This window comes from Artemia sp. Qi Xiang Cuo, chromosome 6 (assembly GCF_049724085.1).
Source record: "Artemia sp. Qi Xiang Cuo chromosome 6, ASM4972408v1, whole genome shotgun sequence".
Taxonomy (NCBI): domain Eukaryota; kingdom Metazoa; phylum Arthropoda; class Branchiopoda; order Anostraca; family Artemiidae; genus Artemia; species Artemia sp. Qi Xiang Cuo.
Window position 1 is genome coordinate 41417021 of NC_142799.1, and position 72089 is coordinate 41489109.

Here is a 72089-nt window from a genome sequence, read left to right on the forward strand (position 1 = left end):
AGTGAAAAGCTTTTTAAAGCGTATTTAAAAATTATGAAACTAATTGATCGTTTATTATAGCACACAAATATATTGGCTAAACCTTGAATCAATTTCTGTTAAACTGTATGCAGGTAAACTTATCTTAGTGGGATATAAAAAATTGACTGGTCCAAGAAACGACATGTTTTCTTGAATATCTCAAGATCTGTACGGTTTTCCCATGGCTTCCAATATATTTTGTATAACTCCTTTTCCCCTCTTTTTTGCATTTTTCACCTCCAGCCTTGAAGTGTTAGCTCTCCTCAAACAAATTACTGTGGAAATGCAGCAGCATTTTGCACTCTTACTACTACAGCAGTAGAAGAAGTTGTAAGAGAAGTTGTAAACTTAAAGAGGCATTATGTGTTGAAGAGGCTTAAGTTCTGACAAATTGCCTCAATGCTAATTTTCTACAGCAAAGAAAGAGCTTTGAAGAATTTTTGTACAAAAAATCAATAAAAAGCGCTTCAGAGGTTAATGTCATTAGAAAGAGAATATTACACCTAAGACAAGTGCTAAATAAACAAGCACCAAGCCGCCTGAGGCAAACACAGCTACGCAAACTCATCCTCCATTCCAATCTATTCAAAGCTTCCCTCTTTACACCCTCCTAGGAAATCCCATTTCCATTAAATCTTTCTTTATGACATCCTCCTCACCAGATGAGGACGATTTGCTTTCCCTTTTGCCCTAGACGGTTGGTCGAAAAGGACAATCTTTGGCAATATGTCATCCTTCATTCGCAGAACGTGCCTTAGCCATCTAAACCTTCTTTCATTATTAATTAAAAAAGCTTTTTCCGCAAAATAAGTTTTTCAAAGAAAATTAAAGGACTCCATTAAGCGAAAAATGAGCCACAATAAAATCAAATAATGTACCAAGCGTGAAACAACCACAAATCAGCATCCACAAAACGAACAGAAATTACATTAAATAACCGAGTCAAACTCAAAACGAGCCGAAATTAACATAAGTTGGGCTCAAAACCCCTATGCCTTCCCAAGGCCAGAACATAATTTGCAGTTTACTGAAAAAATACAAATGTTCTTACTTTTATAACTTTAATAAATCAAATAATATTAACATTTTGATTAATAAATATCAGTATATGTATATGAAACTGACAATGCACATTCAGTTGTATTTTTTTCATTAAAGTGCAAATTATGTTCTGGCCTTGGGAAGGCAAAGGGGTTTTGAGCCCAATTTATGTTAATTTCTGCTCCTCTTCAGTTTGACTCGGTTATTTATTGTAATTTTTGTTTGTTTTGGGTTTCATTTATTTATCGATGCTGATTTCTGGTAGTTTCACGCTTGGTAGATTATTTTATTTTATTTTTGCTCATTTTTTGTTTAATGGACTTCTTTGCTTTTCTTTGAAAAAATTATTTTGTGGAAAAAGTTTTTTTTAAATTAATTTCAGTTCGTTTTATATTGTCATAGTCTTTTCAGGGAAAAAGAAAATAATACTTTAAATCTATTTGTTTTTTAAGACTTTATAGTTTGGCTTGCTATTTGTTTGGCCTGAAAAATTTTCAGCAATTTTTAACAACATACACCCTTTTAAAAATCTGGACACAAATAGTAGTGTTTAATTTCGTTTCATACCTCCTCTAATTGACCTGAAATTGAAAACTTGATTCCATTCGCCAAAAAATCTGCTTACTTTCTTTGATAGCTTGGATACACTTGCGCTATTTTGACTTGGTTAAATTTTAAGAGCAGAAGTAGCCCGCAAATAGATCTCTTTACTTTCTTTGATAGCTTGGATACACTTACGCTATTTTTATTTGGTTAAATTTTAACCCTTTCATGCCTGTGGTAACCCTACGGATACCCCGCGCCCCCTATTTTTTTTCTCTCGACTCGACAAAGTTACAACCGTGATTTCTTTTCCACTAGATAACGCTTGCTTGGCTCTATCGCGTTTGAATTTATTATCCCTCAAGGCTTCACCCGAGCCGTCGAGCGAGCGTCCAAGTTTAGACAAAACATAAAATGTCGAAAAAGAGGAAAGGTGCAGATTTTGACCTCGATGACCTGGACGTTTCTGGTACGTTCAGAGCCTGATTATGATATTATTTTGTAGCTAAGAATGCGATCTTTCGAATGAGATATCACTAGTCTAATTATGAGCTGTAGTTTAGCCCCAAACAAGGTTGTTAACGATCGGTTACCAAATGGTCACGTCAGACATTCATTGCCAAACCACACCTAGGCAGATTTGTACAGCAAACGAGGCAGCAAGTCCTTTTTATGATCGGGAATAGGCACATTTTCTTTCTGTTCCTCCTTTTTACTGGTAACAAGGGTAAAAGAGCTATTTTGTGTGATGCCTCAAGCAAGTGTAGAGGCCAATGACCTATTTTATTGCATTATATTATTATTATTAAGTGATGCACTTACCTTGAATTTCATTTCAGCTGGCCCAAGCACGAGCTCTGACTCCATGAAAGGTCATGGTCCTAAGCCCTTGGAAGAGAGACTGATCAAGGAAAGAAGTAGAAGAGCTACCAAGAAAATGCCTGCAGAAGAAGCAGCAAGGCTTTTATTCATACCTGATTGTGATTCAGATCTCGATATCTCGTCCGACGACGACGACCCAAACTGGGCACCAGACAATCCAGATCAAGAATTTCAACCTCTACGTTCTCTCAACTGTTATGGCAATGAAGCCAGAAGTGATGAAGAGGATATTGACCACACAGACGACATCCCCTTATCAATGCTTGGCAGGCTCGAGTTAGACAATGGCGATGACACGGGTCAATTCGATTTGCCCGGGCTTGAATGACACAGCAGCGTCAAACAGTTCTTCAAGTACATCATCAGCACCAGTGGCAATTTCTTCTGCAATGCAGTCAGCAACAGTTATTGCACCTGCTGAACACTTTGTTCTTACAATAGCTAAGAAAAATGCTCCTTCCCAAGCAGTGGCTCGTCTAGTAACTCCAACTGATGCTCCTCAGGTCACGGAAAAACCAGTAGCAAAACATAAGGTGGTAAGGAAGGCAAAAAAATACAATTGAATAAAAATTAATGCCAAATCTGGAGATAGGACCTGGACGTGTTTGATGCCACAGTGTGACGAAGTCCAAACACCTCTTGATCTCTTCCAAATGTTTATCAGCGAAGACATTCTTTCAAACACTGTGGACCAAACAAACCTGAATGCCATGAGAAAGAAAAATCTTGTTCTGAAACTTTCTCTTGAAGAGCTGCACATATTTCTTGGAGTTCAAACGCTTATGAGCATTCTCAAACTTCCGGCTATGAGAATGTACTGGAAGAATGGAATACGATATTCCCCGGTGGCTGATACCATGAGCAGAGATAGGTTCATCAGCTTGAGATCTTTCTTCCACATTTGCGATGACACCTTAATGATACCGAAAGGGGAGGCTGTTTACGATAAACTGTTCATGATCAGAACACTATATGACGCATTCAGGGAGAATCTGAAAAAAATAGACCCTGAAGAGATCCAAAGTATTGACGAACAGATGATCCCGTTCAAAGGAAGATTTGGATTTCGACACTACTTGAAGGACAAGCCCCACTCGTGGGGTGTAAAGGCTTTCACGAGAGCCGGCATCAGCGGAATAGTGTGTGACATAGAGATATATACAGGAAAAGTATCTGTTGAAATTTCTGAATTTGGCCAAGGTACTGACGTTGTCCTTCGGCTTGTAGAAAATCTGCCAAGGTTCATGAACTTCAAGCTGTTCTTTGATAGCTTCTATACTGGCATCGATCTCATTCACAAGCTTCGGGTTGAATACGGCATCCAGTCATGTAGTACGATACGCAGCAACAGAATGAGGGGTGCTGTTCTAGATACCGACGCCAACATGAAGAAGAATGGACGAGGGTCAGTGGACTTCCGTTTTGAAAGACATTCAGAAGTATCGGTAGTAAAATGGTATGACAAAAAACCAGTCCATTTGGCTTCGTCATACTGTGCAGTCACCTCAATTGATAAGTGTCAGAGGTAGGATGGCACAACACGGAAATACGTCAAAGTTGATCACCACCGAATCGTCCGTGACTAAAACAAATCAATGGGGGGTTTAGATCTTGCTGACATGTTCCTGGAGCTTTACAGGACAGACATTCGCTGGAAGAAATGATATATGAGGATTGTGTACTACTTCTTTGACATGGCTGTGAACAACGCCTGGCTGATACACCGCCGGCAGTGTAAGCAGACCAATGTTCAGCATATGTCTCTGCTGTACTTCAAAATGGACATTGCTCGTGGGTTGGTTCTTACTGGCGTATCTCAAAGTCCTCGAGTTGGAAGACCATCCTTATTAGTGACGAAGCGCAATACGTCTACCTCGCGAGACGGGATGCCTTCGGAATCAATGAGGTTTGACCAGACCTCGCGTTTTCCGGATACGACTGAAAAGGGAAGGTGTCGCAATGAGAAGCGCGTTAGGGGTGGAACCAGTCGAATCATGTGTTCGAAGTGCAAAGTTCGACTGTGTTTGAACTCAGATCGCAACTGTTTCACAAATTTTCACCTAAAATAGTATCTGTATATACCTGATGTGACCATATGGTAACCATTCACAGTTTGGATTTGGAATGAAATAAATTTTTTTAAAATAAATATGTTCTAGTTGAACCTCCGGGATCACTCTCTGCTATTTTCAGAATTTTTACGCAACTCCTTCTTGGTTCAGGTCTGAAAGGGTTAAGAGCAGAAGTAGCCCCGAAAGTTTGAACATAATATCCTCAGTCGTTCTTGGGATACTGCGGAGATGCCTTATTGGGAATTAGTATTAACACAGTGCCTTTTTGATTCAATCTTAAGGCAACATTTAGTTTTTAAACATAATGGGCAAATGGAAGGGTGGGCGTGGGAGGGGGATTATTTGCCCTCCAATCACTTTCGACTATGAAAAAGGGCATCAACCCTTTCTATTTTCAATCGATTGAGCCCATTTCGAGGTTCCCATGACAACTCCTTCGATACGAAGTGCCCTGGTCTAAACAACAACAGCAACAAAAAATAATACATCATACCCACATCGATCTGTACTATAGAAATGTCAAACCTTCCAATCACTTTCGGCTATTAAAAAGAGCACTAGGCCTCTTGATTTCCAATCAAATGAGCCCTTTTTGAAACGACAACACTTTTTATAAACACCTTATGTGTCCCCAGGGCATAAATTACAACCCTTACCCTAAGGGCTTTTAGGGCGGTTGTCATCCTCTAAGACCTAATTTCCAGAGCTTTCAACTACGTTAAACAAAATGGCTACCTCAAAATTTTGATTGGATGTGTTTGGGGAAATGGTGGGCGTGAGAGGAGCGCTAGTTGCTCAACAATCACTTTCAATTATAAAAAATGTCCTTAGCACTTTGAATTTCCTATCTAGTGAGCTCTTTTGAAGATTGTACAAAAACACTTTCAACAAGAACCCTATCTGCCCCTAGGGTAATGCTTGCAACTTTTGTTCGGAGGGCTGGGGGGGGGGATGTCATTCTCAAAGATCTAATTTCCAGACCTTTCTAATACGTTCAACAAAATGGCTATTTGAAAATTTTGATTAGAGGTGCTTGGAAAAATGGTGGGCGTAAGGGGGGGGTTAGTTACCCTCCAATCACTTTCGACTATTAAAAAGGGCACTAGCCCTCTCAATTCTGAATTGAATGAGCCCTTTTTGAAATTTTACGACAACTCTATCTATAAAAATCTTATATACTCCCAGGGCATAACTTACAACCTTAGCCCTTGGGGCTCTGGCGGGTTCGTCATCATTAAATACATAATTTCAAGAACTTTCAACTACGTTGAACAAAATGGATATCTCTAAACTTTGATTGAATGTTTTTGGAGAAATGGAGGGGGTGAGAGGGGGGATAATTACTTTCCACTCACTTTCGACTATTAAAAACGGCAATTTCAATTTCAAATGAGCCCTTTTTGAAATTTCTACAACAGCTTTCTATATAAGCCTTATATGCCTACAGGGCATAACTTACAATCCTTGCATTGAGTGCTCTGAGGGGGTTATCATCCTAAAAGACCTAATTTCCAGAAATTTCAGCTACATTGAACAAAACGGACATCTCAAAATTTTGATTGGATGTGTTTGGGAAAATGGTGGGCGTGAGAGGGGCGTTAGTCGCTCTCCAATCACTTTCAACTATTAAAAAAGGCACTAGGCCTTTCAATTTCCAATTGAATGAGCCCTTTTGAAGTTTCTACGACAACACTTTCCATAAAAATATGCCCCCAGGGCATATGCCCCCAGGGCATAACTGACAACCCTTGTCCTGAGGACTCTGGTGGGGAGGGGTTGTCATCCTTAAAGACCTAATTTCCAAAACTTTCAACTACGGTTGAATAAAATGGCTATATAAAAATTTTGATTGGATGTGTTTGGGGAAAAGGTGGGCGTGAGAGGGGGTTTAGTTGCCCTCACTCCAATCAATTTTGATTATTAAAAAGAGCACTAGCCCTTTGAATTTCCTATCAAATGAACCCTTTTTCAAGTTTCTACGACAAAGATTTCAATAAAAACCTTATATGCCCCCAGGCCATAACTTATAACCCTTGCCCCGAAGACTGTGGGGGGAGTGTCCTGCTCAAAAGTATAATTTCCTGAACTTTGAACTCCTTGGGACAAAATGTTTATCTCAAAATGTTTAGTGGATGTGTTTGGAGAAATGGTGGTCGTGGAAAGGGTGTTAGTTGCTTTCCAATCGCTTTTGACTATTTAAAAGGCAATAGCCATTTCAATTTCCAATCGAATGAGCCCTTTTTGAAGTTTCTATGACAACGCGTTCTATAAAAACCTTATATACCCCCAGGGCATAACTTAAAACCCGCTCCCGGAGGGGTTTGGGCGAGTTGTCATCCTCAAAGACCTAATTTCCAGAAGTTAAAACTACGTTGAACAAAAACGCTATCTCAAAATGTTGATTGGATGTACTTGGGGAAAAGGTGGGCGTGAGAGGGGGGTTAGTTGCCCTCCAAGCACTTTCGATTATTAAAAAGGGCACTAGCCCTTTGAATTTCCAATCGAATGAGCCCTTTTTGAAGTTTCTGCGACAATGCCTTCTATGAAAACTTTATATACCCCCAGGGCATAACTTACAACCCTTGCTTTGAGGGCCTTGGGGGAGTGTCCTCCTTAAAAACATGATTTCTGTCTGGAAATCAACTACGCTGAACAAAATGGCTATCCCAAAATTTCGATTGGATGTGTTTTGGGAAATGGTGGGCGTGGAAGGGGTGTTAGTTGCTTTCAAATCACTTTTGACTATTAAAAAGGGCACAAGCCCCTCCAATTTCTAATTGAATGAGCCTTTTTCAAAGTTTCCACAACAACTTCTTCGATACGAAGTGCCCTGCTCTAAAGCAAAAAAATAATAAATAATACATTGTGCCAACATCGTTCTTATATGCCCACAGGGCATAACTTAAAACCATTGCCCTGAGGGTTGTGGGGGAGTATCCTCCTCAAAAACATATTTTCTATCTGGAAATTAACTACGCTGAACAAAATGACTATCTCAAAATTTTGATTGGATGTGTTTGGGAGAATGATGGGCGTGGGGGGGCTAAATGCCCTCCAAGCACTTTTGACTATTAAAATGGGCACAAGCCGTTTCAATTTCCACTCGAATTAGACCTTTTCATATTTTCTAGGGCAACTCCTTCGATACGACGTGTCCTGGTATCAAAAAAAAATAAATTGCGCCAACATTGTAGTTTACTTAGGCCGCGCGATTTCATTGCCTATGATTGTCCTAGAAAGCGGGACTGGACCACATTTTTTGAACAGCCTACTATTTGAAATGTGGTCAGTCAGCCGGGTACCCAGAACACTTCGTCGGTAATTTCTCCAAAAAACATCTAGAAAATCTTCCTCCGCTTTTTGGAGCACCCATGTTTCAGAACCATATTTGACCACTATCATCACTGTAGCTTCCAATATTCTAATATTGGAAGCTGACTTATCTTTCTATTCTTCCAAACTTTTTTGAACTGCGAAAAAAAAATCTGAGCCTTGGTTATTCTACTTATAACATTTTCACTGCTCCCACCGTCGTTACTAATAATACTACCAAGATCAATGAAGCTGCAGACCTGACCAATCTTTTCGTTACCCAACGTCACCTTTTCATCTTCACTTATTCCTAGCCTTAGTGACTTAGTCTTCTTAACGTCAAATTTCAAACCTATTCTAGGTTACTCACTTTTATCACCTTTCTTTTACAGTGGTTTAATTAAGGTTTTCCTAAAATTGTTAGGTCCTTCTTCTTTTACAAAAATCATATTCATAATCTTCAGTAACTTATTTCCAACTTCAGAGTTGCCACATTTAAGAAACTCATTTACCACACTATCAGCACCTGGAAAATATTATTTTTTAATCATTTTAGTGCTGTCACTAATTCTTCCTCACAAAAAAATCTTACTTCACATCCAAGGTATCACAAACTTCTTCATTTACCTATATATGTATTCCTGCAACTGTATATTGGTTTAGCATATTCTCAGAATGTTCTGCCCATCTCTCTTTAACTCTTTCCTTATCACCAATTGTGGCCCTGTTCCTATCTTTAACTGGGACAAGTCCGAATTGACTACTCCCTCTCAATATATCACTCACTATCTATCACTCAAATAGTTCTTGTAAAGCCCCTTCTCCTATCTATTAAACATAAAGCTTTTTCAATAATATTCCAAACTTTCTTCCTGCACTTCCTACAATTTTCAAGCTGCAGTCTTAACTTTCTTCCCTAAGACACCATCAGCAACCTCACAAATTGTTTTTCTAAATTTATTCGAACCATTTTCCACATTGTCAAATTTTAAACTCTGAAGTTTAGTATTCAATTGTTCCTGGAAAGTTTCTCTCAAATTTTCCAGATTTTCCTAGAAACCTTCTATGTATCTAGGAAAATCTGAAAATAATTTGTACTTTACTGAAAAAAAAAATCAAATGAATTTACTGAAAAAAATGTGTATTGTCAGTTTAATATACATATTCTGATATTTATTCCTTAAAACCTGAACTAATTTTGATTTCTTAAAGTTATAAAAAAAACATTTAAAAGAATTATTTCCGCAAAGTACAAATTATATTCTGACTTTTAGAAAGCATAGGGGTTTACAACCCTACTCATATTAATTTCTGCTCGTTTTGGGTTTGACTCTATTATTTATTTTCATTTCTGTTTATTTTGGGTTTCATTTATTTATTGATACTGATTTTTGGTAGTTGTGTGCTTGGTAGATTATTTGATTCTATCTTTGTTCATTTTAGGTTTAACGGAGTTCTATACTTGTTTTTTGAAAAACTTATTTTGTGGAAAAAGTTTTTTTTTTAATTAATTTCTCTTCGTTTTATATTGACATAGTCTTTTTCAGGGAAAAAGACTGGGCCTCTTCTAAAGTTAAACAACCATCCCTTCCATAAAAACCTTAGATACCCCCCTGAGCATAACTTAAAACCCTTGCCCCTAATCTCTGGTTTTTTTTTCAACCCCAAAAGCCTTGTTATATGATATTTAGACTATTTTGAATAGAATGGCTATCCCAAAATTTCTATTAGATGCATTTCGAGATAATACGGCGTGTGTGTGTGGAGGGGGAGATAGCTGCCCTCCGATCACCTTGACTCTTAAAAAGAGCACTAGAGCGTCTGATTACAAATCCAATGAAACCCCTCCGAAGTATATATCACCATGCTTTCTATAAGAACCTTATGTGCCCCAAGGGCATAACTTACAACCCTTCCCCTGAGGGCTGGGGGGATTTGTTATCCTATCCTCAAAGATATAATTTCCAGACCTTTCAAATACGTTGAACAAAATGGCTGTCCCAAATTTTGATTGGATGTGTTTGGGGAAATGATGAGCGTATGGGGGGGGGGGGGGGGTCATTGGCCCTCTGACCACTTTTGGCTAACAAAAAAAAGGCACTAGTCCTTGCAATTTCCAATCGAATGAGCACGTTTTGAAGCTTCTACGACAAAACTTTCTATAAGAACTTTAGATGCCCCAAGGGCATAACTTACAACCCTTGTCCTGAGGGCTATGGAGGGGAGGGTTATCATCCTCAAAGACATAATTTCCAGACCTTGCAACTACGTTAAACAAAATGGCCATTCCAAAATATTGATCATAAATTTTTAGGTAAATGCTGGGCGTGGGGGGGGGTTCTCTCTCCGATTGCTTTCAACTATTAAAAAGGGCAATAGCCCTTTCAACCTCCAATCGAATGAGTCCTTTATGAAGTTTCTATGACAACAATTTCTATAAAAACCATATATGTCCCCTGGGCATAACTTACAACCTTTGCCCTGAGGGATCGGGGGGGGGGGCTGTAATCCTCAAAGACCCAATTTCCAGAACTTTCAACTACGTTGAAAAAATGGCAATCTCTAAATTTTGATTGGGTGTGTTTCAGGAAATGGTGGGCTTAAGAGGGGAGCTATTGCCATTCAATTTCCAACCATTCAACATTCAATTTCCAATCGAATGAGCCCTTTTTGAAGTTTCTACGACAACCCTTTCCATAATTGGATGTGGGGAAATGGTGGGGGTAAGAGAGAGGTTTTTTCCCTCCAATCACTTTCTACGATTAAAAAGGCCACTAGCCCTTTCAATTTCTAATCGAATGAGTCCTTTTTGGAGTTTCTACGACAACCCTTTCTATAAAAACCTTATATGTCCCTAGGGCATAACTTACAATTCTTGCCCTGAGGGCTCTGGGGGGAGTGTACTCCTCAAAGACACATTGTCCAGATCTTTCAACTACGTTAAACAAAATGGCTATCTCAAGATTTTGATTGGATGTGTTTTGGGAAATGGTGGGCGAGAGAGGGGCGTTAGTTTCTCTCCAATCACTTTTAACTATTAAAAAAGGCACTAGCCCTTTCAATTTCCAATGGAATGAGCTCTTTTGAAGTTTAAACGACAACGCTTTCAATAAAAACCTTATATACTCCAAGGGTAGAACTTACAACCCTTACCCGGGGGGCGGGGGGGGGCGGGGATTGTCATCCTCAAAGACCTAATTTCCAGAACTTTCAACTACGTTGAAAAAAATGGCAATCTCTAAATTTTGATTGGGTGTGTTTGGGGACATGGTGGGCTTAAGGGGGGAGCTATAAGGGTGGGCTTAAGATTAGGAGCCCTTCAATCACTTTCAACTATTTAAAAGGGTACTAGCCCTTTCAATTTCCTATCGAATGAGCCCTCTTTGAAGTTTCTACGACAACCCTTTCCATAAGTGGATGTGGGGAAATGGTGGGCCAAAAATTAAAAAGGCCACTAGCTCTTTCAATTTCCAATCAAATGAGTCATTTTTGAAGTTTCTACGACAAGCCTTTATATAAGACTCATTTATTAATTTTGAGCATTCAAAGAGTGTAGACGTAAAGTGATTTAATAAGACATTAACGTGACCCTAATTGGTGAGCAGGAGAGGGGCAGATCCTCCCGTCAATCAGAATCAATACTTTCCCATTTAATAATGCCTAAATATTATTGTCCTGAATGTAGAAACCCAGCAACCAGCGGGACAGTTCAGTGTACTAAATGCAGCCAATGGTGGCACCCCAAATGTGCAAAGATTACTCTTGGTTTAAAAGAGAAGTTAGAGAAATGGCTTTGCTTAAACTGTGATTTTCCACTTCCCCTTTGATTACAAGTGATGAAAAACTTTCTGGCAAAGTTACGCAAAAAGCAAGCCCTAGATCTGTTGCGAAAAACACGCCTATAGTTACTCCCAGGTCCTCCAATCCCCAAGCAAAGACAATAACTAGGCCCAGCATAAAACAGAAAACTCCCTGTGTCGATTGTGGAGAATATATACGAGAAATTTCAGCGTTAAGAAATAAATGCTCCAACCTTGAGAATGAACTTTCTGCCTTTGATTCTGTTATCTATATGCTTGACAATTAAGTCAAGTCTGTTTCTTAAATGATTGCTATTTGTATGCAAGAATGTCGTAAGCTAGAAATTTGAGTCGACGAGAAAAAAAACAACAATCGGTTCTCTGAAGATGCAGATAAATAAGTTTCAAAAACGGTGTCTGTTGGATCAAATCCCTAGCATCCATGAACTTTGCACCCGACTAGCCACCCAAAATAACCAACGCAAAATGAATGCTGTAAGTGTGACGTCAGTTACAGCAGATATTCCCCTCCTAAGTGTGGTGAATAATAATACTGACATAGCCGCAAGTGATGAGAATAATGTGATTCCGATTGACAAGTTACAGGAAGAGGACTTACATATCATTTTCGAGAAAATAATCAAGCCACCATGTAAATAGAGTGTTGGTTCTTTCAGATGGTTTTTGCAAGAGGGGAGCTAGTTGCAAATTTGCTCATGAAAATAAAGTGACTCCGATAAACAAAAATACAGTTCAAACTTGCCCTGAACAGCCCAAGTTAAAAGGGGTATGTAAATTTTTCAAAGAAAGAGCATGTAAATTTGGTATTCACTGCCGGTTCCTAAATGCATGTTCTAGTTTCCTTGCCAAGTCATGTAGTAGTATTGAATGTGTCCTTGATCATATAAAGATGTGCCCTCGTTTTAGATGCTTAGATGAAAATTGTAGACTAGCGCATTTTAACCGTACTGACCCAAGCTCATCAAAAAATGCCCACCTTCGACGACGCAAACAGCAGAAAATTCAAAACGAACCTTCCTGGGGTCTAGAAAAGAGGGGACACTCTTGGGTTCAAACGCAGGTCCACCTTCCTGGGGAATCCAGCACCCCTTTTCAGAACACCACTCCTCCTATGACACATCTCAGGAGCCTCTTAGACCCCCTCCCTCCTCCTTCCCCACCTATTCATTTTCATCAATAACCAGCCCCGTCCTTATTCTATTCCCCCGCCTCGTTACCCCTTTCCCTGCAGAAGGAAAAAATTGTTGGTGACTTCAGTTTAAATAATCCTGTTGCTGCCCCAGTCGCAATAGGGGACAAGAAATTCCAAAATAAACCTTTTTTCCGGGAGTTTCACGACAAACGTTACGTATTTCCTTCTTTCCTTTACAGCAACGCCGAAAGTTTAAATCTAGAGAAATTTACTGAACTTCAGACTACGGCTCCAATACTTGTCTCTTCCGTTATCTGTGTTTCCGAGGTCCACCGGCAAGATCTTAATTTATTGAGGGTTCCAAACTTTTCTTCTTTTATTAAACTTCGGCCTGATGACCATCCTCTTGGGAAAAAGAAGGAGTATTTATGACACGCATGCGCGAGGACTTTAAATCTCAGATTTTAAATTTACATTTCCTTTAATATATTGATTAATTTTTTGGTGACAGAGCCCAACCAACGCGACTCCCTAGTCGACTCTCTGCCATAGCAGTGTGCGTTTTCTATTATTCACCTGGTCAGCCAGCTGCAGCAAGAAAAGCTTTTTGGGAGAAGCTGCAGGAAACGACAGATTTCGTCCAGAGAACTCACCCATATTTTGGAGTATTAATTCTAGGAGATACTAACGAACTCGATAGCAAATCGCTGGCCAGGTCACTTAACCTTAAAACTCTAGTCGATTTACCAACAACAAAGGGGAATACTTCTCTGGATGTAATCCTGCCAAATCTTTCGGAATATTACCAGAATTCAAGTAAACTAGCACCACTTGGTGGAAATTATCATTATATGTTACAGTGGAACCCCTTGGAAAAAGTAAAAATTAAATATTCAGTAACCGAAGTTATTTCAAGGCCGATCACTGACCATGGTCTGCTGCAATTCGGTGACTGGATAACGGGAGAAAACTGGGTCGCGATCTCTTCAGCTATAGACTTGGATTCCCAAGTAGAAGAATTCCATAATGAGGTAAATTGAAAATTTCTCGAGTGATATCCCAAAAATAAGACTAAATTCTGTTCTAGTGATAAACCATATGTAAATTCAAAAATAAAGCGACTGATAAAGCATAAATATCACCTAATACGAAAAGGTCAAGAGAACCAAGCAAAACAGTTGGCAAATCAAATAAAATGGAAAATCAAAGAGGCACAAGCAAATTGCTATGAAAATGAAGTTGACCATCTTTTGGAGTCCAAACCGTTGCAGTTTTTCAGTAAAGTAAAAAGTCTGACTGGCAAAAGTTCTCAACCAGTTGACTTCATGAAGGAGGAGCCTCTAGAGAAAACCACGAATGATTTAAATGCCCATTTTTCTTCAATTGTGCAGTCTTACCCCCCTCTTCCACCCGAGGATCCTCCAGTAAGTTTAACTACTCCTTCAGATGATAATTTAATTGCTGATATTTCATCGGCAATAATAATCCGTAAACTCTCTTCATTAAAAAGAACTTCCGTTGCCCCTTTTGACATTCCAGTTGCTCTCATTAAAGCATTTGCAAAGAAATTATCATTTCCCATTAAGGTAATTCTCAATAATATGACAAATACAGGATATTTTTCAAATAAATGAAATAAAGGGTTTAGTATCCCTAATCCAAAGAAAAGAACAGCTAATGATTTCTCGGGTGTCCGGCCGATCACAGTTACGTCAGTTTTTAGCAGAATATACGAAAGCTTTGTTGCCGCATGGCTGAAAAAATGTCTTTTGAAAGTAACTGATCGAAAGCAATTTGGTAACATCTCTAAGTGTTCGACAGTTTATTACCTCGTTAATTTAATTGATTTTATTCAAAAATACCTGGATGAACCTGGAAAATGGATAAATTTAATTGCAATTGATTTCAGAAAAACATTTGACCTTGTTGATCACAAAATCCTTTTAGAAAAAATGGCGGAAAAAAATATACCCAGCTTTATTATTAAAATCATCAAGAGCTTCTTAACAAATAGAGAGCAAACTGTGAAGTATAAAAACCAATTTTCCACTTCTCTACCAGTTTTTTTTTGTGGAATTCCACAAGGAACTGTGATGGGCTTCCTCCTCGTGATAAATGAAATTGCTGCTGAGCTGGAGGACAGATGGAAATACGTTGACGACTTGTCCTTAACGGAAATCGTATCTAAGGATTCGAAGAGCAATGCTGCTGGTTTCATCGATCAAGTTACCTCAGAGGCGGCGGAACTAAACATAGTCGTGAATAAAGACAAATCCTCGGTCACGATATATTCTTTTCTTCTGAATACTCAACCGTCTTTCGAGCCTCCTATCACTTCCGAGCTAATAAGCCATAAAATATCTTTACTTGGTGTGGTGATTTCTTCTGACCTCTCATGGCGGGAGAATACAAAGACAATTGTAAAAAAAGCTAACGGCGCAATCCAAATTCTAAAAACACTGAAAAAATTTTGAGTTCCTAAGGACAAGCTGAAACTAATATTTTACACTTTCATCCGCCCCTTAGTTGAATATGCTTGTCTGGTTTGGCACTTTGCCCTTACCCAGGATGAAACTAATAAAATAGAACGAGTTCAGAAGAGATCAATGCAAATCATTTATGGCGGTTCCCCTCTACCTTACTCCTTTTACCTCAAGGAGTTTAAACTTGAATCCCTTTCTTCCAGCCGAGGAAAATTATGCCAAAGATTTGGCTCCTCCCTCCTTCATCATCCCATCTACCGATCATTCCTTCCCCCACCTTTTGTCCCTATAAGATCTCGTCCCCCCAGGGAAGTGGATGAGAAGGTTCCGAAACTAACCCCAGTCCACTGTAACACCATGCGCTACAGTAAAAGCTGTGTGCCAAGCTTTGTGAAATATTACAATGATCTCTAGTGTTTTTATTGTTCGGTTTATTTTTTCCCACCGGAAGTTTTATCAGATAATTTTATTCTCAATCTCAAGGGTTTTTATCCCTAAGTTTATTTATCCTGACGAAGTTTTATCAGACAACTTTATTTTGCTAATTATGACTAAGAGACATCATATTTGGGCTTTGCCCACGAGAGCTATGTCTTGTTTTTGAATTAAATGAATTTGAATTTGAATTTAAGAACCTTATATGCCCTCAGGGCATAACTTACAACCCTTTCCCTAAGGCGTGTGGGTGGTTTATCATTTTGAAAGACCAAATTTTAAGAACTTTCAACAATGTTTAACAAAATGGATATCTTAAACTTTTGATTGGATGTGTTTGGGGAAATGATGGGCATGAGAAGGGGGTTAGTTGCCCTCCAATCACTTTTGACTATTAAAAAGGGCACTAGTCCTTTCAATTTCAAGTCTAATTAATCCTTTTTAAAGTTTCTACGGCAAGCTTTCTATTAAAACCTTATAGGCCCCCAGGGCATAAATTACAACCCTTGCCCTGAGGACTGTTTGGGGGTTGTCATCCTCAAAGACCTAATTTCTAGAACTTTAAAGTACGTTGAACAACATGGCTATCTGAAAATTTTGATTGGATGTGTTTGGGGAAATGGAGTACGTGAGAGGGGGGGGGCAAGTTGCCCTCCAATCACTTTTGACTATTAAAAAGGGCACTAGCCCATTTGAATTTCCAATCGAATGAGCCATTTTGGAAGTTTCTTCGACAATGCTTTCTATTAAAACCTTATATGCCCCCAGGGCATAACTTACAACCCTTGCCCTGAGGGATGTGGGGGGAGTGTACCCCTAAAAGACATATTGTCCAGATCCTTCAACTAAGTTGAACAAAATGGCTATATCAAAGTTTTGATTGAATGTGTTTGGGGAAACGCTGGGCGTGGAAGGGGTGTTAGTTGCCTTCAAATCACTTTTGACTATAAAAAAGGGCACAAGCCCTTCCAATTTCCAATCGAATGCGCCCTATGACAACTGCTTCGATACGAAGTGCCCTGGTCTAACAGAAAGAAATAAATAAATAATACATTGCGCCAACATCGTTCTTTACTTAGGCAGCGCTGTTGCGCTGCCTGCGATTATTAGTTGTTTTGCCTGCTCATTTTTGTTCCTGATTTAAAACGGCAAATTTGGAATATTCGTTAGTTAAATATAACATCTATGTGTAGGATTAACTGCTCCATAGTATTAACTCCATTGACTTCTTAAATGTACTCTAGTAGCCTTTTTGTTATAATTTATAGGTTCGATAAATTTAATCTCGTTATAGCTTAGATTATTTCTGCTTCTATTCTGCTTCTCAACCATTTCATAAAATTTAAAGGTTTTATTAATAGACATCTTTTCATCATTTCAAGGCTATTAAGAAAAGGTCAAAATTATCTTATTAAGGAAAAGAACAAATTTATAGATTTTCTCAGTAGTGTTGTTCAATCATTGATTATTTTGTTTTTTATTTGCATCCTTTTTTTCATCAGCTGAATAGAAAGTTGTTTCATCCGGCTCTTAAGTTGATATCAACCACAATTGAAATCAGAAGTTAGGGTCATAAGTATCTTTCTTTACTCGAACAAAGATCTCTTATAAGAGAGTTAGAACCTATTTTTTCTTAGAAATCAATGTTTTTTTTTATTGAGAATTTGTTACTATATGTTTCTATTGTTAGAAGCATAATTATTAGATCAACAATGATGAAGCAAGACTCGAAGTAAGATCAAATCTTCACCAATTTAAAATGGCCCAATTTTGATACACCCTATTCTGAGGATAATATTTTCATTGTTTGTTTCTAATAAAGTAAATTTTGAGTAGCGTAAGTAAAACATGTGATTGAGGTTGTTTGACTATTGATAGATGATTTTCCATTTTTATCACAGACTGTAAATTCCAAAAATGTTTTCAAGGATCAAATTAACATGTAATGGAGCCTTTTGGATGCAACAGCCATTAATATAAACTCTTTTATGTTGCAGTTGTTTGTACGATGCTTGCCTCAATGCTTGTCACGCCAAACATATTTGTGCAGTTATTTTGTGAAATGAAGGAGAAAATGCTATAATAAATAGAACCCTTTGTTCAGATCACAGTTTATAGAATTAGTGTGGTTACACTCACAGTTTATAGAATCTATAAACTGTGGTTCAGATTTTGTAATTTACCTCCTTTTTAACATAAGGAAATTTAAGGAGATATAACTTGCGTTACACCCATTTTGTTTTTACTAGACTAATCCTAAATATTTCTGTGAAATCAATTCATATTCAGAGCAGAATATATGCCTTAACGAAACATTTTAGTAGATTTAATGCTAATGTGTTTCTAATAAGTAAAAATGCACAAGTCAGAACCGATCCTAGCCAAAACAGCAGTGACAGCCTAGTAAGGAGCGTTACCCGTTTGATAGTAGGGCAAGCAAATAGATGAGGTCGGGGTCGACCCAGACACGGGGTTGATCTGGAGAGTCAAGCTTGAGCCCCCAGTGGCTTAGCAAAAATACTTTAAAAAAAATAAACAAGATAAGTACACAATCTATTACCCTATATCTTGCTTGTTTGGATCTTGAAATGCGCAACCATTCATCCCTATTTTGGAAAAAGTATTTTTGAATGTAATTTTGTTTTTTCAAGGGGCTCTTTTTGGAACTTAGTAGAGTCTTCCGTACCGCTGGATTTGAAATAGGCCTAGGAGCATTTAAGGAAAAATGTAGCCCACAGGGGAATGTTATAGAGCAAATGATTGGGTGCCATCTATTGAAATTATTCTTCAAACTTCTTTGATGTAGCAAGAGGACTCATGGGGTTGGGTCGGACATGGTAATTGGGGGCTGGTGTCGTCATCTTTATGTTTGTTCGTGCCTAAAAGGTTGGTATTTAGGGTAGAAACACACATATGAATCCTTGACAATGAGTATTTTCTATTAACTAAAAAGAAAAAAACGTTGCATATCCTGACAGGATGACCTGACGCAATATGGAATGTTGATCAAACGGAGGTCCCAACCGTTCTGTCTCAATCTTGATTTTCATCTCTGATGATGTTAAAAGCTCCATGCACTACCTCCGCCTAATGTGGTCAAATCGTGATAATAGTCAGATTTTGCATTGTATCTAGTGCCACTTCGCCTCCAGCGCATATTTTCCAACTAGTTAACTACGAAGCTCGTATACTAAGCGGCGGGTTATCAAGGGTGTTAGGTCTAGCCAACCAAAGAAGATTGGTCAACGGTAACACCTTCCTTGAAAGTGTCAATGTTTTTGTGAAAGATACAAAACCAGACGAAACATACACTATTCTTCTACATCTGGATAACTGCAATTCCAAAGGCACATTTGAACCTCTTATGTGGCAGAGTTTATTTCACCAATTTTTCTGGATAAAATTTAGCACGCCTTTCGTTTAGCCTTTCGTGCAACATGAATTTCTTCGTTTTTCAGCGATATTTTCTCGGATCAAGGTATTTCCCCCGCTGTAGTTACAGACAGACCAGTAGTTATGGTGCCTGACGCTATGGTGAAGATCCTTTACACCGTCCGAAACCCCTTAGACCCAAAGAAGATCTATAGTCACTTACTGAAAATATTTGACATTTTCCTTCTGTGTCCACTATCAGCCTATTGTTTTGGGGTGACAAACCTGCAATTGGGGACGCACGAAATAATTACCAACCCTCCTGAAAGAGAATAAATAGATCAAGCGAGAAAACAAAAGCAAAGAAGACCACGAAAAAGAAGCGTGGTTGGCACCAAAACCGTGATAGTGTATATCTTGATCTCAACGAAGTTGAGATCGCGGAAAACATTAAGCCATTTGATTCCGATTGAATGGTGGCAAACAATTTAATTTCTATGAAGTTTGTACTTAGCAAGTGTTGAGCAGAGATTTCTTATGTTTCTGAAATATAAAATATCAATGAAGGTGATTTCAAGGTTTCTTTCATAAAAAGAGTGGACAGAAATTCGTGTTTTCAGAGATTCCAAACAAGGCTGACATCAGTGCTGACGACACGGCTTAGAAACTCCATAGAAATAGCCAACCTAGCATTATTCTTTGACTAACTTGGCTTGTACAGACTACAATGGATTGGGCGTTATTTCAATACTTCTATTGTCACTTCCTATACCTGAAGTCCAGTGTTTCCCTTTTTGTAACTTCATACATATTTGAAAAAATACCTCTAAATCATAACTCCAGCGATAACGAAGAAAAGTTACTATTTAGACGTTACTCGGTTAAGTTTTAAAAATGTTACAGAATACAATAACAAACAATGCACTCACATCAAACAAACATAAATTAAGTAGAGGACCAAGCTTTTACAAATGCTATCAGCAATGAGTTGCTACAGACGACAGTAGCCTACTGTTTACAAGCATTTGGGTTGGTGATGGTGACTTTAATAAGCTCAGCTTTTTTGCCAGCTTACCGTTAATATTAAAGTGCAAATCCCCCTTCCACTTCTTTCAACATCCGAACTAATCATAGGAGACTACATCTCGCAGTTGAACTATGCACTATTCCAACAGCCCCATGAATACCGTCATTCAGTTGCATTGAACAACGAGAAAAAATCACTTTGTTACAAGGGCAGCAGTGATATGTCCTCTTATTATTCTCAGTAGTTATTGACGCACTGCAACATCATAATGAGCAGTTTAAGGACTCACAAAAGCTGATTTTTCTATTTTATGATTTTTAGACTCGACAAAGCCATCATAAAATGCCACACGGTATACTAAAGGCGCAATTTCGGTGACATTTTTGAAGCGGATAGGCTGGACCGGACACATGGACATCATAAAGAGCTTATTATGGGCTCATTTATAAACTAATTTTTATATTTAAACATACAAACAGAATAACACAGACACTGGGACAAGCAAACACCGACCCAGGCGCACAGGCTTAGAGAGAGAGAGAGACAAAAATACACATACAAACACACAGACTCAAACATACAAACAGACAAAGACAGACATTGGAACAAGAAAACACACGCCAAGAGACAAAGGCACAAAAGAGTGAGAAAGACAAAAACACACAAATGCAGACATACAAAGAGACAAAGACAGACACTGGGGACATGCAAATACCCACCCAGACACACAGGCAAAGAGTGAGAGAGACAAAATAACCCATATAAATACACCGTTCTAACATACAAACAGACAAAGACAGGCACTGGGACAAGCCAACAGCCGCCCAGAACTACAGGCACAGAGAGTGAGAGAGACAAAAGCACACATACAAACACATACATTCAAACATACCAACAGAAAAAGACAGATACTGTGACAAGCAAACGACCGCCTGGACACATATGCATAGAAAGTGAGAGGGACAAAAACACCTGCAAACACATAGATTCAGATGTACAAACCGATAAAGAGAGACACTGGGACAAACCAACATCCAGCCCATAAAGAAGGGTACAGAGAGTGAGAGAGATAAAAACATATACAAACACATAGATTCAAACATACAAACAGACAAAGAAAGACACACTGGGACGAGCAAACATCCGCCCAGACACACAGGCAAAGAGAGTGAGAGAGACAACAAGCAAACACCCGCCCAGATAAACAAACAGACAAAAACAGACACTAGGACAAGCAAACACCCGCCCAGACGCTCAGGCATAGAGAGTAAGAGAGACAAAAAACACATGCACACACATTCAGACATAAAAACAGACAAAGAAAGACACTGGGGGCAAGCAAATACCCACCAAGCCACACAGGCACAGAGAGCAAGAGAGAAAAATGAATATAAACACACAGATTCAGACATACAAAACAGACAAAGAAAGACACTAGGACAAAAAAAAACCACCAGCCCAGACACATAATCACAAAGACTAAGAGAGCCAAAAAACACATACAAACACACAGATTCAGACATACAAACAGACAAAGACAGAAATTGGGGACAAGCAAATACCCACCTAGACATACAGGCATAGAGAGCGAGAGAGAAAAAACGCATAAACATACAGATTCAGACATACAAACAGATAATCAGGCACAGGCAACGCACATAGACACACAGGCACAGAGAGTGAGAGAGACAAAAACACATATACAAACACACATATTCATGCATACGAACAGACAAATACAGACACTGGGACAAGAAAACACCTGCTCAGACACACGTGCATAGAGTGAGAGAGACAAAAACACATAGAGACACATAGATTCAGATAAACAGACAGACAAAGAACGACACTGGGATAAGCAAACTACAGCCTAGGCACACAGGCAGAGAGAGTGAGAGAGATAAAAACATATAAAAACACCTTGTTTCAGACATGCAAACAGACAAAGACAGACAAAAGGACCAGCAAACACCCGACCAGAAACAGGCAAAGAGAGTGAGAGAGACAACAAACAAACACCCGCACATATATACAAACAAACAAAGACACTGGGACAAACACCCGCCCAGACACAATTGCATAGGGAGTGAGAGAGACAAAAACATCTACAAACACACATATTCAGACATACAAACAAACAGAGATAGGCACTGGGACAAGGAATTACACAAAGACAGGCATAGATTCACCTACGTAGACACACAAGCACAGAAAGTGAGAGAGACAAGAAAAATACACAAAAGCATAGATTCAGACATATAAACAGACAAAAACAGACACTGGGAGAAGCAAACACCCGCCAAGCCACGCAGGAACAGAGAGTGAGAGAGACAAAAACACATACAAACACACTATATTAGTCTGTTTTTATTTTACATAAAAACAGACTAAGACAGACAGTGAGACAAGCAAATACCCAACCAGACAGACAGGAACAGAGAATGAGAGCGACAAAAACACATACAAACAAACAGATTTAGACACAGAAAGAGACAAAGACAGACACTGGGACAAGCAAAGACCCACCCGGGCACAAGGCACGGAGAGTGGGAGAGGTAAAAACACTAACTAACACACAGATTCAGACATACCTTAGCACGCCACGTTAAGTGAACCTAAACGAACCTAACTTGAATGAAGTTATTTGAAAAACAAAAGTGGGAATTATAGGTACCCGGGCTCAGGTAGAAATTGACTGGCCGTTTGCTTGTTTCTTTCAATGTACATGAGTCACAGTGTTTTACATGTCCCAGTGTCTGTTTTTTTTCTGTTTTTATGTCTGAATCTGTGTTTTGTATGTGTTTTTCTCTCTCAATCACTGTTTTTGTGTGTCTGGGCGGCTGTTTACTTGTCCATGTGTATCTTTGTCTGTTTGTGTGTCTGAATCTGTCTTTTTGTTAGTGTTTCGTCTCTTTCACTCTCTGTGCATGTGTGTCGGGCTGGGTGTTTGCTTTTCCCTCTGTCTCTCTTTGTGTGTTTGTATGTCTGAATATCTTTGTTTGTGTATGCTTTTGTCTCTCTCAATCTCTGGGTATGTTTATCTAGGTGGGTGTTTGCTTGTTGTAGTGTCTATCTTTGTCTGTTTGCACGTCTGTAACTGTATGTTTATGCGTTTTTGTCTCTCTCACTCTCTGTGCCTGTGTGTCTGGGTGGGTGTTTGCTTGTCTCAGTGTCGGTCTTTGCCTGTTTGCATTTCTGAATCTATGTGTTTTTGCCTCTGTCTATCTCTAGGCATGTGTGTCTGGGCGAGTATTTGCTTGTCCCAGTGCCTGTCTTTGTCGGTTTACATGTCTGAATTTATGTGTTTGTATGCGTTTTTGTCTCTCTCACTCTCTCTGCCCATGTGTCTGGGCAGGTGTTTTCTGGGCCTAGTGTCTGTTTTTGTCTGTTTGTATGTCTGAATCTATGTGTCTGTGTGTTTTGTCTCTCTTACTCTCTAAGCCAGTGTTTCTGGGAGGCGTTTCCCTGTCCCAGTACCTGTCTTTGTCGGTTTGTCGGACCGTGTCTGTTTTTGTCTCAATGTCTGTCTTTGTCTGTTTGTAGCCTGTTTGTATGCCTTTTTTATCTCTCTCAGTCTCTAATTATGTGTGTCTGGGCGGGTGTTTGCTTGTCTTAGTGTCGGTTTTTTGTTGTTTGTATTTCTGAATCTGAATGTATCTAACTGGGTGTTTCCCAGTCCCGGTGCCTGTCTTTGTCGGTTTTTATGTCTGAATCTATATATTTTTATGTGCTTTTGCCTCTCTCGTTTTCTTTGCCTGTGTGTCTGGATGGGTAATTGTTTGTTATAGTGTCTGTCTTTGTCTATATATATGTCTGAATATGTGTGTTTGTAGGGGTTTTTGTTTCACTCACTCTCTGTGCCTTTGTGTCTGGGCGGGTGTTTGCTTTTCCCAGTGTCTGTCTTTGTCTGTTTATATGTCTGAATCTGTGTGTTAGTATGTGTTTTTTCCTCTCTTACTATCTGTGCTTGTGTTTTTGGGCCGGATCTTTCCTTGTCCCAGTATCTATCTTTGTCGGTTTGTATGTCTGAATCTGTGTGTTTGTATGCGTTATTGTCTCTCTCGCTCTCTGTCCCTGTGTGACTGGGCAGCTACTTGCTTGTCCCCAGTGTTTATCATTGTCTGTTTGTATGTCTGAATCTATTTGTTTGTATGTGTTTTTGTCTTTCTCACTCTCTAGGGTTGTGTGTTCGTGCTGGTTTGCTCGTCCCAGTGCCTGTCTTTCTCGGTTTTCATGTCTGAATTTATGGGATGGAATGCGTTTCTGTCTCTCTCACTCTCCGTGCCTGTGTGTCTGGGTGGGTGTTTGCTTGTACCAGTGTCTGTCTTTGTCTGTTTGTGTGTCTGAATATATGTTTGTATGTGTTTTGTCTCTCTCACTCTCTGTGCCTTTGTGTCTGGGCGGGTGTTTGCTTTTCCCAGTATCTGTCTTTGTCTATTTGTATATCTGAGTGGGTGTATGTCTTAGTCTGTCTAAAGTCGGTTTGTATGTCCTAATCTGTGTTTTTGTATGTGTTTTTATCCCTCTTACTCTCTGTGCCTGTGTTTCTGGGTGGCTGTTTGCATGTACCAGTCTTTGTCTGTTTGTATATCTGGGCAGGTGTTTGCTTGTCCCAGTGTCTGTCTTTTGTCTGTTTGTATGTCTGAATCTGTGTGTCTGTATAATTGTCTGTGCCTGTCCTTTGTCTGTTTGTATGTCTGAATCTGTGTGTATGTATGTTTCTCTGTGCCAATGTGTCTGGTCATATGTTTACTTGTTGCAGTGTCTGTCTCTGTCTGTTTGTATATCTGGGCAGGTTTTAGCTTGTCCAAGTGTCTATCTTTATCGTTTTGTAGGTCTGAATCTGTCTGTTTGTATATGTTTTTTTTCTCTTTCACTCGCTCTGTCTGTATATCTGGGCGGGTGTTTGCTTGTACCAGTGCCAGTTTTTGTCTGTTTGTATGTCTGTATATGTGTGTTTTTATTTGTTTTTGTCTCTCTCCCTCTCTGCCTGTGTGTCTGGACGGGTGGCTGATTGTCCCAGCATCTGTCTTTGTCTGTTGGTATATTTGATTCCTTGTGTTTGTTTGTGTTTTATCTCTCTCACTCTCCCTCTCAGTAGACGGGTGTTTGCTTGTACCAGTGCCTGTCTTTGTCTCTCTATATATCCGAATCTATGTGTTTTTATGTGTTTTCGTCTCTCTAACTCTCTTCACCTGTGTGTCTGGGTGGGTGCTTATTTGTCCCAATGTTTGTGTTTGTCTGTTTGTTTCTCTGAATCGATATGTTTGTATGCGTTTTTGCATCTCTTACTCTCTAAGCCTGTATGTCTGGGCGGGTGTTTGCTTGTCCCAGTGTCTGTATTTGTCTGTTTGTATGTCTGAATATATGTGTTTATTATGCGTTTTTGTATCTCTCACTCTCTAAGCCTGTATGTCTGGACGGGTGTTTGCTTGTTCAAGTGCCTGTCTTTGTCAGTTTGCATGTCCGAATCTGTGTGTTTGCATGTGTTTTTGTCTCTCTCACTCTCTGTGCCATTGTGTCTGAGCAGGTGTTTGCTTGTCCCAATGTCTGTCTTCGTCGTTTTGTATGTCTGAATCTGTGTGCTTGTGTATTTTTTTGTCTCTCTCACTTTTTGTGCTTGTGTGTCTAGGTGGGTGTTTGCTTGTCCCAGTATCTGTCTTTTGTCAGTTTGTTTGTATTAATCTGTGTGTTTGTATGTGTTTTTGTCTCTCACTGTCTGTGCCTGTGTTTCTGGGTGGTTGTTTGCGTGTACCAGTGCCTGTCTTTGTCGGTTTGTATATCTGGGCGGGTGTTTGCTTGTCCCAGTGTCTGTCTTTTGTCTGTTTGTATGTCTGAATCTGTGGGTCTGTATGTTTGACTCTCTCATTCCTTATGCCTGTGTGTCTGGGAAGATGTTTGCTTGTTGCAGTGTCTGTCTCTGTCTTTTTGTATATCTGGGCAGGTTTTTGCTTGTCCCATACAGACCCTGGTGGGTCTGTATGTTTGACTCTCTCATTCCTTATGCCTGTGTGTCTGGGAAGATGTTTGCTTGTCGCAGTGTCTGTCTCCGTCTTTTTGTATATCTGGGCAGGTTTTTGCTTGTTCCTGTGTCTACCTTTTTCTGTTTTTATGTCTGAATATGCGTGTTTGTATGTGTTTTTGTCTCTCTCACTCGTTGTGCCTGTGTGTCTGGGTGGGTGTTTGCTTGTACCAGTGCCTGTCTTTGTCTGTTTGCATGTCTGAATATGTGTGTTTTTGTCTGTTTTATCTCTCTCACTCTCAGTGGACGGGTGTTTGCTTGTAGTAGTTTCTGTCTTTGTCTCTCTATATGTCCCAATCTGTGTGTTTTATGTGTTTTCGTCTCTCTCACTCTCTTCACCTGTATTTCTGGGTGAGTGGTTGTTTTTCCTAATGTCTGTGTTTGTCTGTTTGTTTGTCTGAATCTATATGTTTGTATGCGCTTTTGTATCTCTTACTCTCTAAGCTCTAAGTATGTCTGGGCGGGTGTTTGCTTGTCCCAGTGTCTGTATTTGTCTGTTTGTATGTCTGAATATACGTGTTTATCATGCGTTTTTGTCTCTCTGACTCTCTAAGCCTGTGTGTCTGGGCTGGTGTTTACTTCTCCCATTGCCTGTCTTTGTCAGTTTGCATGTCTGAATTTATGTATTTGTATGTGTTTAAATCTCTCTCACTCTTAGTGCCTGTGTGTATGGGTGGGTGTTGCTTGTCCCAGTGTCTGTCTTTGTCTTTTCTTATGTCTGAATCTGTGTGTTGGCATGTTTTTTTGTCTCTCTCACTCTCTGTGCCATTGTGTCTGAGCAGGTGTTTGCTTGTCCCCAATGTCTGTCTGTGTCTGTTTGTATGTCTGAATCTGTGTGTTTGTGTATGTTTTGTTTTCGTCTCTCTCACTCTCTGTGCCCGTGTGTCTAGGTGGGTGTTTGTTTATCCCAGTGTCTCTCTTTGTCTGATAGTATGTCTGAACTTGTATGTTTGTATGTGTTTTTTTCTCTCTCACTCTCTGTGCCTGTGTGTCAGGGCAGGTGTTTGCTTGTCCCAGTGTCTGTCTTCGTCTCTTTCAATGTCTGAATATGTGTGTTAATATGCCTTTCTCACTCTTTGTACCTGTGTGTCTGGGCGGGTGTTTGCTTATCTCAGTCTTTGGCTGTTTGTATGACTGAATCTGTGTGTTTGTATGCTGTTTCTCTCACTCTCTGTGCCTGTGTGTCTGGACGGATATTTGCTTGTCCCAGTGTCTGTCTTTGTCAGTTTGTATGTCTGAATCTTTGTGCGTCTGTGTGTATGTGTTACGGTCTCTCTCACTCTCTGCGTTTGTGTTTCTGGGTGGGTGTTTTCTTGTCCCAGTGTCTCTCTTTGTCTGTATATATGTCTGAATCTGTGTGTTTGTATGTCTTTTCTTCTCTCTTACTCTCTGTGCCTGTGTGTCCGGGCGGGATGTTTCCTTGTCCCAGTATTTGTCTTTGTCAATTTGTATTTCTGAATATGTATGTTTGTATGCGTTTTTGTCTCTCTCACTCTGTTTGCCTGTGTGACTGGGCAGCTATTTGCTTGTCCCCAGTGTCTGTATTTTTCTGTTTGTTTTTCTGAATCTATGTGTTTGTATGTGCTTTTATTTCTCTCACTCTCTAAGCCTGTGTGTCCGGGCGGTAGTTTGCTTGTCCCAGTGCCTGTCTTTGTTGGAATTTATGTCTGAATTTGTGTTTGCATGCGTTTTTGTCTCTCTCACTCTCCGCGCATTTATGTCATGGCGAGTATTTGCTTATCCCAGTATCTGTCTTTGTTTGTATGTCCGAATCTGTGTTTCTGTAAGTATTCTTTTGTCTCTGTGCCAGTGTCTGGGCAGGTATTTGCTTGTCGCAGTGTCGGTCTTTGTCTGTTTGTTTATCTGGGCGGGTGTTTGCTTGTCCAAGTGTCTTTCTTTGTCAGTTTGCATGTCTGAATTTTTGTGTTTGTATGTGTTTTTTTGTCTCTCTAACTCTCTGTGCCTGTGTGTCTGGGCGGGTATTTGATTATACCAGTGCCTTTCTTTGTTTTTATGTCTGAATCTGTGTGTTTTTATTGTTTTTGTCTCTCGTACTCTGTGCCTGTGTGTCTGGGTGGGTGTTTCCTTGTCCCAGTCTCTGTTTTGGCCTTCTTGTATATATCTGAATCCATGTGGTAGCATATGTTTTTACCTATTTGAATATCTGACTGTGTGTCTGGACGGGGTGTTTGCTTGTTCCAGTGTCTGTCTTTGTCTGTTTGTATGTCTGAATCTGTGTGTTTTTTGTGTTTTTCGTCTCTCTCCCTCTCTTCACCTGTGTGTCTGGGTGGGTGTTTGCTTGCCCCATTGTCAGTCTTTGTCTGTTCGTATGTCTAAGTCAGTGTTTTTGAATGGGTTTTGTCTCTCTCATTCTCTATGCTTTTGTGTCTGGGTGGGTGTTTGCTTGTCCCAGTGTCTGTCTTTGTTTGTTTATTAATTAAAAAAACTTTCCGAAAAATAGGTTTTTCAAAGAAAAGTAAAGACCATTTTAAACTTAAGCTCAGCAGATAGAAACACCTGTTAAAATTCAAACTCAAAACAACCAGAAATTACTATGAAAGAATAAATGGAACCCAAAACAAATAGAAATTAAATAATCAATAATAGCAAAAAACATACAGCAAGTAATTATATAAATGACTAAATAGATCTTAAAGCGTATAATGCTTAGATTGAATATAAAAATCAAGCTTAAAACGAAAAAAAATATTTTGCTATTGAAGTATAAATGAAACTCAAAACGAAACGAAGTTAGATAAACAACCAATGCAAACAAATATACAATAGACATTAATGTAAATGAATAAAAAATCTTAACACGAGTGAAACTTAAATCGAATATGCGAATCAAGTTTGACACGAACAAAAATCACTACACAAAAGAGCTTGGATATCGCATCCTTCTCTCACTGTAAAAGTCTAAAACATACTGTGTCATTGGCGCTTCACTGAAAACCAATTTTATTACAAATATCTTCTTTTGCACTTAATATTGAAAAAAACACATTAAAGCCGTAGTAAGATTTTGAACTGATGAGTTTTCAGCAATTAATATTATTATACATCAAATATTCCGTTTAATTTATTAGTTCGTTCTAAAATTGTTCAAGAAGAATATAGTTTCATTACAAACAAGAGTTTGGATACTACTCCCTTCCTTAAGTGTAAAAACTGGTGCGTTTACACATTGCGGAAATTCATGTCTTAGCAATCCGTGCGGAAAGTCCGTCCGCTTTCATGCTAGAAAAAATCTATAGCTTTCCACAACGTGTTCGTAAAATCAGGACGGAATCTTGGCAAGGTTTTTAAATGAATAAAACCAAAAGTAGGGATTATCAAAAACTACACGGTCTTATAACTTTGGTTCAAGGCTATCCCAGCTTGTATGATCCCGTGCACCCAGGATATAAGAAAATTAAGAAAAACGGTGTCATTTGGCTCTCTATTGCTCAACAGCTTTCGGAAGAGGGTAAGAACATAATACCCTTATTGATGTTTTGATGATACTACTAATAACAACTCACCGCAGCACCAAGCCGCCTGAGGCCAACACAGCTACGCACGCTCCTCCTCCACCCCAATCTATTCAAAGCCTCCTTTTTTACACCCGCCCATGAAGTTCCCATTTCCTTTAAATCTTTCTTTATGACGTCCTCCCACCCCAGACGGGGCCGATCTGCTTTCTGTTTTGCCCTAGATGGTTGGCCGAAAAGAACAATCTTCGGCAATCTTTCATCCTTCATCCGAACAACTTGCCCTAGCCCCCTCAACCTTTCTTTCATTATAGATCTAGAGAGCGTTATTGAACCACATTTTTCGTATAGCCTATTGTTTGAAATACAGTCAGTCAGCCGGGTACCCAGAACAATCCTTAAATAATTTCGCTGGAAAACATCTAGCAAATCTTCATCCGCTTTTCGGAGCGTCCATGCTTCAGAGCCATATTTGACCACTGTCATCACTGTAGCTTCTAATATTCTAATCTTGGTTTGCAGACTTATCTTCCTATTCTTCCAGACTTTTTTAACTGTGATACCAATATGGATACCAATAATTCCTTTCACCCCTTTGACTCTAGGTCACGCTGTTGCAATAATTTGAAATCTTCGCCTTAAAACGCAGCGTTATTTTAGCCATAGTTCAAACAGAAACGGACGGATTTCCGCATGGATTTCCGCAATGTATAAACGAACCATAAGAGTGAAAATTTGGTTGACACATCCTCTACCTTTTCTAAAACCGCACTGTTCTTCTCTTAAAACTTTGTCTAGGGCATCTCACAGTCTAAAAAGTATCACATTACTAAGTAATTTACTACCTACAGAGACCAGACTAATGCCTCGATAATTATCACACTCACTTTTATCACCTTTCTTATAAAGTGGCTTAATTAAGGTTTTCCTAAAATTATTAGGTACTTCCCCTTTTTCAAAAATCATATTCATAATCTTCAGTAACTTATTTCTAACCTCAAAGCCACCATATTGCAGAAACTTATTTACCACCCTATCAGCACCTGGAGCCTTATTACTTTTAAATCCATTTAGTACTGTTGCTAATTCTTCCTCACAAAACATATCTTCCTTCACATCCATGGTATCACAAACTTTTTTATTCTCCTCTATATGTTTTCCTGCAACTCTATCTCTGTTAAGCAAATTCTCAAAGTATTCGGCCCCTCTCAACTACTGAGATGACTATGAGTATGAACCATCAAGACTGCAACCACCAAAGACCTCAATCTCCAAGGGTCCCGTCTCCCCAACCTCCAAGTCCCCCTTCCCTCCATTCCATTTTTTTACACCCCCCAATTTTCAATATAGAGGCTCCATTAAGAGTTAAAAATGTGTAAGAAAAAAGTTATCAGAACGTCATCTCTGACCTCATCTTTCGGAACTTAGACAAGCAGATTCTTTGAACATCCGATTCCAATACTTTTTGCCTAGCATTATGAAATATGACAATTTTGAATGTTATCCTTTTTTTAAAAAGTCCCCCCAAGGCCTAAAATGTTTCCTCATTATGACTTTTCTATTTACTAGCCTTATACAATTAAATAAATAACAATATTTAAGGTATGGTACAAATGAATTCCAAAAACATGAAAATAGGGGGGGGGGACAAAGAAATGTCAGAAAAGTTTAGAAACTCTGTCTAGTGATTTAATGAGTTTAGGCTTATAAATAATACCTAAAAAGACAAATTCTTTTTTGAATATTCTCTTTTATTTGTGTGAAACTGTTTACTAATAATAAAAATAAGGGTACTATTTTCCTCTACTAGGTATAGTTTCGAACAGTTGTTAAGGAAGTATGGTATAGATCAATCCTATATTATTGGGATATCTTAAGTGATGAAATATATATTTTAGAGAATACAGCTCAGAGGTCTGAGACAGCATGTTTGGGCATAAGGTTGCTTTTTTTTTTCAACTAGGTATAGTTTCGGAGAGTTGTTAAGGAAGTTTGGTATAGATGATTTCTATATTATTGAGATATCTTTAGCGGGGAATAATATTGAGATATTATTTAGATATCTATATATTTTAGAGAATACATCCCAGAGATCTGAGGCAGCATGATGGGTATAAGGTTGCCATTTCTCTCCACGAGATATAATTTTAGAGAGTTATTAAGGAAGTTTGGCTTAGCTGTTAGATTTTTCTTTGAATATTCTTGTTTATTTGTTTGAAATTGTTTAATAATAATAAAAAATTAAATAATGACCTTCTGAGATCTAGGTTTCAGTAGGTTTCAGTTTAAATTTCTTCTTTTGCTTTGAAAATTCTCATTTATTTGACTGAAATTGTTTAATAATAACATTTGATTTTTTTTAATAAAGCTGGATTTAAATTTTCAGAAATATAAAAATCACAGTTTAAAAACATCTGATTTTATTAATAACATTGATTTTGTACATTTTAGGAAATTTTTTTACTAAATTGAGGTTTTAGTTCTCAGAAATATGCACACCCCAATTTAAAATACATCTGATTTTATTAACAACATTTGATTTTTTTGTTTGTTAAAGCTGGATTTTAATTTTCAGAAATATGAACATCACAGTTTAAAAACATCTGATTTTATTAATAATATTGATTTTTTTTTTAATTAAATTGGGTTTCATTGGGATGTATTTTGCATATTTTTTTTTTTAATAAAGCTGAATTTAATTTTTCAGGAATATGAACATCACAGTTTAAAAGATCTTTGACAATGTCATCGGGGTTAACTGAGTAGTATTCCATTTTGGGCTTCGTTAAGGAGTACTGAAAGTAGAAGTTTGTTTTGATTTATTTTTTAAACAGTTCAATATATCTAGTACTATATTAAATAAGTAACCTTTTAATTTTTAAGTGCATTCAACTCAATCCTGTATAGCTAAACCCTGTTAACTTCAAACTCAAGAAAATCACATTATTCAGCTTACATTAATACTCCTTCAAATTGGACAGTTGAGCCAGCTCCTATTCGTAATAAAATATCCATTTAACACCTATTTGGCAAGGGGGCCCCTAAAATGGAAATCATAAAAGATGCTTAGTTCGAAGAGGTTGTTGTAAATTATTGGAAGAGGGTGTTTTTTAAAGGAACTTCAGAGTTCTCATGTGTTTTTTATTAACTAGAAAAAACTGAGGAGTAAAAATACCCTTATTACCTTTTTGGTCTTAGATACCATTAATTCAAAAACATGACCATGATATTGGAAGTGAAGATAGTTATTCTAGTTTTTAGATTGAAGTATAGAAAACATGTTTCTGAAAACAAACTTTCCAAAATTCTATGAGCTGCTGCTAAAAATAAATTAAATAAAAGCCAATTTTTTTTCCAATGAATGTAAAAAATAATACTAAAACAAAAAAGAAACGGAAATTATCCTGCATATAAGATGTGCTGCTCCCCATTCTTTACGCTAACCTTTTTTTTTTTTCGCCAAAGCTTCAACAAAGATTACTTCAAGAGGGCAACAGATTGTTTATCTGCATATGTTTTAAACAATAATAGAACTTTCAGGCATAATATTTGGAAAGTATATTTTCGAAAAAGGGTGAAAGCCCCCTTAAAGTCATAGAATTTTATTTTCCTATGTATATCTGTTCTTTTAATACAAAGTATAGCTTTGGATGAAGTTTAATATAAAGCATAATGATAAAAACATAAAAACATAGTAAAACAAAAGATCAAAGTAAAATCAATCAACCAACAGCAGAAGCAATATTACAAATAGAAAAACACATAAATTTTGAACAAGAAAACAAACAATTTTGGACAGAAAATTTTTGACGTCATTAAACAAATGACGAATAGTTGCTTCCTGCCATGTTTCTCCTTCCTTTTAGGGTTCACTTTTGGATATATTTGCACTTTTTCGACGGTCTTCATCAATGTCATTGTATTTTCTTTTCGATGATGAAGCAGTAAACATGTCTTTTCCTTCGCATTTTTTTCGACGGTGTACCTGTGTCATCATCTATAGTTATAACTTTCATTTCGTCATCATCTATGGTGATAGCTTCAGTGATAAAAATCAATTTCTTTTTCCCCTGGCTTGTGCTTTCTATTTTTATTAACGGAGTGTCCTGAAAGAAGAATTTCAACACGATTTTAATGTTCAAACAGTTCAATGTATTTAGTACTTTAAGAAGGCTTACAAAATAAAAATAGGATGGAAATATCTGGTTTTCTTGTACAGTCTATAGCGCCGGTTTAAATACAAAATCTGATATAGCTTATAATTTTATTACAAAATAAAAATTATTAATTTAACATTATAATTTTTTTATTGATTATCATTTAATTTTAATCATAAAAAATCATATTAAATTATTTATTATCATTAAGGCTTCTTACTCAGATGTTTTTAAAAATTTAATTTGAATGAAGCAAGACTAGGTTTTCGTCTTAATTCCTGTGGTAGACCATTCCATATTCGTGAAAATAAAATATCTAAAGAAAAATCCGACCAAACGCATGGCGTAAACGGAACAAGCAACAGGCTTCTATCTCGGGATCTTCTCTGTCGTGTTTTAACTTCTGAAGAAATTCCTGAGAAGTATTTTGGTATAAGAGAATGAAAATATTTGTAAACAAAAACTGAACAATTAAACACTTCCAAACTATCTAAAGAATACAAAGAATCTGTTTTTTAATTAGGTTTAATGCTTTTTATCTATTTTATTAATAATATTCGTATGAACTTTAAATTTGTCCAGCCATACAAGAGAGCAATATCGGATATGTGACTGAATCAGTGCGAAGTACTGAAGACGAAGGATCTTAATAGGAAAAATATTCTTTAGTTTTTTTTTTAAATTCCCGGACTTCTTGAAATTTTTAGGCCCAACGCTGCAGACTGTTGTTTAAAAGATAGATTTTCATCGATACACACCCCCAGATACTTGACAGATGTACCCTTATTCGGTCTCTGAATCACCCCTCTAGACGTTTCGAGACCTTTAAAAGAAGGCTGGAGCCTTCTTACTCGTAAAAATAGCAAATATGGTATTTCTTTACATTTATCGTCATCTTGTTAGCATCCATTCACAAATAAACACGCTCAATTGTTTTTTGGTGTCAATGAACCAGTCCCTCACCATCCTCATTAGCACATCCAACGACGGTGTCGTCAGTAAAGTCCTGCATCACTTCGTCCGACTTCGAATCCAGACTTGGGTTAGACAAAGAAGTGCTATGGCACAAAATACAGCAACGAACTAAGGGACGGGCAAAAATAAATTGTAAATGCTTTATGTGACTAATGAATAAGAAAGGGCCAATTATTGAGCCATGGGGCACGACGCAACCCATTGTTTTGATAAATAATGCTTACTCTCTACAATAATTACTCGATCTTCAAGATAACTTTTAAACCACGAAAAAATATGGCCTCTCACTCAAATATGGTCTAACGTACAGAGTTGTATATCATGGGACATGCAATCAAAAGCCTTCTTTGTGTCCAGGAGTATTACCATAGGGATTTTATCCTGATCGATCATTTTATTTATAAAAATAGAAAGAGAAACAAGAGCGTCCTCTTGACGGTGTCCAGGACGAAATCCAAATTGTCGCAAATTCATAAAACTCTTAACTTCCAAAAAATTCGCTAATTGTCTATACATTGGTTTTTCAAATTTTTTTTAAAATGTCGATAAAAGTAAGATCAGCCTGCAATTAGGCACATCCAATGGATCTTCCCCTTTAAAAACCAGGACCACTCTCGCTTTCTCTAGATCAGCTGGAAAAATGCCTGTATCATACGATAAGTTCATCACACAAGTTAGTGGTTTAACCACATCTTCGGGACTTTCTTTTACAATTATAGCGTTAATTCTATCATATCCCAATGCAAAACTCCTTTCAGATTCTTTATTATATTTACAACATCATATTCAGAAACTGGAACAAACCCCATTGACTCATTACACAAAGGAGGAAGAACATCTTTATAAATTTAAAGAAGTATGAGAACTGACTCAATCGTTTCTCTCCCAACTTCACTGAAAAAAGAAGCTAAAACCCCCGTAAGTAGAAAGGCCTTATTGACTCCCACGCGACACCCCTGCCGCCACCTACAACTTTTTTACATAATTTATGCATTTTTTTATGGTTTTTGTCAGTGAGAATGGAAAAACAGGAACTTTCTCACTTTTATGGATGGTTATGGGTGTTGGTCATTTTATTCGATGTTTTTCATGGATGTCAACAACAATTTATGTCTGTTTTATGGTTCGTTGTCAGTGAGAATGAAAAAACAGGATTTTTCTCACTTTTACGGATGTTTTCTTGGACGGTTATGGGTGTTGGTCAATTTATTTGATGTTTTTCATGGATGTCAACAGTAATTCATGTCTGTTTTATGGTTTTCTCAGTGAGAATGAAAAAACAGGAACTTTCTCACATTTATGGATGTTAACAGCAATTTATGTCTGTTTTATGGTTTTTGTCAGTGAGAATGAAAAAACAGGAACTTTCTCACATTTATGGATGTTAACAGCAATTTATGCCTGTTTTATGGTTTTTGTCAGTGAGAATGAAAAAACAGGAACTTTCTCACATTTATGGATGTCAACAGCAATTTATGTCTGTTTTATGTCTTTAGGCGAACCTAACCTGAGAAATTGATTTACATAATCGGCGGGGGAATTATGCATTCACGAAGGGGAATTAAGAAACAAACATGGCTTCTTTGATCTTTAGGCTAACCTAACCTGAGAACTTGATTTACACAATCGCTAGGGGAATATATTGATTCACGAAGGGGGAATTAAGAAACATTATGGCTTTCTTTATTCTTAGGTCTGAGGGATAAACTTTCGTTAGGTCAGAGACAAAAATTAATATTCTATTTTTAAATAGGGCTTCATTGATCTTTACTGTCAGGAATTAGAAATGACATCACTTGTTATCTTGGAATTATGCGGTAGTCTAAAGAGATAGAAATTATATTTTTAAATACGGCTTCACTGAGCTTTAAGTTGGAGAGATAAATTGATATTCTAACGAAACCTTAATAGTGTAGCTAGGAACATTTATGAGATGAAGAGATTAACGTAGGAAAGGGTTTCCTAGAAATTTGAAATTTGAAAGCACAGAGATGCCAAAAACAAAAGGAACACGCTGAGATTACTTTTAGGGGATTATTTGGGTGAAACGGTTTTAGACATTTTAGGGAATTATTTCAGCGAAACAGTTAGAGACATTTTAAAAGATGATTTTAGAAAAGGTTTTAGAAGAGGTTTTGAGTGTGGTCGTTATAGTAAACAAGTTCTATTTGAACAGTGTCGTGAGGTCCTCTACCCCAACCCCAAAGGGCCCCGATCGCCCTACCCCGATCCAAAGGGTTCCAATCCCCATACCCCAATCCACAATGAACCCCCCCGTCCCCCAAGGTTCCCCGGGCTCCCACCCGGCTCCCCCAGACCCCCAAAGGCCCTCCCCGGGCCCCCAAAGAGTCCCCTCCATATTTTTTAATACTTTTTTTTAAGGCTTTATTATATCTTTTCAGAACAAGTTATTTTCTTAATGTCCATCCTAAACCCATTTTACAAGTTGAAATGGGCGAAACCGTTTTAGGCATTTTAGGGAATTATTTCGGCGAAACAGTTAGAGACATTTTAAAAGATGATTTTAGAAGATGTTTTAGAAGAGGATTTGAGGGTGAAACTCTGTGGTCGTTATAATACACAAGTTCCATTTGAACAGTGTCGTGAGGTCCACTACCCCACTCCCAACGGCCCCCGGTACTCCAAATGTACAACGAGCCCCCACAGACCACCGGAACCCCATCCCCCCCCCCCCCATTTTTTTAAAATAATTTTTGAATTTTGTAACATGGTATTTTTTTATATCAACCCTTTTCCAACTTCAAGTACTTATCTTTTTCACTCACAACTATACTTTACAGCTTTTTGGATACCTCAACATCAAGAAATACTTTTCAAAGACCATTTCAGAGCAAGTTAATTTCTTAATATTCCTCCTAGACCCATTTTTAAACTTGAAGTACTTATCTTTTTCACCCACAACTATACTTTACAGCTTTTTGAGTGTCTCAATACCAAGAAATACTTTTCAAAGACCATTTCAGAGCAAGTTACATTCTTAATGTCCCCTCCTAAACCCATTTTACAAGTTGAAGTACTTATCTTTTTCACCCACAACTATAGTTTACAGGTTTTGTATACCTCAATACCAAGAAATACTTTTCAAAGACTATTTCAGAGCAAGTTACTTTCTTAATGTCCCTCCTAAACCCATTTGCAACTTGAAGTACTTATCTTTTCCCCCACAACTATACTTTACAGCTTTTTGAATGTCCCAACACCAAGAAATACTTTTCAAAGACCATTTCAGAGCAAGTTACTTTCTTAATGTTCATCCTAAACCCATTTTGCAACTTGAAGTACTTATCTTTTTCACCCACAACTATACTTTACAGCTTTTTGGATACCGCAACACCAAGAAATACTTTTCAAAGACCATTTCAGAGGAAGTTACTTTCTGAATGTCCCTATTAAACCCATTTTACAACTTGAAGTACTTATTTTTTTCACTCACAACTATACTTTACAGCTTTTTGGATACCGCAACACCAACAAATACCTTTCAAAGACCAGTTCAAAGCAAGTCACTTCGTTCATGTTAGTCGCAAACCAATATTCCAACTTCAAGTACTTATCTTTTTCACTCACAACTATACATTAAAGCTTTTTGGATACCTCAACACCAAGAAATAACTTTCAAAGAGCATTTCAAAGCAAGTTAATTTCTTAATGTCCCTCCTATACCCATTTTGCAACTTAAAGTACTTATCTTTTTCACCCACAACTATACTTTACAGCTTTTTGGATACCTCAACAACAAGAAATACCTTTCAAAAGGCATTTCAGAGCAAGTTACTTTCTTAATGTCCCTCCTAAACCCATTTTCCAACTTTAAGTACTTATCTTTTTCATCCACAACTATACTGTACAGCTTTTTGGATACCTCAACACCAAGAAATAAATTTCAAAGACCATTTCAGAGCAAGTTACTTTCTTAATGTACATCCTACACCCATTTTACAACTTGAAGTACTTATATTTTTCACTCACAACTATACTTTACAGCTTTTTGGATACCTCAACACCAAGAAATACCTTTCAAAGACCATTTCAGAGCAAGTTACATTCTTAATGTCCCTCCTAAACCCATTTTCCAACTTGAAGTACTTATCTTTATCACCCACAACTATACTTTACAGCTTTTTGGATACCTCAAGACCAAGAAATACTTTTCAAAGACCATTTCAGAGCAAGTTACTTTCTTAATGCTCCTCCTAAACCCATTTTCCAACTTGAAGTACTTATCTTTTTCACCCACAACTATACTTTACAGCTTTTTGAATGCTCCAACACCAAGAAATACTTTTCAAAGGCATTTCAGAACAAGTTCTTTTCTTAATATGCTTCTTAAACCAATTTTACAAATTCTAAATTTTTCAATAGTAGATAGAAAAATCTATATCATAGCTGTGAATATTTTCACGAAAGATAAGCAGTTCTATTTCAATTTTAAATTTTCTCAATGAAGTGAAGAAAAGTTCAAGTTCTCTTCTGAATTTTCTCAATGAAAAAGAAATTAGTTTTTATTCAATTCTATTTATTTCACAAAGACATAAAGAAATTTAAAGTTCAATTCTAATTTTTAGGTGGAAGATATAAAAAGTAATACCATACTTGTGAATATTTTCACGGAAGATAAAAAGTTCTAGTTCAATTTAAAATTTTCTCAACGAAGTCAAGGAAAGTTCAAGTTCTTTTCTGAATTTTCTCAATGAATAAGAAATTAGTCATTGATCATTTCTATTTTTCCAAATAATATAAAAATTTTCCACTTTAGTTCAGATCTGTCTCGAAGAGATAAAAAATTTTAAATACTGTTCCAAATTTTTCACAGAAGATAAAAAAGGTTCAAGTTCTCTTCGGAATTTTACCAAAGATCACAATTGAATTCTAATTTCTCCAGAGAAAACAAAAATCTTCCACTTCAGTTCTTTATTTCACAAAGACATAAAGAAATTTAAAGTTCAATTCTAAATTTTTCGTTGGAAGATAGAAAAAGTAATACAATACTTGTGATTATTTTCACGAAAGATAAAAAGTTCTAGTTCAATTTTAAATTTTGTCAACGAAGTGTAGAAAAGTTCAAGTTCTCTTCTGAACTTTACCAAAGAACACACTTCAATTCTAATTTCTCCAGAGAAAACAAAAATCTTCCACTTCAGTTCTTTATTTCACAAAGACACAAAGAAATTTAAAGTTCAATTCTAATTTTTCGGTGGAATATAGAAAAAGTAATACAATACTTGTTAATATTTTCATGCAAGATAAAAATTTATAGTTCAATTTTAAATTTTCTCAACTAAGTGAAGAATAGTTCAAGTTCTATTCTGAACTTTAACAAAGAACACACTTCAATTCTAATTTCTACAGAGAAAACAAAAATCTTCCACTTCAGTTCATTATTTCACAAAGAAATAAAGAAATTTAAAGTTCAATTCTAATTTTTTGGTGGAAGATGGAAAAAGTAATACCATACTTGTGAATATTTTCACGGAAGATAAAAAGTTCTAGTTCAATTTAAAATTTTCTCAACGAAGTCAAGGAAAGTTCAAGTTCGCTTCTGAATTTTCTCAATGAAAAAGAAATTAGTCATTGATCCTTTCTATTTTTTCCAAATAATATAAAAATTTTCCACTTTAGTTCAGATCTGTCTCGAAGAGATGAAAAATCTAAAATCTGTTCCAAATTTTCTCAACGATGCGAAGAAAAGTTCAAGTTCTCTTCTGAATTTTACCAGAGAACACAATTCAATTCTAATTTCTACAGACAAAATAAAAATCTTTCTCTTCAGTTTTTTATTTTAAAAAGAAATAAATAAATTTAAAGTTAAAGTCTAAATTTTTCGGTTGAAGATAGAAAAATTAATACCATACTTGTGAATATTTTCATTGAAGATAAAAATTTCTAGTTCAATTTAAAATTTTCTCAACGAAGTGAAGAAAAGTTCAAGTTCCTATTCTGAACTTTACCAAAGAACACACTTCAATTCTAATTTCTCCAGAAAAAACAAAAATCTTCCACTTCAGTTCATTATTTCACAAAGACATAAAGAAATTTAAAGTTCAATTCTAATTTTTTGGTGGAAGGTGGAAAAAGTAATATCATACTTGTGAATATTTTCACGGAAGATAAAAAGTTCTAGTTCAATTTAAAATTTTCTCAACGAAGTCAAGGAAAGTTCAAGTTCTCTTCTGAATTTTCTCAATGAAAAAGAAATTAGTCATTGATCATTTCTATTTTTCGAAATAATATAAAAATTTTCCACTTTAGTTCACATCTGTCTCGAAGAGATGAAAAATTTAAAATACTGTTCCCAATTTTTCACAGAAGATAAAAAAGTTCAAGTTCTCTTTGGAATTTTACCAAAGAACACAATTCAATTCTAATTTCACCAGAGAAAATAAAAATCTTCCACATCAGTTCTTTATTTCACAAAGACATAAAGAAATTTAAAGTTCAATTCTAAATTTTTCGGTGGAAGATAGAAAAAGTAATACTATACTTGTGAATATTTTCCCGGAAGATAAAAAGTTCTAGTTCAATTTAAAATTTACTCAACGAAGTGAAGAAAAGTTCAAGTTCTCTTCTGAACTTTACCAAAGATCACACTTCAATTGTAATTTCTCCAGAGAAAACAAAAATATTCCACTTCAGTTCTTTATTTCACAAAGACATAAAGAAATTTAAAGTTCTATTATAATTTTTATGTTGAAGATATAATAAGTAATAACATACTTGTGAATATTTTCAAAGAAGATAAAAAGTTCTGGTTCAATTTAAAATTTTCTCAACGAAGTCAAGTAAAGTTCAAGTTCTCTTCTGAACTTTACCAAAGAACACACTTCAATTCTAATTTCTCCAGAGAAAACAAAAATCTTCCACTTCAGCTCTTTATTTCACAAAGACATAAAGAAATTTAAAGTTCATTTCTAAATTTTTCGGTGGGAGATAGAAAAATTAATACCATACTTGTGATTATTTTCACGGAAGATAAAAAGTTCTAGTCCAATTTTAAATTTTTTCAATGAAGTGAAGAAAAGTTCATGTTCTTTACTGAATTTTATCAAAGAACACAATTCAATTCTAATTTCTACAGAGAAAATAAAAATCTTCCACTCAAGTTCTTTATTTCACAAAGAAATAATGAAATTTAAAGTTCAATTCTAAATTTTTCGGTGGAAGATAGAAAAAGTAATACCATACTTGTGAATATTTTCCCGGAAGATAAAAAGTTCTAGTTCAACTTAAAATTTTCTCAACGAAGTGAAGAAAAGTTCAAGTTCTCTTCTGAATTTTACTAAAGAACACAATTTATTTCTAATGTCACCAGAGAAAATAAAAATCTTCCACTTCAGTTCTTTATTTCACAAAAGACATAAAGAAATTTAAAGTTCAATTCTAAATTTTTCGGTGGAAGATAGAAAAAGTAATATCATACTTGTGAATATTTTCCCGGAAGATAAAAAGTTCTAGTTCAATTTAAAATTTTCTCAACGAAGTGAAGAAAAGTTCAAGTTCTCTTCTGAATTTTACCAAAGAACACTTCGTTTCTAATTTCTCCAGAAAAAATAAAATCCTTCACTTCAGTTATTAGGCTCCTGAAGAAATACTTAAATTTTAATCTCCATACTAATTCCTCTGATTGAAGGTAGAAAAAGTAAATAATCTTACTCTGATTGATTCCCAATTATATCAAAATTTTCACAATAATTATATTTGTTATTAAATTAAGTTCCGATTTTTCTCAAAGAGATGAAAAATTTATAGTTCTGTTCCAAATTTTTCATAGAAGATGAAAAAAGTTATACATTGATTGTGAATATTCAACATGAAGATAAGGAACTCCACTTTAATTCTGATTTTTCTCGAAGAAGTGCAAACTGTTCAAGTTCTATTCTAAATTTTCTTAAAGAAGAGAAAAAATTTAACTCATTTCTGAATTTTACTAATGAAAATGAAAGAACCTTCCACTTCAGTTATTAATTTCTCAAAAACATAAAAATTTAAAGTTCAGTTCTAAATTTTTCTGTAGAAGGTAGGAAAAGTTATACTATGATTGTGATTATTTTCCAGTGAAGATAAAAGTTTCACTTTAATTCTAATTTTCTTAAGTTCAATTCCGATTTTTTGCAAAGAGATGAAAAATTTAAAGTTTTGTTCCCAATTTTTAATAGAAGATAGAAAAAGTTAAACATTGTTTTGAATATTCGATATGAAGATAAGGAGAATCACTTTAATTCTGAGTTTTCTCGAAGAAGTGCAAAATGTTCAATTTCTCTTCTGAATTTTCTTAAAGAAGTAAAAAGTTAGCTCAATTCTGAATTTTACCAATGAAAATGAAAAAAAGCTTCCACTTCAGTTCTTAATTCCTTTAAGACATAAAAATTCAAAGTTCTCTTCTAATTTTTCCAAGAAAATAAAAAGGCTCCACTTCAGCTCTGGTTTTTTTCTCAAAGAGATGAAAAATTTAAAGTTCTATTCTAATTTTAAATTAAATTTTGGCTCCTTTGTCTTATGTATTTACCCATCAAATTTTTAAATTAGAAAATGAGTGGATCGTTCTATTATTAAAGACAATTGTTCAAACTCTTTCATCTAACCTCCAAAATAATAGGTTAGGTTAAGTATAAATAAATATTAATAAATAAATAGAAACATTTCTACATGTTTAAGTTAGGTTAGGCACGGTTAGCTTATCATGAGTGCTCTTGTTAAGTTAGCCTAACCTTTTCCAGCGAGTATGGTTAGATTAGGCTAGATTAAATTAGGATAGATCAGGTTAGGTTAAGTTAGGTTATGTTAGCCTCCGGACGCTTCACCTAGGTTAGCGTAGGTTAGGTGAGAGACAGGCAAAAGTTAGGTGTATGATTAGGTTAGGTTAGATTAAGTTAGGTTAGGTTAAGTTAGGTTAGCTAGGTTAGCCTACGTACGCGCGCGTACGTAGGCTAACCTAGCCTAACCTAACTTAACCTAACCTAACTTAATCTAACCTAACCTAATCATACACCTAACTTTTTGCCTGTCTCTCACCTAACCTAAGCTAACCTAAGTGAAGCGTACGTGGGCTAACCTAGCCCAGCTTAACCTAACCTAATCTAACCTAACTTAATCTAACCTAACCTAACCATACTCACCGGAAAAGGTTAGGTTAACTTATCATGAACACTCATGATAAGTTAACCTAACCTAACTTAAACATGTAGAAATGTTTCTATTTATTTATTAATATTTATTTATACTTAACCTTACCTATTGTTTTGGAGGTTAGATGAAGGAGTTTGAACGATTGTCTTTAATAATAGAACGAGTCACTCATTTTCTAATTTAAAAATTTGATGGGTAAATCCATAAGACAAAGGAGCCAAAATTTAATTTAAAATTAGAATAGAACTTTAAATTTTTCATCTCTTTGAGAAAAAAAACAGAACTGAAGTGGAGCCTTTTTATTTTCTTGGAAAAATTAGAAGAGAACTTTGAATTTTTTATGTCTTAAAGGAATTAAGAACTGAAGTGGAAGCTTTTTTTCATTTTCATTGGTAAAATTAAGAATTGAGCTAACTTTTTTTACTTCTTTAAGAAAATTCAGAAGAGAACTTGAACATTTTGCACTTCTTCGAGAAAACTCAGAATTAAAGTGATGCTCCTTATCTTCATGTCGAATATTCAAATCAATGTATAACTTTTTATATCTTCTATGAAAAATTTGGAACAGAACTTTAAATTTTTCATCTCTTTGCAAAAAATCGGAACTGAATTTAAGAAAATTAGAATTAAAGTGAAACTTTTTATCTTAACTGGAAAATAATCACAATCATATTATAAATTTTCCTATCTTCTACAGAAAAGTTTAGAACTGGACTTAAAATTTTTCATGTCTTTGAGAAATTAAGAACTGAAGTGGAAAGTTTTTTCATTTTCATTGGTAAAATTCAGAATTGAGCTAACTTTTTTCTCTTCTTTAAGAAAATTCAGAATAGAACTTGAACAATTTGCACTTCTTCGAGAAAACTCAGAATGAAAGTGGATTTCCTTATCTTCGTGTTGAATATTCACAATCAATGTATAACTTTTTTCATCTTCTATGAAAAATTTGGAACAGAACTTTAAATTTTTCATCTCTTTGAGAAAAATCGGAAAGTGAACTTAAGAAAATTAGAATTAAAGTGAAACTTTTTATCTTCATGGAAAACAATCACAGTCATAGTATTACTTTTTCTATCTTCCATCTAAAAATTTAGAATAGAAGTTTAAATTTCTTTTATTTTATTGGGGAACTTAAAACTGAAGTGGAAGATTTTTATTTTCTCTGGAGAAATTAGAATTGAAGTGTGTTCTTTGGTAAAGTTCAGAAGAGAACTTGAACTTTTCTTCACTTCGTTGAGAAAATTTTAAATTGAACTAGTACTTTTTATCTTCCGGGAAAATATTCACAAGTATGATATTACTTTTTCTATCTTCCATCTAAAAATTTAGAATTTAACTTTAAATTTCTTTATTTCTTTTGTGAAATAAAGAACTGAAGTGGAAGATTTTTATTTTCTCTGGTGAAATTAGAAATTAATTGTGTTCTTTAGTATAATTCAGAAGAGAACTTGAACTTTTCTTCAATTCGTTGAGAAAATTTTAAGTTGAACTAGAAATTTTTATCTTCCAGGAGAATATTCACAAGTATGGTATTACTTTTTCTATCTTCCACCGAAAAATTTAGAATTGAACTTTAAATTTCATTATGTCTTTGTGAAATAAAGAACTTAAGTGGAAGATTTTTATTTTCTCTGTAGAAATTAAAATTGAACTGTGTTCTTTGGTAAAATTCAGTAGAGAACATGAACTTTTCTTCACTTCCTTGAGAAAATTTAAAATTGGACTAGAACTTTTTATCTTTCGTAAAAATAATCACAAGTATGGTATTAATTTTTCTATCTCCCACCGAAAAATTTAGAATTGAACTTTAAATTTCTTTATGTCTTTGTGGAATAAAGAACTGAAGTGGAAGATTTTTGTTTTCTCTGGAGAAATTAGAATTGAAGTGTGTTCTTTGGTAAAGTTCAGAAGAGAACTTGAACTTTACTTGAATTAGATAATAAAAATTTAAATTTAAATATAACTATTTATATTCATGGAAAATATAAACAATTTTTTTATTACTTTTTATATCAACCCCCTAAAAATTAGAATTGAAATTTAAATTTCTTTATGTTTTTGTGAAATAAAGAACTGAAGTGGAAGATTTTTGTTTTCTCTGGAGAAATTAGAATTGAAGTGTGTACTTTGGTAAAGTTCAGAAGAGAACTTGAACTTTTCTTCACTTCGTTGAGAAAAATTTAAATTTAACTAGAACTTTTTATATTCCAGGAAAATATTCACAAGTATGGTGTTACTTTTTCTATCTTCCACTGAAAAATTTAGAATTGAACTTTAAATTTCTTTATGTCTTTGTGAAATAAAGAACTGAAGTGGAAGATTTTTATTTTCTCTGGAGAAATTACAATTCAATTGTGTTCTTTGGTAAAATTCCAAAGAGAACTTGAACTTTTTTATCTTCTGTGAAAAATTTGGAACAGTATTTTAAATTTTTCATCTCTTCGAGACAGATCTGAACTAAAGTGGGAAATTTTCATATTATTTGGAAAAATAGAAATGATAAATGACTAATTTCTTTTTCATTGAGAAAATTCAGAAGAGAACTTGAACTTTCCTTGACTTCGTTGAGAAAATTTTAAATTGAACCAGAACTTTTTATCTTCCGTGAAAATATTCACAAGTATGATATTACTTTTTCCATCTTCCACCGAAAAATTAGAATTGAACTTTAAATTTCTTTATGTCTTTGTGAAATAATTAACTGAAGTGGAAGATTTTTGTTTTCTCTGGAGAAATTAGAATTGAAGTGCGTTCTTTGGTAAAGTTCAGAATAGGAACTTGAACTTTTCTTCACTTCGTTGAGAAAATTTTAAATTGAACTAGAACTTTTTATCTTCCATGAAAATATTCACAAGTATGGTATTACTTTTTCTATCTTCCACCGAAAAATTTAGAATTGAACTTTAAATTTCTTTACGTCTTTGTGAAATAAAGAACTTAAGTGGAAAATTTTTATTTTCTCTGGAGAAATTAGAATTGAAGTGTGTTCTTTGGTAAAATTCCGAAGAGAACTTAAACTTTTCTTCGCTTCGTTGAGAAAATTTGGAACAGATTTTAGATTTTTCATCTCTTCGAGACAGATCTGAACTAAAGTGGAAAATTTTTATGTTATTTGGAAAAAATAGAAAAGATCAATGACTAATTTCTTTTTCATTGAGAAAATTCAGAAGAGAACTTGAACTTTCTTTGTTGAGAAAATTTTAAATTGAACTAGAACTTTTTATCTTCCGTGAAAATATTCACAAGTATTGTATTACTTTTTCCATCTTCCACCGAAAAATTAGAATTGAACTTTAAATTTCTTTATGTCTTTGTGAAATAATGAACTGAAGTGGAAGATTTTTGTTTTTTCTGGAGAAATTAGAATTGAAGTGTGTTCTTTGGTAAAATTCAGAAGAGAACTTGAACTATTTTTCACTTCGTTTAGAAAATTTAAAATTGAAGTAGAACTTTTTATCTTCCATGAAAATATTCACAAGTATGGTATTACTTTTTCTATCTTCCACCGAAAAATTTAGAATTGAACTTTAAATTTCTTTATGTCTTTGTGAAATAAAGAACTGAAGTGGAAGATTTTAGTTTTCTCTGGAGAAATTAGAATTGAAGTGTGTTCTTTGGTAAAGTTCAGAAGAGAACTTGAACTTTTCTTCACTTCGTTGAGAAAATTTTAAATTGAACTAGAACTTTTTATCTTTCGTGAAAATATTCACAAGTATGGTATTACTTTTTCTTTCTTCCACCGAAAAATTAGAATTGAACTTTAAATTTCTTTATGTCTTTGTGAAATAAATAGAATTGAATAAAAACTAATTTCTTTTTCATTGAGAAAATTCAGAAGAGAACTTGAACTTTTCTTCACTTCATTGAGAAAATTTAAAATTTAAATAGAACTGCTTATCTTTCGTGTAAATATTCACAGCTATGATATAGATTTTTCTATCTACTATGGAAAAATTTAGAATTTGTGAAATTGGTTTATGAAGCATATTAAGAAAAGAACTTGTTCTGAAATGCCTTTGAAAAGTATTTCTTGGTGTTGGAGCATTTAAAAAGCTGTAAAGTATAGTTGTGGGTGAAAAAGATAAGTACTTCAAGTTGGAAAATGGGTTTAGGAGGAGCATTAAGAAACTAACTTGCTCTGAAATGGTCTTTGAAAAGTATTTCTTGGTGTTGAGGTATCCAAAAAGCTGTAAAGTATAATTGTGAGTGAAAAAAATAAGTACTTCAAGTTGGAAAATGGGTTTAGGAAGGACATTAAGAAAGTAACTTGCTCTGAAATGGTCTTTGAAAGGTATTTCTTGGTGTTGAGGTATCCAAAAAGCTGTAAAGTATAGTTGTGGGTGAAAAAGATAAGTACTTTAAGTTGCAAAATGGGTTTAGGAGGGACATTAAGAAAGTAACTTGCTCTGAAATGGTCTTTGAAAGGTATTTCTTGGTGTTGAGGCATCCAAAAAGCTGTAAAGTAAAGTTTTGGCTGAACAAGATAAGTACTTCAAGTTCGAAAATGGGTTTAGGAGGGACATTCAGAAATTACCATGCTCTGAACTGCCTTTTGAACGTTAGTTCTTGTTGTTTAGGTATACAAAAATCTTTAAAGTATAGATATGGGTGAAAATTATATGTACTTAATGTGGCAAACTGGGCTTATGGGGAATATAAAAAAACTAACTTGCTCTGAAATTGTCTTTGAAAGTTATTTCTTGGTGTTGAGGTATCCAAAAAGCTGTAAAGTATAGTTGTGGGTGAAAAAAATAAGTACTTCAAGTTGGAAAATGGGTTTAGGAGGGACATTATGAAAGTAACTTGCTCTGAAATGGTCTTTGAAAGGTATTTCTTGGTGTTGAGGTATCCAAAAAGCTGTAAAGTATAGTTTTGAGTGAAAAAGATAAGTATTTCAAGTTGGAAAATGGGTTTAATAGGCACATTCAGAAAGTAACTTGCTCTGAAATGGTCTTTGAAAAGTATTTCTTGGTGTTGAGGTATCCAAAAAGCTGTAAAGTATAGTTGTGGGTGAAAAAGATAAGTACTTCAAGTTGCAAAATGGGCTTAGGATGGACATTAAGAAAGTAACTTGCTCTGAAAAGGTCTTTGAAAAGTATTTCTTGGTGTTGGGACATTCAAAAAGCTGTAAAGTATAGTTGTGGGGGAAAAAGATAAGTACTTCAAGTTGCAAATGGGTTTAGGAGTGACATTAAGAAAGTAACTTGCTCTGAAATGGTCTTTGACAAGTATTTCTTGGTGTTGAGGTATCCAAAATGCTGTAAAGTATAGTTGTAGGTGAAAAAGATAAGTACTTCAAGTTCGAAAATGGGTTTAGGAGGGACATTAAGAATCTAACTTGCTCTGAAATGGTCTTTGAAAAGTATTTCTTGGTATTGGGACACTCAAAAAGCTGTAAAGTATAGTTGTGGTTGAAAAAGATAAGAACTTCAAGTTGCAAAATGGGTCTAGGAGGAACAATAAGAAAGTAACTTGCTCTGAAATGGTCTTTGAAAAGTATTTCTTGGTGTTGAGCTTTACAGCCAAAAAGCTGTAAAGTATAGCTGTGAGTGAAAGAGATAAGTACTTCAAGTTGGAAAAGGGTTGATATAAAAAAATACCATGTTAAAAAAATTCAAATATTATTTTTAAAAAATGGGGGGGATGTGGTTCCGGTGGTCTTTGGGGGCTCGATGTGCATTAGGGGGACCGGGGGCCGTTGGGATTGGGGTAGGGGACCTCACGACACTGTTCAAATGGAACTTGGGTATTATAACGACCACAGAGTTTCACCCTCAAATCCTCTTCTAAAACATCTTCTAAAATCATCTTTTAAAATGTCTCTAACTGTTTCGCCGAAATAATTCTCTAAAATGCCTAAAACGGTTTCGCCCATTTCAACTTGTAAAATGGGTTTAGGATGGACATTAAGAAAATAACTTGTTCTGAAAAGATACAATAAAGCCTTAAAAAAGTATAAAAAAATATGGAGGGGACTCTTTGGGGGCCCGGGGAGGGCCTTTGGGGGTCTGGGGGGGCCGGGTGGGAGCCCGGGGAACCTTTGGGGACCGGGGGTTCCTTCGGGATTGGGGTATGGGGATTGGAACCCTTTGGATCGGGGTAGGGCGATCGGGGCCCTTTGAGGTTGGGTTAGAGGACCTCACGACACTGTTCAAATATAACTTGTTTACTATAACGATCACACTCAAAACCTATTCTAAAACCTTTTTTAAAATCATCTTTTAAAATGTCTCTAACTTTTTCACCGAAATAATTCCCTAAAATGTCTAAAACCGTTTCACCCAAATAATCCCCTAAAAGTAATCTCAGCGTGTTCGTTTTGTTTTTGGCATCTCTGTGCTTTCACATCTCAAAATTCTAGGAAACCCTTTCCTACGTTAATCTCTTCATCTCATTAATGTTCCTAGCTACACTATTAAGGTTTCGTTAGAATATCAATTTATCTCTCCGACTTAAAGCTCAGTGAAGCCGTATTTAAAAATAGAATTTCTATCTCTTTAGCCTCCCGCATAATTCCAAGATAACAATTGATTTCATTTCTAACTCCTGACAGTAAAGATCAATGAAGCCCTATTTAAAAATAGAATATTAATTTTTCTCTCTGACCTAAAGAACGTTTATCCCTCAGACCTAAGAATAAAGAAAGCCATAATGTTTCTTAATTCCCCCTTCGTGAATCAATATATTCCCCTAGCGATTATGTAAATCAAGTTCTCAGGTTAGGTTAGCCTAAAGATCAAAGAAGCCATGTTTGTTTCTTAATTCCCCTTCGTGAATCAATAATTCCCCCACCGATTATGTAAATCAATTTCTCAGGTTAGGTTCGCCTAAAGACATAAAACAGACATAAATTGCTGTTGACATCCATAAATGTGAGAAAGTTCCTGTTTTTTCATTCTCACTGACAAAAACCATAAAACAGACATAAATTGCTGTTGACATCCATAAATGTGAGAAAGTTCCTGTTTTTTCATTCTCACTAACAAAAACCATAAAACAGACATAAATTGCTGTTGGCATCCATAAATGTGAGAAAGTTCCTGTTTTTTCATTCTCACTGACAAAAACCATAAAACAGACATAAATTGCTGTTAACATCCATAAATGTGAGAAAGTTCCTGTTTTTTCATTCTCACTGAGAAAACCATAAAACAGACATGAATTACTTTTGACATCCATGAAAAACATCAAATAAATTGACCAACACCCATAACCGTCCAAGAAAACATCCATAAAAGTGAGAAAAGTTTTTCCATTCTCACTGACAACGAACCATAAAACAGACATAAATTGTTGTTGACATCCATGAAAAACGTCGAATAAAATGACCAACACCCATAACCATCCATAAAAGTGAGAAAGTTCCTGTTTTTTCATTCTCACTGACAAAAACCATAAAACAATGCATAAATTATGTAAAAAAGCTGTAGGTGGCAGCAGGGGTGTCTCGTGGGAGTCAATAAGGCCTTTCTACTCCCGTAATCTCACTTTCATTCTCAATACTTACTCCCTTATGAATTAGTGTTTTTGGCATATCAGAAGCTTTAGAAGAAGGTTTTAAAACTGATTTTATAATAATCCAAATTTTCTTACCATTATTTCCACAATTCTTAAATTTATCGCTAAAAATAGGCTAATAATAAAAATGACAACTTAGATGAGCTTGAAATCAAAAAAGAAGATTTTAATAAGATTATGAATAACCCGGTAGGTAAAGAGCCTATTTAAAATTATGTAGAAATTTTTGAAAAATATATTGTTAAAGTTTTTTTGGAGGATTACTTCTTACAATCAGCAAATGATACATTTGTAGTGTCAATATTTTTTTTTCCAGTTAACTGGCCTCTGGGCCCTTTGGGATTTTTCTGGATTGTAGATTTTTTTATGTTTATTGAATAAAAGAACCTGAACTCGAAAAGGTATTAAATTACGACATCCTTTATTGCTTGAACAGTTTCATTTCCAACGTTTTTTCGTGGTGTAATTAGGGAGGGGTAGAGGGGGCCGCCCCTCTTACATAGGAATAATCTCTGTTCATTTTTAGTTTCAACGTGACTCCATACTTTCAGTTGAAAACTTGTTTTTGTATTCTTAATTTCTGAATGCCCCCACCCGTGGAGAATTTTTATAGGAGATTTTCCCTCATTTAAAAATTCCTCCCCTGGAAGAGCTTGTGGATGATAAAATACACTTGCCCCCCCCCCCCCCAAACTTTTTTTCCCTAAACCCATCTGATACGAATTTTGAGATATCGCGCCATGAGATATGAGCCATTTTTTGGAATAGTCCAAAGGTCAGGCAACAAAAACTCGGGGTCGACACAACCTCCCAGGGCCCGGGGGTAGGCGTTGTAATTTATGCCCGGGGGGCATATATGGTTGTTATGGAAGGGATGCTCGTATAAACTTCATAGAGGGCTCAGTTGGTTGGAAATTGAAAGTTGTAATTCACTTTTTAAGAGTCGAAAGTGATCAGAGGGAGCTAGCCTCCCCCTGCATCCCATCTATTTGATTCCCAGAGGTACTTCATACAGAAGGGGTCGTCATATAAAATTCAAAGGGGGCTTATTCGATTGGAAATCGAAAGTTCCAATGCCCTTATAAGACTCAAAAGTGATCGGAGTGCAACTAGCCCTCCCCCCCCCCCAAAGTCCTATTCCACCAAATACATCTGATAAAAAATTTGAGGTAGCCATTACGTAAAAAATAGTTCAAAGATCATATAACAAAAACTCTTTACGTATGGCCATTTCACTAGAAAATAGTTTAAAGGTCAGATAAGAAAAACTCCTGTGTCTCAGGGCCCTGGGCAAGCCTTTTTTAGTATTGCTCTGGGGGCATATATGGTTCTTATGGAAGGTACTCTCGTATAAACTTTGGAGAGGGCTCATTTGATTGGAAATTGAAAGTTCTAGCTCACTATTAAAGAGTCAAAAGATATTGAAGGACAACTAGCTCCCCCTCCATGCCCTTTCTTCCTCAAATCCATCTGATAAGAACTTTGAGATAGCCTTTTTTAAAATAGTTCAAAGATCATATAATGAAAGCTCCGGGGTCGACACAACCCACCAGGGACCGGAGGCAGGCGTTGTAAGTAATGCTCTGGGGGTATATATAGTTCTTATGGAAGGGATGCTCGTATAAACTTCGGAGACGGCTCATATGATTGAAAATTGAAAGTTCTACTTAGATTTTCAAGAGTCAAAAGAGATCGGAGGGCCCCTAGTCCCACCCGTACCCTTTTTCCCCCAAACCCTATCCGATACAAAATTTTAGATAGCCAATTTTTTTTTAAATAGTTCAAAGGTTAGATAAAAAAAACTCCTGTGTCGAGACAACCCTCTCAGGGCCCGGAGGGCAGGCATTGTAAGCTATGTCCTGGGGCCGTATAGGGTTCTTATGAAAGGGATGTTCGTATAAACTTCAGATAGGGCTCATTTGAATGGAAATCAAAAGTTCTATTTCATTTTCTCAGAGTAAAAAAGATCAGAGCGCAACTAGCCCCTCCCGCCCGCCACGCCTTTGGGTTTGCCGGGTGGATAAACCCATCCGATAAGAAGTTGAGATGACCATTTTGTTAAAAATAGTTCAAAAATCAGTTATGAAAACTCAGGGTTCGTCACAACCCCCCAGGGACAGGCGTTGTAAGTTATACTCTGGGTTTATATATGGTTATTATAGAAGGGATGCTCGTATAAACTTAAGAGAGGGCTTTGATTAAAAATGGAAAGTCCTAGTTCACTTTTAAAGAGTCAAAAGAGATAGAAGGGCATCAGGCTAGACATTAGTTTTACAATTTAATGTTGAGTTATATTAAATAAGAAAACGAAAAAGTCTTCTGTATAACTTTATTCATAATTCTCTATAATAATTTGATGTTTAAAAAGTCATGCAGAAGACTGTATCATTCTCCATGTTTAAAGAACACATAATATTTTAAATTAATTTCATTCTTATGTTCCTGGCCTCCCCCAGGCCATTCAGCGTGTCTCCAGGTGGCGATAGGGGAACGCCCTACAGATATGTAGGGTACGTCCATAGGAGGCACGGACCAAGAGGGGACCTTGTCCCTGAGGGTCCATAATAGAAACTCGGGCACCCTCGCCCGGGGTCAAAAATACAGGCGGAGGAGGAAGAAGGCCCCTTAAATAAAAACTCAAAAGGGCCCACTGGTTTGTCTACAAGTCCCATGAGTTATAAACCTTCTCCCAGCACTGGGTTAAATTGCATGGTGATGCGGAACACCATCGCAGGAGGATCCTCTATAGGAGGATAACTGCAGCAGGGACTAAGATCCAGATATATGGACAACGGCCTCTGCAAAGGGCTGCCTCGACCCTTTCGGGATACCTTAAAGACTGGGGACCTTGCGGTCAACTCTATTCCCACTTGAGGAGTGGCGACCCTCGAGGAAATTATAGCCTAGTAAGCGACACAGCATTCTCACGGGATTCTGACTAATGGACAATTCTTCTGGGCTTAGTATGTCTATGCAGGATTTCTATATAGTTTCGAACACTATTTTCCTTATTCCTTATTCCTATTTTCCTTATTAAAAAAATCAAATTTTATCATTAAACAATTTTCAGTCAAATAAATGAGAATATTCAAAGAAAAAGAAGACATTGTAACTGAAACCTAGTGACACCTAGATCTCGGAAGGTCATTATTTTATTTCTTATTATTATTAAACAATTTCAAACAAATAAACAAGAATATTAAAAGAAAAATCTAACAGCTATGCCAAACTTCCTTAACAACTCTCTGAAATTATATCTCGTGGAGAGAAATGGCAACCTTATACCCATCATACTTCCTCAGATCTCTGGGATATCTCAATAATATAGGAATCACCTATACCAAACTTCTTTAACACCTCTCCGAAACTATACCAAGTTGAGAAAAAAAGCAACCTTATGCCCAAACATGTTGCCTCAGACCTCTGAGCTGTATTCTCTAAAATATATGTTTCCTCGCTAAAGATATCCCTATAATATATGATTCACTTATAGCAAACTTCCTTAACAACTGTTCGACACTATACCTAGTAGAGGAAAATAGTACCCTTATTTTTATTATTAGTAAACAGTTTCAAACAAATAAAAGAGAATTTTCAAAAAAGAGTATGTCTTTTTAAGCATTATTTATAAGTCTAAACTCATTAAATCACTAAATACAGTTACTAAATTTATCGGACTTTTCCTTGCCCCCCCCCCCTATTTTCATGATGTTGCAATCCATTTGTACTATACCTTAAATATTGTTATTTATTTACATGTTTTAAATGCAATTAATCAGGGTTTTAAGGTGTGCATATATAGAGCTCAAATTTTTTTCTAAAGTATTAATATTTAATTGAAATATAGCTGCAATGTAGTTTTCCACCGATCCGAAGCTAAGTGTCTGGTATAAAGACCGTGAAAACTGTCTATTGTTTGATCTTCGTGACGCACCTTCTCGAGTTGTATTTTCGCAAGAAAATGTCGCTTCTTTAACAAATTTAGTCATAGCTAGTAGAAACCGTGTATAAATTCTTCATTTTTAGGCTTATTGCGTAGGTAATGAAGGAACATTTATCATTTTTTTCTAAATGTTACGTATTTTCATAAGAAAATGGCTCGCCTTTAACAAATTTAGCCATAACCAGGTGAAACTGTGCATAAATTCTTCATTTTTAGTCCTATTCTATAGGTAATGAAGGAATTTTTTTTTTATAATTTTGTGTGGTTTCACAACTCGGTACGTTAGACCATATTTGAGTGAGAGGCCATATTTTTTTGTGGTTTAAAAGTTATCTTGAAGATTGAGTAATTATTGTAGGGAATGAGCATTCTTCATCAAAACAATACTTGGCCCTCTCTTATTCATTATTCACATAAATCATTTACAATTTATTTTTGCCCGTCCCTTAGTTCGTTGCTGCATTTTGTGCCATAGCACTTCTTTGTCTAACCCAGGTCTTGATTTGAATTCAGAAGAAGTGTTGCAGGGCTTTGCAGACGCCACCGTCATTGGATATGCTAATCAGGATGGTGAGGGACTGGTTCGTCGACACCAAAAAACAATGGAGCGTGATTATTTGTGAATGGATGCTAACAGAATGACGATAAATGTAAAGAAATACCAGGTTTGCTATTTTCACGAGTAAGAAAGCTCCAGCCTTCTTTTAAAGGTCTCGAAACATCTAGAGGGGTGATTCAGAGACCAATGGACTTGCAAGTATTTGGGGGAGTGCATCGATGAAAATCTGTCTTTGAAACAAAATTCTGCAGCGGTGGGGCTAAGAATTTCAAGAAGTCCGGGAATTTAAAAAAAAAACTAAAGAATATTTTTCCTATTAAGATCTTTCGTGTTCAGTACTTCGCACTGATTCAATCACTTATCCTACATTGCTCTCTTGTATGGCTGGACAAATTTAAAGTTCATACGAATATTATTAATAAAATAAATAAAAAGAATTAAACCTAATTAAAGAAAGGGATTCTTTGTATTCTCTAGATAGTTTGGAAGTGTTTAATTGTTCAGTATTTGTTTACAAATATTTTCATTCTCTATTACCAAAATGCTTTTCAGAAATTTCTTCAGAAGTTAAAACACGACAGAGAAGATCCCGAGATAGAAGCCTGTTGGTTGTTCCGTTTACGCCATTCATTTGGTCGGATTTTTCTTTGGATATTTTATTTTCACGAATATGGAATGGTCTACCACAGGAATTAAGACGAAAACCTAGTCTTGCTTCATTCAAATTAAATTTTAAAAAACATCTGAGTAAGAAGCCTTAATGATAATAAATAATTTAATATTATTTTTTATGATTAAAATTAAATGATAATCAATTAAAAAATTATAATGTTAAATTAATAATTTTTCTTTTGTAATAAAATTAAAGGCTATATTAGATCTTGTATTATCCCGTTGTATTTGAAATTTAAGTTAAGTTTTATTATTGGTATTTGTAAAGTATGGAGGTAATTTGAGTTCATGCTGGTAGGCATAGGGAGGACCCCGACTGTGCGATTCATTTAACAGTGTTATATAATGTTTCCTCAACAGAATCGACCTAGAGTGGCAATAATAATGGATTATGACCTAGAATTGGTTTGTTAAATGTATTTATGAGTATTTGTCATTTAAGTATAAAGTATTAATAATACCGATCTGAATCGAACTAAATTGAACAATTTTTAACTTAATGGGTATCTTAAACTTTTATCGGATTCATTTTGGAATAAGGGGCGTGGGGGGCTAGTTGCCCTCTAATCTCTTTTGACTCCCAAAAACACAAACTAGAACTTTCAATTTCTTATCAAATGCGCCCTCTCTGAAGTTTTTACGAGCATCCCTTCCACAAAAACCGTATATTTCACCCGGGCATAACTTACAACGCCTGCCCTCGGGCCCTGGGGGGCTGTGTCGCCCCTGGAGTTTTCGTTATATGGTCTTTGAACTATTTTTACAAAAATGGCTATCTCAAGGTTCTTACCGGATGGGTTTGATGAAAAAAGTGCGTGGAGGGGGGGGGGAGGCTAGGTGTCCTCCAATCTCTTTTGACTCTTAAAAAGTGAACTAGAACTTTCAATTTCCAATCAAATGCTCATCAGAGCCCTCTTTGAAGTTTACACGAGTATCCTTTCCATTAGAACTATATATGCCCCCAGGGTAATGCTTACAACGTGTACCCCCGGGCCCTGTGGGGGTTTGTCGACACCTAAGTTTTTGTTATACGATGTTTGAGCTATTTTTAACAAAATAGCTATCTCAAAAGTTTTATCGGATGCATTTGGAAAAAAGGGCGTGGGTGGGGGATGGTTACCCTCTGATATCTTTTGACGCTTAAAAATGTTTAGTTGCCTTCCAATCACTTTCGACCATTGAAAAGGGCACTAGCCATTTAAATTTCCGATCGAATGAGCCGTTTTTGAAGTTTCTATGGTAGCGCTTTCTATAGGAACCTTATATGCCCCCAGGGCAAAACTTACAACCCTTGCCCTGAGGGCTGTAGGGGGCCCGTCATCCTCAAAGACCTGATTTCCAGAATTTTCAACTAAGTTGAACAAAATGGCTATCTCAAAATTTAAATTGGATGTGTTTGGGGAAAACGTGGGTGCGAGAGGGGGGTTAGATGCCCTCCAATCACTTTCGACTATTAAAAAGGGCATTAGCCCTTTGAATTTCCAATCGAATGAGCTCTTCTTGAAGTTTCTACGACAATGCTTTCAACAAAACCGTATATACCCCTAGGGGGCATAACTTACAGCACTTGCCTTGAGGGTTATGGGTGGAGTGTCTCCTCAAAAAGATAATTTCTATCTGGAAATCAACTACGTGGAACAAAATGGCTATCTCAAAATTTTCATTGGATGTTTTTGGCGAAATGGTGGGCGTGGAAGGGGTGTTAGTTGCCTTCCAATCACTTTTGACCCTTAAAAAGGAAAACAGAACTCTCGATTTCCAATCGTCATATAAACCCTTTGAAGTTTATGTGACGACTCCTTTGATATGAAGTGCCTCTGGGGGAAAAAAATAATACAATATTGGAGCCGTATGGCCTTTACTAAAGAAAACGCTATAGCGTTGCCTCTGATATCTCTGAAACTGTGTGTCTGTATGTGTTTTTGTCTCTCTGACTCTTTACCTGTTAGTCTGTCTTTGTTTACTTGTCCCAGTGTCTGTCTTTTTTCGGTTTGTATGTCTGAATCTGTGTGTTTTAATATGTTTTTGTCACTCTAAATCTCTGTGCCTGCGGGTGTTTGCTTGTCCCAGTGCCTGTCTTGGTCTGTTTGTATTTGTTTTTGTTTCTCTCACTCTATGTGCCTGTGTGTCTGGGCGGGTGTTTGCTTGTCCCATTGTCTGTCTTTGTCAGTTTGTATCTTTGGGCGGGTGTTTGCTTGTCCTAGTGCCTATCTTTGTCTGTTTGTATGTCTGAATATGTGTACGTGTTTTTGTCTCTCTCACTCGCTGTGCGTGTGTCACACACAGGTACAGAGAGTAAGAAAGACAAAAACACATAAAAACCCACAGATTCAGACATACAAACAGACAAAGACAGACACTGGGACAAGCAAAATCCCGCCCAGAAACAGAGGTACAGAGAGTGAGAGAGACAAAAACACATACAAATACATGGATTCAGACATACAAACAGACAAAGAGAGACACTGGGACAAGCAACCACCTACCCGGACACACAGGTACAGCGATTAAGAGAGATAAAAATTCTTACAAACACATAGATTCAGACATAAAAACCGACAGAGACAGACCCTTGAAGAAGCAAAAATCCGCCCAGATGTTTAAACAGACAAAGACACACATTGTGACAAGCAAACACCGCCCCGACACACAGGTACAGAGAGTGAGGGAAAGAGAAACATGTACAGACACCCAGATTCAGACATACAGACAGACAGAACACAGGCACTGGTATTAGGAAACAACCGCCCAGACACACAGACACAGAGAGTGAGAGAGACAAAAACACATACAAACATATAGATTCAGACATACAAACCAACAAAAGACAGACACTGGGACAAGCAAACACCCGCCCAGACACAAATGCATAGAGAGTGACAGAGGCAAATCACATATAAACACATAGATTCAGACATACAAACAGACAAAGACAGACACTGGGAAAAGCAAACACCCAGCCCAGACACAAAGACACAGAGAGTGAGAGAGATAAAAACACATTCAAACACATAGATACATACATGGAACAAACAGGCACTGGTAAAAGCAAACACCCGCCCAGACACACAGGCAAATATAGATACAAAGACAGGCACTGGTACAAGCAAACCCCCTCCGGACACACAGGCACAGAGAGTGAGAGGGAGACAAAAACACATACAAACACACATTTTCAGACATACAAACTGACAGAGACAGACACTGTGACAAGCAAACACCAGCCCAGATATACAAACAGACAAAAACAGACACTGTGACAAGCAAACACCGTCTCAGACACACAGGCACAGAGAGTGAGAGAGACAAAAACACATACAAACACATAGTTTCAGACATACAAACAGACAAAGATAGGCACTGGGACAAGCAAACACCCGCCCAGATATACAAATTTGATTTCCAGATAGATATCATGTTTTAGGAGGACATTCCCCCACAGGCCTCAGGGCAAGGGTTGTAAGTTATGCCGTGGGGCAAATAAGGTTTTTTACAGAAAAATTTGTCGTAGAAACTTCAAAAAGGGCTCATTTTCGATTGGAAATTCGAAGGCTAATGTCCTCTTTAATAGTCGAAAGTGATTGTAGGGACACTAACCCCGCTCTCACGCCCACCTTTTCCCCAAACACATGCAATCTAAATTTTGAGATAGCCATTTTGTTGAACGTAGTTGAAAGGTCTGGAAATTAGATCTTTGAGAATGACAACCTCCCAGAGCCCTCAGTGCAAGGGTTGAAAGTTATGCCTTGGGGGCTTATAAGGTTATTATAGAAAGCGTTGTCGTAGAAACTTCAAAAAGGGCTCATTCGATTGGAAATTGAAATTGCTAGTGTCCTTTTTAATATTCGAAAGCCATTGGAAGGCAGCTAACAGCCCTTCCACGCCCACCACATATCCAAACACATCCAATCGAAATTTTTAGATAGCCATTTTTTAAAAGTAGTTGAAAGGTCTGGAAATTATATCTTTGAAAATTACACTCCCCCCACAGCCCTCAGGGTAAGGGTTTTAAGTTATGCCCTGGGGCATATAAGGTTTTTATAAAAAGCTTTGTCGTAGAAACTTAAAAAAGGGCTCATTCGATTGGAAATTCAAAGGGCTTATGTCCTTTTTAATAGTCGAAAGTGATTGGAGGGCAACTAAACCCCCTCTCACGCCCAACTTTTCACATCAAATCAAAATTTTGAGATAGCCATTTTGTTAAACGTAGTTGAAAGTTAAGGAAATTAGGTCTCTGAGGTTGACAAATTCACCAGCCCTCAGGGCAAGGGTTGTAAGTTATGCCTTGGGGGCATGTAAGGTTGTTATAAAAAGCGTTGTCGTGAAAACTTCAAAAAGAGCTCATTTGATTGGAAATTGAAATGACTAGTGCCCTTTTTAATAGTCGAAAGTAGTTGGGAGGCAACTAACACCCCTTCCACGCCCACCATTTATCCAAACACAACCAATCAAAATTTGGAGATAGCCATTTTGTTCAAAGTAGTTGAAATGTCCGGAAGTTATATCTTAGAGGATGACATCCCCCTACAGCCCTCACGGTAAGAGTTGTAAGTTATGCCCTGGGGGTATATAAGGTTTTTTTGAAAACCTTGTCGTAGAAACTTAAAAAGGGCTCATTCAATTGGAGATTACAAGGGCTAGTGCCCTTTTTAATAGTCGAAAGTGATTTGAGGGCAGCTAACCCCCCTCTCACGTCAACTTTTTCCCCAAACACATCCAATCAAAATTTTTAGATAGGTATTTTGATCAACGTAGTTGATAATTTTACAAATAAGGTCTTTGAGAATAATAACCCCCTCAGAGCCGTCAGGGCAAGGGTTGTAATTTATGCCCTGGGGCATATAAAGCTTTTATGGACAGTGATGTTGTAGAAACTTCAAAACACCCCTCTCACACCCACCATTTCCGGAAACACATCCAATGAAAATTTTTATATGGTCATTTTCTTCGACGTAGTTAAAAAGTCCGGAAATTATGTTTTTGAGGATGACACTCCCCCCACAGCCCTCGGGGTAGGGGTTGTAAGTTATACCCTGGGGGTATATAAGGTTCTTATAGAAAGTGTTGTCGTAGAAACTTCAAAAAGGGGTCCATTTGATTGGAAATTGAAAGGGCTAGTGCCCTTTTTAATAGTCGAAAGTGATTGGAGGGCAACTAACAGCCCTCTCACGCCCACCATTTCCCCAAACACATCCAATCAAAATTTTGAGACTGCAATTCTGTTCAACGTAGTTTAAAGTTCTGTAAATTAGGTCTTTGAGGATGAACCCCCCCCCCCGCCCTCCGGGAAAGGGTCGTAAGTTATGCCGTGGGGGCATATAAGGTTTTTATTGAAAGCGCTGTCGTAGAAACTTCAAAGGGGCTCATTCGATTGGAAATTGAGAGGGCTAGTGCCTGTTTATTTAGTTGAAAGTGATTGGAAAGCAACTACGCGCGTCTCACGCCCACCATTTCCCCAAACATGTCCAATCAAAACTTCAAAACAGCCATTTTGTTTAACGTAGTTGAAAGTTCTGGAAATTAGGTCTTTGAGCATGACAAACCCCTCACGTCCCTCAGGGCAAAGGTCGTAATTTATGCCCTGGGGGCATATAAGGTGCTTATAGAAAGCTCTGTCGTAAAACTCAAAAAGGGATCATTCGATTGGAAATTGAAAGGGCTAGTGCCCTTTTTAATAGTCGAAAGTGATTGGAAGGCATGACATTTTTATAGTAAAGATCGATTTGGGTACAATGTATTATTATTTTTTTTACACCACGGCACTTCGTATCGAAGGAGTGTCGTAGGTACTTCAAAAAGGGCTCATTCGAATGATTTAGAAAGGTTTAATGCCCTTTTAATAGTCAAGCGTGATTAGAAAGCGACTAATCCTCTCACACGCCCACCCTCCCATTTTCCCATTATGTTTAAAAACTAAATGTTACCTTAAGGTTAAATCAAAATGCACGGTGTTAATGCTAATTCCAAATAAAACATTTCAGCAGTATCCCAAGAATGACTGAGGGTATTATGTTCAAACTTGCAGGGCTACTTCTGCTCTTAAGATTTAACCGAATCAAAATAGCGTAAGTGTGGTAAAGCTTTCTAATTTAGTTAATTATGAATTTAGTAAAAATATATTAAGACGCAAATACAAAGTTTCGAAATACCATTTTTTATTTAGATAAGGAATATATCCTGCCAAGTTTTGCTTAACGAGAAATTGAGAAATCACCACTTCCTAGCTATTGCGTCGGTTGGTTAAAGGAAGGTGTGGTTGATAAAAATTTATAACATATACATTTTATATGAAGGGGTAGACTGATACTATTTTTATGCCGGACTGACCTCTGGTCCGTTGTTTTTAGAAATACCTTGGAATCTTGTCGGATCATTGTAAGTGTCTAAGTATCCTATTATATATTATTATAGTTTTCCGAGACTTGTGTTCTACTTGGGACAGCCAGTCCCAGTAGAAAATATATATCTGTTATTATTATATGTTAACTGAATAAAAGTATTGTGTTATAGCCAACCTCTCTATAATCTACTTTTAGTCCCTCGAACATACCCAGCTGGTACGCCTCATTAGTTTGGTCATAGCCTAAGGCACGCTACCAAAGTTTAATTACCTTAGGGCCATAGTTTATCTCCCCAATAAAGGAGAATACAGGCATCTACGACTACATCACTCAAATACCATAAGAACCACCTTACCACAACTGGTGGCCGTTGGAAAAACTGGGTCGAGAGGGCTAGATAAAAATAGTAGATTGAAATAAAATGGCTTTACCAGAGTAAAAAATGACTTCCCTATCAACAGTACTTGAAATTGCAGAAATTATACCAGAATATGCGGGAAATTCAGACGTAGATGAGTTTATCGAAAAATTAAAAATTTTCGACGAACTAACTGAAGCGTTTGAGGATAAGGTCAAAGAGCAATGCGTTGCAGCCAGATTAAAGGGAAGCGCCCTTAAACATTTGGAAGCAACTAAGGAAAAAGAGCCCAAGGACATCAGTACTCTAATTGAAGCTTTAAAACAAGATTCATAGAGTCAAGCATCTCCGAGAGGCTAAGAACAGAGGTAGTGACATTCAATACCTCAACTACTATCAGAAATAGGCAGACAAAATTTGTAGATCTGTATGCTTACAATTAGAGAAAGGCGGAAATGACAAGACAGGACAGAAAGTACAGCTACATACGTTTACCCAAGGGTTACCAAAAAAGTTATTAAGACTAATATTATCACGGAAACCTGAAAATTTAGAGCAGGCTATAATCCTAGTCGAAACAGAGGTAAAAATTGACGAGGCTATGAAAAAGTTTGATCAGATGTCAATAAATAACAAAGGAGCCCAAGAAAGTATAAAATATGAAAGGGGACAGAAACGGGTGAACTTTGAGGAGCCAAATCGTGAACCAAAAAGACGCAACGGAGGCCGAGGGTTGCCGTCTAGGGAAATAGCTGACAGATTCCCCGACCTTGAGAGATTAGCAGCTAATAACTATTGAAAATATGGGCACCCTCCCCCACCAAAGACAGATAGTTTGGGAACCAACAATGATAGATCAAAAATATTTAGAACTAACCAGGAAACAAACAAACACTTAAGAGAAAATTTTACTGCTATTACTGTAGCAAACCAAACCACTGTGCAGCGGATTGCTGGCATAGAATACGCAAAGAAGGCCAGACGTACAAGACAAGACACCAGTTCAGAACGCAGGGGGGCAGAAATTTAGGAAGGCAGGGAACAAATAATACTTGGAAATCACCTAATAATATTCCTGAATTTAAGCCTAGGAGGCAAACGTTTAACAATACCCAGGGTCAAAATAGCAACTCTGAAGAAAACTGGGATAACCCTAGAAACTTTTGGCCAAAGAGTGGGAATTTAAACGGAGAAACCAGACTTTAAGGGTCGACAGAGATGTTCCTTACAAAGACCACTATATAGTTTAGAGTGTTATGATACAAATGCAAATAATAATAGTCTACTGATTTTGCGTTGTTTTAAAATTGAGTGTTTTCAAAATTTACCATGTTTACTAGATACAGGATCATCTAAATCACTAATTTAATAAGAAATTCTTGAGAGGTTTCCTCCTATTATCAAAAATTGCAGACGCAGATGTCAAAGGACCGTGACATCAGTGACAGAGCACAAGTTGAGAATCTTGGAAGAATTTCAAGTGAGATTTATCTCAGGGCATAAAGAAATAACAGGAACAGTAATAATATTCAAATAGCTACCAATTCCTTGTATTCTAGGAGTAGATGCCATCAGAAAATATGGGATCGCATGGGAACCCATATCTGATACAATAACCATAAACCAGGCAAATGAAAATAATAGGGAAATTTGCGTAACAACAGATGACGAAAGTGACGATTCGAATTATAACCTAAAAATATGCGGATATAACCTAAAATTAAGCGGAAATCACAATAGAAGGGGGAACGACAGCTCAAGTTCTAGTGACATTAAATACAAAAGAAGGAAAGGTTAAAACTATGGGACGCCTCGTGATTTTCGTGGAAAATCAAGTTATAAAAATTGAAAATGGTATAACATACTTAAAACTATCAAATCTAAGTAATAATAAAGTAAGGCTGAACCAGATAGAACTTGGATCAGTGGAAAAATTTCAAATTCAGAATTAAAATCTCTAAACAGTCCAGAATTAAGCGTAAATTTCACTAGCCACTAACAATTATCCTCATTAAAACCGCAACCACAAGAAAAGTATGAAATGTCAAAAACGGATCTTTTGCAACAATTTGATTTAAAACATTTACCGGAAAACGTAAAAACTCGGGTGGAAAATATTCTTTGGAATTTCAAATGGACTTTTGCAAGATACAAAGCGGATTACGGATTAACTCACTTAATCACGCACAAGATATCAACAGAGGGCCCTTCAATCAAAAAGTCACTGTATAAAACACCTTATCATTTAAAACCATGGCTAGAAAGCCAAATAAGAGAAATGGAAAATACAGGAATAATTAAAGAAAGTGTTAGTGATTGGTGTTTTCCACTAGTAACAGCCGGAAAAAAAGACTACACTTGGAGATTATGTATGTATTTTAGAGCACTAAATGCCGTCACGGTAAACGACGTGATGAAGTTACCAAGAATTGATACGATTTTAGATTCGCTAGGAGGTACAAAATATTACACTAGTTTTGACTTAATAGCAGGATATTGGAAAATCGCTTTAGATGCAGAAACAAAGCATAAAGCTACAGTAATCTTAGACGATGAAAGAACGTTCACATTTGAACATATGCCTTTCGGCTTATAATTTAGTCCAAATTGTTTTAGTCGACTAATGAATTTGGTGTTAAAAGATAACGAACCAGGAAGAAAAAAAGATACCTTGGCTTATTTAGATGACGTAATTTTGTTCAATAAAAACTCGGAAGACCACTTGGTAGGACTTATAAAAATACTGAAAAAGTTTGAAAAAGCAGGCTTAAAATTAAAACCAGAAAAGTTAAAAATAGTAGTACCAAAATTAGTTTTTCTTGGACACCTGATAAACCAAGGTACTATTTCACCAAATTCAGAAAAATTTACAGTCATAGAAAATTTACAGCCTCCTAAAGATAAAAAAGCTGCAGATGAGTTTGTAGTTTGTTAAGCTATTTCAGACGATATATTAAAAATTATGCAACAACAGCCCAGCCTTTGAAAAATCTTTTTAAAAAATCAGGTAAATTCGAATGTCCAGCGGACGCAAAACAAGTGCTAAATGAAATAAAAAGGCAATTATTACAGGCACCAATACTTAAACTACCAGACTTGTCACACGACTTCTGATTACAAACAGATGCTTCGGGGTATGGTATTGGAGCCATATTATTAAACATAAATTCGGAGGGAGTAGAATCAATAGTCCAATACGCCAGCAGGTCACTTTCGGAGGCAGAAAGAATATATTCGACAGTTGAAAGGGAATTTTTAGCAGTTGTAGTTTTTACAGAATATTTTCGACAATTTTTACTTGGAAAAAAATTCATTTTACACGTAGAGCAAAAATCATTAATTTGGCTACATACGATGCAAAATACTTCAGCCCGGCTAAAACGGTGGATACTACGTCTGCAAGCATATTCATATACCCCAATATATATAAAGGGCCATACAAACATTTTACCAGCCTATTTATCACGAAATCCCGATACGGAAGGAAATTTGTACAACCATCTAGAGCGAACTGGAAGGGGTAGAAATACTATCTAATGAAAATATTTCGAATCATCAAAATAAAGATGATTTTTGTTTGGCGATGAAATCCTTTTTATCAAAAGGATCGGAAATGCCAGAGCACTTTAAACATTTTTTAAAGGACTTAGATAATTTTGGTCTTGACGAAAGTAAAAATCTTTTGATAAGATATCACCAACCATCGCAAGAATATAGAAAAAATGACTTAAAAATTATTCCAGTAATTCCAAAATCACTGGAAGGATAAATTTTACAGATGGCACATGCAACGATTGGCTGTCACATGGGAGAAGCAAAAACTATCGGGAGGCTGAAAGGAAATTTTTATTTACCAGAAATGTACTCAAAAGTAAAAGCTTTCATACAAAGCTGCCAAGAGTGCGCCAAACAAAAATCGCCACCAAGGACCCCTAGGGATGAATTAGGTCTCTACCCCACCCCTTCAGGGGTAGGAGAATTAATGTCAATAGACATTTGGGGAACAGGAGGAAGTTCAAAATTTGGAATCCAGAATTCGAACCAGGAAACAGAGAAAGGTAGAACAAGCGTAGCCCCAAGCCGATTAATATTTGAATAAAATAATTATAACGGAAAAAAATAAATAAAAATAAAACGAGTAAAGAGACTCTAAAGAAGTATGTATATTTTCCTTCTTTTAATCGGTATGTAAATAACATCAAACTTTTCCTTCATATATATATCGCCAGTAAAAATTATTACCGTCACGTAGAAAAGAAATTAAAATTTTTTTTTAGCCTAAATACTCGTAAGTTCTCAGAAAAGAAATAAGCTCCGATCTAAAGTGAAATCATAGCTTCCTGCAAAATTTTGTCTCTGAGACGAAATAAAACTTCGCAAATGGTGTACTGACAAGACTTGTTAAAAAGAATTACATTCCATAAAAGAAATTAAGTAAGGCCACGTAACTTTTAAATAGATGTAGTCAAACTAATTGGATTATACATCTTTAGAATCAGTATTAAAAAGCGATTCTTTTGATATGTATATTGAAAAAAATACTTTGGGGGATAATAAAAAAAAAAACGAAGGAGGTTAGTCTACTGAAATAGGGTCATTGGGGGTTAGCAAATTTGGAGTGTGCTCAATCACTGCTGGTCTCTCGTTGTTAAGTAAATGCGAAGCCTCTACTGAGCTTTGACTCTCTGAAGTGGTACCTCCAGTCAAATTTTAAAAAAAAAATTGAAGAAATTTAAAAATAATTATAATGGGAAAGGCAGCAAGAGTTTACATTAAGTGCGCACTACATATACAAGCTAGCTGTAATCTTGTTATAAATAGTAGAAGATATAAATTAAACACTTACCAATAAGGACGGTATATATAAACAAGAAGCCGTAGATAAAATGGGTCACAATCTAAAAAGTATAGCACAGTGTAAAACAAAGGTAATTTCACATATTAAATAAATTCACAACACACCATTAACAGAAATAACCAGGGCGAGGACATTGCAGGTGAAAGACACCAATGACAAGACCATTGGCATTTAAAAACGATACTGCTAAACGTCTTGTCATTGGGGGGGATTCACCAAGCTAACCAAATTGATAGTAGAAATATAGGTCAAACTGGAGAAGGTTTGGGCTGAATGTTCGTGTAAAATCCAACTTGCTAAAATAAATAGCATGTCGGGAATTTTACTCGGGCACTAAACCCATAAACCTTTAGAACAGGGCAATAGTCAAAATATCACGAGAGGGACAAATTGCACACAATTTTGGCACGTACTAGAAACTTTTTTTGGTGAAATACCACAGACAAGGAATATGTGTCTGCGATGGAAACCACACAATTTTGCGGAAATCAGGATATCGTAAAAACGTACATTCTTATGAAGAAATGAAAACTAGCAAATGGAGGACAAAACTTAATTAGAAATGTTCTAAAAATCAGCTGAAAAAAAATACAGTACTTTTCTAACACAAACAATTTTGGACAGAAATATTTGAATAATGTCAAAAAAATACAGGTTGCAAAAATTAGACAAAATAAAAATAATGAGATAATTAATTTGACAATAGAAGGGCAATCAGCATAAAAACTTGTTAATGTTATTGAAAAAAAAATGAAACATATAAATATAGGCTTAAAAAAAGACATATTTTACTTAAAAAGAGGACAAAGACTTGAAAAAAAACCCTTCAGGTTCAATTAAGTAAAGAATAAAAAAAAGAGAAGTGTTCAAGTTAAAAAAATAGCCAAACAAAATTAAAGGAGAAGAAACTGAATGGAGTCAGTTAAACTCTGTTATATGCACAAATTGAACTGACCGAACGAGACTAATATTAAAATTGTGAGTGTGGTAATTATCGAGGCATTAGTCTGGTCTCTGTAGGTAGTAAATTACTTAGTAGTATGATACTTTTTAGACTGAGAGATGCCGTAGACAAAGTTTTAAGAGAAGAGCAGTGTGGCTTTCGAAATTTTAGAGAATGTGTCGACCAAATTTTCACTCTTAGGCGAATAATTAAGAAGTGCCTGAGTTTTCAAACACCTTTGGTCCTCAGTTTTGTAGATTACGAGCAAGTGTTCGTTTCTGTTGATAGAAGAGCTTTAGCAAATGTTTTATCCTTGTATGGTATACCAGACAAATACATTAAAGTAATTAGTGTTAGGGACGAGAATAACAGTGCTGCAGTTAAGGTAGGAAATGAGGTTAGCAGGTGGTTCTGTATTAAATCAGGAGTTAAGCAGGGCTCTGTTCTATCCCCCTTTATATGGATTATTTTGATGGACTTTGTTTTAAGGAGCACAGGAAAGGCAATGGGAGAACACGGATTCAAATGGTGAGGAAAAATTTTCCTTGCTTGGATTATGCTGATGATTTCAGCATCCTAGATGAAAGTGTGAGCAAAATGAATGAAGTTTTAGTGGTTTTGCGAGTTCAGGGTGCTAGAATTGGTTTGAAAATTAATGTTAGGAAGACTAAGTCACTAAGGCTAGGAATAAGTGAAGAACAAAAATCGCCACCAAGGACCCCTAGGGCTGAATTAGGTCTCTACCCCACCCCTTCAGGGGTAGGAGAATTAATGTCAATAGACATTTAGGGAACAGGAGGAAGTTCAAAATTTGGAATCCAAAATTCGAACCAGGAAATGGAGAAATGCAGAACAAGCGTAGCCCCAAGCCGACTAATATTTGAATAAAATAATTATAACGGAAAAAAATAAATAAAAATAAAACAAGTAAAGAGCCGCTAAAGAAATATCTATATCTTCCTTCTTTTAATCGGTATGTAAATAACATCAAAGTTTTCCTTCAAATATATATCGCCAGTAAAAAAAATTCAAAATTTTTGTAGCCTAAATACTCGTAAGTTCCCAGAAAAGAAATAAGCTCCGATTTAAAGTGACATCAAAGCTTCCTGCAAAAATTTCGTCTCCGAGACGAAATAAAACTTCGCGAATGGTGTACTGACAAGACTTGTCAAAAAGAATTACATTCCATAAAAGAAATTAAGTAAGGCCACGTAACTTTTAAATAGGTGTAGTCAAACTAATTGAATTATAAATATTTAGAATCAGCATTGAAAGGCGATTCTTTTGATATGTATAATGAAAAAAAACGTTTTGGGGGATAATTAAAAAAAAACAAAAACAAGGAGGTTAGTCTACTGAAATAGGGTCATTGGAAGTTAGCAAATTTGGAGTGAACTCAATTACTGCTGGTATCTCGTTGTTAAGTAAATGCAAAGCATCTACTGACCTTTGACCTTTGACTCTGAGGTGGCACCTCCAGCCGAATTTGAAAAAAATTAATTTGAAGAAATTTAAAAATAATTATAATAGGAAATGCAGTAAGAGTTTACATTAAGTGCGCACTACATATACAAGCTAGCTGTAATCTTGTTATAAATAGTAGAAGATATAAATTAAACACTTACCAATAAGGACGGTATATATAAACAAGAAGCCGTAGATAAAATGGGTCACAATCTAAAAAGTATAGCACAGTGTAAAACAAAGGTAATTTCACATATTAAATAAATTCACAACACATCATTAACAATTAGGTCGAGGACATTGCAGGTGAAAGACACCAATGACAAGACCATTGGCATTTAAAAACGAAACTGCTAAACGTCTTGTCATTGGAGGGGATCCACCAAGCTAACCAAATTGATAGTAGAAATATAGGTCAAATTGGAGAAGGTTTGGGCTGAATGTTCGTGCAAAATCCGACATGCTAAAATAAATAGCATGTCGGGAATTTTACTCGGGCACTAAACCCATAAACCTTTAGAACAGGGTAATAGTCAAAATATCACGAAAGGGACATTTTGCACTCAATTTTGGCACGTACTAGGCGCTATTTTTGGTGAAATACCACAGACAAGGAATATGTGTCTGCGATGGAAACCACACAATTTTGCGGAAATCAGGATATCGTAAAAACGTACATTCTTATGAAGAAATGAAAACTAGCAAATGGAGGACAAAACTTAAGTAAAATGTTCTAAAAATCAGCTGAAAAAAAATACAGTACTTTTCTAACACAAACACTTTTGGACAGAAAAATTTGAATAATGTCAAAAAAATACAGGTTGCAAAAATTAGACAAAATAAAAATAATGAGATAATGAATTTGATCATAGAAGGGCAATCAGAATAAAAACTTTTGAAGGTAATTGAAAAAACTTGAAACATACGAAAATATGCTTAAAAAAGACATATTTTGATGAAAAATTGGGAACAGAATTAAAAAAACCGCTAAGGGTTAAATGAAGTAAAGAATAAAAAAAAAGAGAAATATTCAATTTCAAAATATAGCCAGACAAAATTAAAGGAGAAGAAACTGAATGGAGTAAGTTAAACTCTGTTATATGCACATATTGAACTGACAGAACGAGACTAGTATGAAAATTGTGAGTGTGGTAATTATCGAGGCATTAGTCTGGTCTCTGTAGGTAGTAAATTACTTAGTAGTATGATACTTTTTAGACTGAGAGATGCCGTAGACAAAGTTTTAAGAGAAGAGCAGTGCGGTTTTAGAAAAGCTAGAGGATGTGTCGACCAAATTTTCACTCTTAGGCTAATAATTGAGAAGTGCCTGAGTTTTCAAACACCTTTGGTCCTCAGTTTTAGAGATTACGAGCAAACGTTTGATTCTGTTGATAGAAGATCTTTAGTAAAGGTTTTATCCTTGTATGGTATACCAGACAAATACATTAAAGTGATTAGTGCTATGTACGAGAATAACACTGCTGCGGTTAAGGTAGGAAATGAGGTTAGCAGCTGGTTTTG